The following is a 72,089-nucleotide window of genomic DNA, read 5'->3' on the forward strand; positions in this document are numbered from 1 at the left end:
TGCTAATTCTGTGAGTTCAGGAAAGTAAGAAGAAACGTTGTGTTAGTTGCCCAAATTGATAGAGTCAGTGAGTGATGATATTAGGATTTGAACAGGCTTTTTCTGACTCCAACTTCTCTATTCTTTCTACTATAAATTACTGCTGGTAGATTGGAAAGAAAATGAAATATGGAAAGTGATCAGTGAAAACGCCATAGCCAGGGAGCCTTATGTGGCTTTGCTATTTTAGAAAACTGCACTTCTTTGTTTATGAGCCAAATGTTGCTTGGAAACAATGAAAGAATATTTTCTTGACTACGTTTCGTAGATATTTTTCTCCAAAATTCAGTTACATCTGGGGCAACTTTTAGCTGAGCTCTAGACATATATTTATTAGTAAATAATTTCTTGAAAATATATCCAAATTTTCGCATAATTTCAACTAAGAAGTCTATAGAGAAAAGAGATAAAGGTGGTGGAGTTTCGTCAGGTGTAATTGGAAATCTATGCCTATCACCGTCTCCTGAATTCAATCTCTGCTCATTCTTTTCCTCCTTCAAGTTTGGTATGAAAACCATGACTGCTTTCGGCAAGAATGCAGAATGAAGAACAAGGGAAAACATATTGATATTTAAAAAAAATATAGAGTACTCATTCAGTACAAGATGTTATATTGTGTTTATATAATACTTAACATCAATATATGAAACTCTTTACATAAAAGTGTCATACAAAGATTTTTATTCTTTGTATTACAGTTGTTATTATTGTCATTATTTTGATTGAGTCCCTTGTTGAACTCTGAATTCTATTTGAACCTGAAGCGGTAATCAAAACTGTGGGCTATTTGATAATCCCCATGAATATGACTGCAAAGTTTTCGTGAAAGCCCTACAGACTGAAGCCATTGAACTTAGAATAGTTCTCATTCCAGGAGAAAGAGGCAGATGTCTCAAAGCAAACACACTTGGTTGAATATACTTTTACATTGGCTTTAATGGACAGATGTTTTGACTATGACATGGCAAGACAAGGATTTGAAATGGTGGATTGGAAAGATCTTGTTCATAAAAGTAATTGCTCTTACATTACAAAGTGCAGGATTTACATGTGGAAAATGTCAGCCTGTTGCAGCATCTTGTGATGGATCGTGTTACCACAAGCCATGGAGTTCACCAGAAATAACCAGCTTACTTCTGAGGGGCCCTTTTAATAGGCATCACATACAGAATGGCAGGAAGGGGGAGCCTCAAATCTAGAGTCATTCTAGTTATGTAGCTGATCCTTGATTATACACTTTCAGGATTATCTGTGACTCTTTTATTCCCATCAGAATTTGGCTTCTGTCTATATTATTTTACACAGTAAAAGCAATTCCTACATGCCAGGCACTATTTGAAGAGTTTTACAAATACAGATAACCTACTTTATCGTCATAAGAACTCCTAAGGACAGGTGAGAAAAATGATGCACAGAGAAGCTATTTAACTTGCTCAAGGTCACACTGCTAGTAAATGACCGAGACAGAATATCGCAGTCTAGTTTCAGAGTCCATGCTGTTAACTCAGACTCTGCTCTCTCTTTTATTATTCAATAAGTGGTAAGAGCTAAATCTAATTTTTTGTGTGGTTCAAGGATTTCATAAATGAGACAGATTTAAGTAAGTCAACCTGTTGCCCTGGAACTTCAAATGCTACCTTGCAACTTGTCTAGAAGTCAGTTCACCAGCAACCTTAATCTCAAATTTGGAAGTCAAAAGGGTCTTCCGGCCCATCAAATAGTCACAAAACACTTACACTGATTCCATGCACTTTACCTCTTGGGCTCTCCTTCCTACTGCTTATTTTGGCTTTTGGTGAGAGGAGAAAGGACAGAAAATTTAGAAAATATAAGCTTATTTCTACTACTACATAGCACAATACAAAATTTTACGATAATCGCTCTGAATTGTTAGCAAAAGTTTAGCTAATGTTGACTATCCATTATTTAGAAGGCAGGGAAATAGATGATATATGTTAAAAGGTCTTTCCTCAAAACTATTCAGATTTTTAGACTTTGCTCTGCAGGCTAAGCTTCTATAATGAGGGATCATATTTGTGGAATACCCTGTTCCCAGCAGTGCCAGATAACTAAGTAAAAGATGCATCATTGTGGAAAGAACACTGGGCAAGTTGGAGACACTCTCCCACTAGCTTGCTGATAAATGATCCAGGCAGGTCATTTATCCTCTCTGTGCCTCAGACTGCTTATATGCCTCCCTCAAAGAGTTATTGTAAGGATTAAATGAAATAATGTATGTGAAAGTGCCTAGTATGTAGTGTGTTCTCAATAAATATTTATTAAAGAAAAAAGTAGCATTGCATTCCAATGTCAAAGATAAATTATTTTTGAATTATGCCTTGGATATTGTTTGTGCAATAATGCACATGTAGAAATATGGATAGAGGAACGGATGTGATTGTCTTGGGATTCTTCAATAATTATACTACCTTCTTTTTGATTTATCCAACTTTTTTTTTCCATCTTTCACCTACTTTGAAGAATATAACTATTCAAAGACAGAATCCTTCTCTTTGATAAAACCCAGATGCACAAGGCAAAATGCATTTCCTGCAGAGATTCACTCGGGGACCAAAGGGTCTAGGAACTCTTCTCTTGTATTTCCACCACACATCCGTTTTGATTTCACTTAGTAAGCAGGGAGAGAGTGGGCCTTTGTTCATATGTATACTTGTGACAAGGGAATGAGCAAGAAAGGATCCAGCAGGTCATCAGCCTCTTCCAAGCACAGCCCTAGGCCCTAAGCATGGCAGTCAATGTGAGTAACTAACTGTATTTTGTTGTCCAAAACAATTTTTCACCTAACGGGGGTTAAGGCAGAGGATAGGGAGTATTCAGGTTATCAAAACAATCTGAGATCTTTTTAAATATAAAAATGCATATGTCTCCTTTCCTCAATCAAAATTTTAGATACTTTCTCTGGGGTGGAGGTGGAGACATGAATATTTTCTAATACCTTTCCAGAAGATTCAGATACATACTCTTTCACCCGCCACAACCATGAGAACTATTAGTCTAGTATATTAATTACACCTATCTATGTCTAATTTGACCTCACCCACGGCCAGCATATCCTCAGGGCCACAATGAGCTGTAGCTGACTGTCAGCTGCCCGTTTAGGCTGGGCTGACACCCTCAACGTCCCCCTCATGGAGTGTGGTATGTGTCTTTTACACTAGGGCTACCAAATCATTTTTTTAATCTACCTGGCTTTTTTTTTTTTACCCTTCTGACCTGGGTAAAAAGGGATCCTGTCCCAGTGTTTCTCTTTCGCGGGCTCCGTCTTGGCCCCTGTTCAGCCATGCCTCTCCCCACAAGGTGGGGAGTCCTTGGGACAAGTGGACCTACCTGTCAAGCAGCCACCCTTCCTTTTAGCTCTGTGCTTTCCTAACTTTAATGTGCTTAGGAAACTCCTGGGATCTTGCTAAAACGCAGATTCTAATTCAGTAGTCCTGGAGTGGGTTTGAGATTCTGCATTTCCAATTATTCCCTTGGTGCTATGAACAGTCTACATCATGCTCCAGGGACCCAGACTCTCGGAATCCCCTGAGCACGTGACGCCAAGCCTGCATGGCCTCTTCCCTGGGTCTGGTGTCCTGAAGGCAGGCTGGGTGGCCAGTGTGACACCCCAAGGCCTGAGAGGTGGCCAAGGGGGTGCTTAGGGTGGGGGTCTGTGAACACAACTGAGATGTGTGAGGCCCTTGACAGCAGAACAGAGCCAGAGATCAGAAAAGAAGGGAGGAGCACAGGATCCACTCTGGGATTGTGATCACAGGCCATGATCCAACTCTCCTCATAGTACCAAGTTCTAACACAATCCCAAGTAGTCCAAGAATTCTAATGCAATATTGGCCTTCTAGGTTGTTAATTAATGTAGGAGAATGGAACACATTGTACTTTAACAGTTTGTTACCTTGACTATATGTATTTTTAAATATAAAGACAGACAATATGTGAGCCTCCATTTGTACTCTTACTGCAGGCCCCCAAATTGTTAGAAGTGTGCCTGTCATAGACACCTGAATTTTGTAATCACCCTTTACCCCTCGTCTAGATCATTCTGAGTGTACTTCCAATGACAAAAGGATCCATGGAAGTTATTACTTTTTACTTGGATGGTTCTTTTGCAGCTGTGTGCATTTCTTTCCAACGTTATTTGAATCTCTTTCACTTGCCACACGTGTCTCTTTCATATGCAACTTGGGGTTTTTTTAAGACCTTTAATATGTATATTGAACTATGCAATACTGAACCCTCTGGGGTCTGGAGCAGTCACAGCTTCTTTTGGTTAACAATATTTGCAAATGTGACTCTAGTGTTGTAGGACGATGAAACGCACCCAGTTCAAAAGAGAAGGCTGGCTTGCAATGCTCTGGCTTTTGTTTTGTTTTGTTTTTAAACTTATTCTCTCATTCTATTACAGTAGAATAGTTTTACAAGTCCTGGGTTAGGGGTCAAACTTCACCACGTCCAAGCTGTGCGATTCTAACTTTTCCAGGCATTAATTTCTTCCACCTCTAAAATGGAGATAATAATATTTACCTCACAGGGTTATTAAGAGGATCAAAGGAAATAATATACATAAAAGTATTTAGAATGGTCCCTGGTAGAGAATAATCATTCAAATTATATTTCCTATTATTTAGCTCAGTCAGGTTTTTTAAAACAGTTTTATTGAGGTATAGTTGATATGCAAGTAATTGCACATATGTAATGTATATATTTTGATGAGTTTGGACATATGCATATACTTGTGGTACCACTGCCACAAAGTAGTAAACGGTCCATTCAGGTTTTATCTCCTTATTGAAACTGTAAATGTTTTCTTGTGCCATTGATTTTTCTCTTCTTTGAAGTCTTTCAACTTGTGAATCATTATCTTACTATTTAACTTTTGCTTATATTCCACTGTTACTATTGGTTTAATATAGTTTTTCCAACCAGACTATAATATACTTTAAGTATATCTTTCATTTGTTTTGTATCCTCCACAGCTCAGTGTACGACACCCAACATAAGAAAGACCTTCAAATTTCTTGAGTGTTCAATTAATTAACTTTAAGGGAATATTTAAGAGCAAATAGGGCTGATCTGACTTGAATGTTCAAGAAAAATGAAAACAAGAAACGGCTCAACTAAGAAAGGAGTTGGAGTCACCAGAAAGCAAGAGTTGGAGAAAGGAAATCACTCAATTTGCTGAGCAGGAACAGAGATTAAACAACTGAATGTCATCTAGCAGAACTTCAGCTTCTCCAGTTGAGTGAGGGACGGGGTTACTTGAATTCACATGAAGTAAGAGCCTCCTACATCAGGGGTAGGCTTATCTCTTTGCTTAGGGTTCCTACCACTACCTCAATAAACTCTCTGAACATAACTGTTACAAGACTGCGCCCTGAGAGCAGGCATCCACACAGTGGTCATCAAGAAAAAAATAGGATAAGAAGGTGGAGTTTTGCAAAGGCAGTAATTTGCACACTTGCATACTGCATTCTCACTCTCTGGCTAACAGCAAAACAAAATCTCGTCAGTCCTTTCCTTCATAGGCAACCTCATCTCTTCCCTCAGTTGCTTAAGGCATCGAGCAAGGCAGACTTCAGCTGGAAATAGCAAATAGCGTAAGGCTGATTCTAGGCCACAACATGGGACCAAAACAACTGGAGGATTTAGCAAAATCCTAATTTGTTTACCCTCTTCTGACATAGAGAGATGTTTCTGTTTATATCTGAGGCTGCCGTACGATGTGGAGTTCAAGAGTTCTGACACTTTAACACAGCATGCAAAGTTAGAAGCCCATTCGTCCCTTATTAATTTGTTGGTGAATATATTTGGGTTTTCACTTCACACCAATAAATGCAGAAAAGGATGCAGTTTTGACATTGTTTCTTTACCCTTGCACTCCGCGTAAACAGAAGTTGTCTATCTGGCAGTCTCTGGCTGTATATAAAGCCCCTGTTTACTTAATCTGAATGTCCTTTCCTTTTCTGCTTGGTCTGTAAAAGAAGTGAAATGAAAAAGTGTGTCAGAATTAGAATCGTGTGAGTCTGAAAAAGACATTTGGGTCACTGAGTAACTAAAAGCACCTCTGTTTACATGTTTCTGCAGTTTCTGTCACTGCAGCTGGGTTACAGCTTATAACAACTAATCTCTTTTTATTTGTATTTTATTTTATTTGGTATTAAAGGAGCTTTTAAGCCATGTCTTCCAAATGTGTCCAAGGTTTCATAACTGTCTTAATAGTGTATACACATTATAGTGACGGCAGTGAATTCCTTCCAATCTGGATTTTGTTAAGAGTGACTTTAAGAATAGTTTGTAGAACAATTAAAACGTGTTAATCTGTATTTGAAAACTTGATCCGGTTAAAAATTGTTTTCCTTTCCACTTATATTTGCCAAAGTTGTCTGCGTCATGTGCTGGGGTTTTCTTGAGAGGTGGAAAAAGAGGGTTGTGGGGAGGAGAGGGCTAGAGGACGGTGGGGAGTTATGCTAGATTTTGGCCTCTGGGCCAATGTCCTCTTAACATAACCTGTGTTCCACTTCAGGAGAAAATGATGCACTGAAGGGTTGGAAATGGGGCTTGAGCAAGCACACTTTTCATGCTCAACAAAGCCTAACGTCATTTCACTATACAATTTGAGTTATGTGTGTGCTTTTAATAAACCAATCCTCACCAAAAATAAATAGATTTGTTCTGCTTAAACTGGCATACAAAGAGCTTGGGGAAAAAAATCTTTCACACCTCTTGGGGATTGGAAGGTAACTTCACAGTCCAGTTTCACGTCGGGAACGTGTGACAAAAATTTGACAGGAAATAAGCAGATCCTGTCCCAGGCCGTGGGAGGAGACCTGACCCTGGAGCATAACGGTGTGAGTCTGAAAGGCCAGAGAGCTTCCCGCCCAGCAGGGGGTAGCCAAGCGCTGGTAACTGGGAAGGAATTCTAGGAGGATCCATTCCCTCAGCGCCAGCAACACAGCGCTCGATTCTGGAAGCTGACATTTCTTGCCAGTGCTTAGAGTATTTGCTCCAAAAGGAGCCACTTACCTGAGGCCTTCACCTGAGCGTGCGGGCCCATGTAACAGATTCTTTTGAAAAGGATCCCAATAAGGGAGTGAAAGAGTGTGTTAATCTGCCCAAGGCTCGGAATGGAAATTGGTGGGCCGGGAGGCAAGTTTTACTTTTCCTTCTGACTCTTTTCTGCTTCTCTCCCAGTGGGTAGAAACCCAGAGTTCCCTGGGGAAGGATGGAGAGAGACCAAGGAGTTGAGCCAGTTCCCCTGGCTCTGCGTGTATGTGTGTGTGTGTGAGTACATATGTGTGTGGTATGTGAGTGTGTGTTTGTGTGTGCGTGTCTGTGGATAGAATCCCCACAGCCTCCCCTGAGAAAACCTGGGATCCAGTAGGTGAGCCCCCAGGACGGCTGGTTGAGAGCCAAAGCCTGAGTGGAGGAGAATCGGTGATGAACTGCTGGGCTGCTGGGGAGAAAGACACGCCAAGCTGAACTCGCCGGTAGGGAAGAAGAGGGACGTGGGAGGGTGACAAGGTCACTAAAGAGAAATATTCTGAAGGAAGGCTGTGTTCTTACTGTCTGCTGTAGAAGGAGCTTCAGCCCGCAATATGGCTGGCGCCAAACGAGAACATTCCGGCCCCCGGCTCTCCCCAGCCTGCTTCACCTTCTTGCTTCCCACTCAGGCCATTTTCGGTTGATGCTGCTTTTCTTTGTTCTGTTTTCTCCCAGTGCAATGAACCCTCACATTATGGGTTTCTGTTGTAGTTCTAACCTCTAATACACAACCATTACATCTTATCTCGTCTTCTAAATTACTCTAAAATCCAATTATAGACCCCCGTCTCCTTCAAGAGCACACAACTTGCCACATTACTGAAATGCTGGGCTGCTCTTTTGTTTTTCTAAATTAATAATAACTACCATTTTCCGTCTGCTCTTAGCATGGGAGTCTTTTATATCACCACACAGCTTTCCAAAATGCATATTATGATTCTTTTTGCATCTTTGCTGGGCTACAAAAGAGCTAAGGATGATTTTCCAAATATTCATAAAAGATCTGTCAGTTGGTTTTTAGTATCGAGACATTTGAAACTCTACAATCCTTAAAAGAGAAAGCATTTAAAAATTTCTCAGTTAAAATTTCACTACTGCTTTGCTTTGTTAGGGTGAAATAGAAGTCCATCACTTTTAAGGTTTCAAAAGGTTAGAATGGATTTTGTTTGTTAACATTTTTATGGATTGAAAACGCTTAGCCCTACTAAGGTTTCAAAAGCACAAGTGATTTTTTAGATCTAACACGCATCGTGAGTTTCTTGAATCTATGGCAGGGAAGTGACTCTCTTAAACAGATTCAACTTCTACAAATTCTAGAAATGTTTCAGTGAAAGTGAACATGCCAAGAACATTTTAGGGGAAATTTTAACACTACTGAGAATATCCTCAAATGCTTTTTCTGACAGAGGGGCCATTGTGATTTATCATAGAAAATTGCTCTTAAGAAAATATGGTAAATTCAAATCCGATATTAGAAAAAGAAATCTGCCTTGTTTTAGTGTTTTATAATCACAAGCTTGTAAGTGAACTGCAGTTACTTTTCTTAGTTGCAAATTCTTACTTTTAGTCTCTGGGAGAAAGTGTATCTGACATACCTAAGGCATCTGATTATGCAGCAACAAAATATGCTTGACATGCAATTATTAAAAATGTATATCTGGCTAATCAACCACTCTCCTTTTCATTTCACAAGCTTGGGCAGTGTTCAGTGGAGCTTTCCGATGTAAAGTCTGTACTTGTGAATCCTTTCCCGTGTGCAGGCCTCAGCTGCTTCAGGATAAATATATTATAAAATGTGGGGAAGATTGGAAAAGTTCTGAAACATTGAACATTTAAATAATCACATCTCTGGTTAGATATTTTGTATATTTATTATGCCCTGAAGTTAAATCGTTATTCCCTTAAATATTAAATACATGAAAGGCTGGTTATTCTTTAATAAATTAGTTAGGTGATTTCCGAGGCCAAAGTGAAGGCCAGGGGAAAAGATGGACAGACAGAATGGGAATGATGTGGCACCACTTGGAATTTATAGGAGAAGTGAGATGGAACAGAAAGACATGCTAATCACTAAATAACATAATCAAGTACATAGGAACATGAGTGCTGTCATGAGCAAAACTCAGGGAAAATGGAGATCAGGAAAAAGAAAATCATAAACTGTAAAAAACACCAAAATTATGGTTTTCATTCATATAGTAATTATATATTACATATACAGTAATTATACACATGCAAATATGTACTTTATATTGTATGTTCTTTTGTGCTGTCTTGACAAATGGACTCCATAATCTTAATTTAATCATGATGGAAGTATCATACTGTCATTTACCATTTCAAAGTATAATGTAGCTACTTTTATTCTTTTTTTCTCTTTCTTTCTTTTTCTTCCTTCCTTCCTTCTTCCCCTCTTTCTTTCGTAATTTTCCAATGAATTCCAATGAAAATAAAACATAACTTGGATTATTTTTCCCTTGCACCTCTAAATTCTGAATATTATCTTGTAGTTTCAGTGCAGCCTGAACACCATCCATTAGTTTTGTTAGACAGAATCTAGCACAACTCACACATATCTTTAAAGTTTAGATGTTTTAAGAATTGACATTATCTACTTTGCTTAGAAATACATGTACTCAAGCATTCTACTCATATTGTCTCTATGGCTCTCTGATCTGTTATTCCTAATTTTTAACGAGATTTTAACCATCTGGACAAAGCAGATTCAATTCACACAATTCATATATAGGTAGCCCTTGTAGGATTTATTTATTTTTGATATTGAGTGAATTTCCTATCATGTGTGACTATTTATAGGAAACTTAAACAGAAACATTTACATTTATAATGGCATTATTTTGCATACTTTATGGGGCTTCACTTTTGCAATTTTAAATTAAGATTTTTAGGGCCTGTTGGCAGGTTAATACATGGACTATGTGATCTCTAAGCTCTTTGAACTCATCTATTATTTATATCTACTGAACAAGTCAAAAGTGACTATGTGATACATGACATTTAAAAAATAGTATCTAGAAGATAAACCATATTCTCCGATTTTATAAGCCACCCCAGCAGGTCTTTGAGATTTTGTGTCGACTTGGAGATAGACCAGGCCTTAGGCCACAGGAGCACTATTCTGGGTGACGCAGCACTAAATTACTCTGTGGTACCCTGGAGGCCCAGAAGAGTTAGTGCAGCTCCAGAACACGAAACACCTGGTTAGTAACTCAGGCAAGAGGACGCCTGATTGAATGTGTCACGAGCATGTCTCAATTGTGATTTTTAAAGAACAAGATGCAACAGGGCAGCAGGACTTTCCCCTCTTCTTTTCCACCCTCTGTTTCTAGGGGAGCGGGCATCCATGGTCCCCGCAATGTTGCCGCATTGGGAGATTATTATGGTCTTAAACGTGAAAGGCTATAATTAAAGTCTTAATTCCACCTTTAAAATGGAGATTGAAATACAGTAATATAAAATACATAAGGCATCAAGATGTAGCAAATGTCTTCTCCCATTAGATTTCTCTATTTACAAGGGGGACAGCAATATCAAATATATTTTCATAAGATTGTGCAGCTTCTCTATGTAAAACTGAGCAGGTGCTCCGCTAGACCCAAATTTCTTTTAATGCCTACTATATGAAATTTCTTGGCCATAAAATAAGATAAAATGTAAAAGCCCAAAAGAGAAGGCTCCAACTTTGCAAGATATCAAATATTTCGTAGAAAACAATGTCTTGATCAGTTGGATGTAAATGAGCATACAGATTGGGTTTCTTAAGACGCCAACAGTAGACCAAAGCATCAAACAACGCGACGTGTAGAAAGGATTCCCATTGCCAGGTCCTTGACTTTGGAAACAAAGAATCTCAAGACATTTAGCAAACTCAAAACGTCCCCTCCTCTGCCTTTTAAAATAGTATTTGTGTATTTATTTCTTATAACATTTCAAAGCTTTTTCATGATGCTATGTCTTGATTTGAAAACACCAATTTTAAATACTAAATAATAGTGAAATAAAATTTGCTGTCAATCCATTTTTCAGCCACATGAAGAGAGAAACTGTTTGGAAAATGACTTTACTTTCACTGGAAGGGAAATGTCATGGACCTCTGAATTGGGGATAGAAAAAAAAAAACCCTTGCAGTGTTGCCTACTAGAAATTACTCTGAATACGTATCTCTTTTTTCCCTTGAAATAAAGTTCAAGGTAACACTTAAGTGAATAATTATTTACCGTTTTGTTAAATGCTGGCACGGATGGCAGGAATCATCTATTCGTACAAAGGCTTTTTCTGCCTGGAATGGCTCATTACTTTCTTTGTAGGCTGCACTGGTTTTAAGATTCAAATTCAAAATCTCCTCTGATTTTGCTGTTCTATTTCTGGCAGCTGTCCAGCGGCAGATATGCATAATATTTCACTGTTAGACCTTGCAAACATTATATCCTGCTGTGCTAAAGAAAACATTGTGTTTCTTACCACATGAAAATAATCCATCACTTTTCAATCAGCACACACAAAAAAAGCTCTACCTGTTTTTTCCATCAGACTCAAGAAAAATTAATGGCCCCAATGTGAAAGGTGGACGCTCCATACATGATCCATTAAAGTACAAACTAATCAAAATATATCTAGCAGCTGATTTGCTAAGCAAGATGGAACAAAAGAGGTGTGATGAAAAAAATAGATTCTTCTAAGACTCATACAACCTTGTGCTATCAGTGTTAACCTTATTTATTTTAAATCTGGGAAGACATACATAAAAGATCATGAAGTGGATCCGTGGAATTCAATCAATTCAAATAGACACTCTGCATTTATCTGGAAGAGATGGTTAAAGACACCTACTGTGTGGACTGGAGAAAAATTTTATAATGAAAAAATGTTTTGAAAAAGTAAGGAAAGACGAGTTATAATTACCCTTCCTCCCCCAAGTTGGTCACTAGACAACATAATATATTAAAGTAAATATTTTCTTTGGGAGTAAAAATACCAGTATTTTGTCAACTTGTTCATGCCTTTAAAAATAACTTCATGCCTTTAGCAATTCTGATGTTCTAGCTGGTTTTGAGTGAGGCACGCAAACTTTTCTTTCTAGGGCCATATGACTTTTGCCACAATATTCTAATCAGAAAGATAGCAGCCATCTCAAAGGAGTGCCAATTAAAAAATAATCCATTTCATAACTTTTTCACACTTGCATTGGAATTGCTTGGATTTCTTTGCTACCATTGGGTTTTGGAAGACTTTTTTTCAATCTCTCTCTTTTTTTCTCTCTCTCTCACTCCCTTTTGGTATGACTTGTGTCTTGTAGTTTAATGCATTAAAAAAAATGTATTAAGAAAAATGCAAACAGGCCAGCCTGGGTGGTCCAGTGGTTGGGTTTGGCACGCTCTACTTTGGCAGCTTGGGTTCAGTTCCCAGGTGTGGACCCACACCACTCATCTGTTAGTGGCCACGCTGTGGCAGTGGCTCACATACAAAAAGAAGAAGATTGTCAGTGGATGTTAGCTCAGGTGAATCTTCCACAGCAAATAAAAATAAAATAAATAAATATATAAATAAATGGAATGTAATGCTAATACTAAGAAAGTATCTATACTGGTAAATAATTTTATACATAAAGTATGTTTTGGAGTGTTCTTATAACTTCATGTTTAAAGTACCACACTGTGCTTTTAATGGGTATTCCAGTTTCTTTTTTTTTATTTTCCATCTCTGATTTAAGTTGAAACATTGCTTAGGTTGCTCCTCCTAAAGTGAAACTGATTGTCTTACATTCCACTTTTCAAACTCTCTTTAGTTGACCCCATTGAATGAGAGAATAGAGTTTTAGAGTTGAAAGGCTCAAAAACCATTGCTTTGTCTACGAGGAAACTGAAGCTCAGAGATTTTAAGTGACTTATCCACAGACACTCAGTTTGGGAATGGTGGTCCTGGAAGGCTCAAGAATCCCAATCCAGTACTTTCTCCACTACACGGTGGGTTCTCCTCTCCTAGAGCAGTGCTTCTCCAACTTTGACTTTTTTGCAAATGGCCTGGGGATTTTGTTAAAATGTAGAATCTGATTCAGCACGTCTGGGTTTGGGCAGAAAGTCTGTGTTTCTAACAAGGTTCCAGGACATCCTGATGCTGGTTTGGAGACCACACTTGGAGTAGCAAGGATGGAAGAACTCTGTCAGATTCTTGGACTGGCTGTCAACATCCTTTGAAGTCTGGTCCTGTCTTCCACTGACCTGTATGCACGCTCCATCTAGTTATACAGAGTAGCATCTCAGTTATTGAATACCCTTTGAGTGCTTTGACTTTGATTTCTTTCTTTCTTCATTCTCTCTGCCTCTCTCTGCTTCTTTGCAATTATGTGTCCACCTTTTTTTTTTTGATGACAAACTTAAATCTCAACTTCTCCATGAAGACTTTCTAGTGATCAAACATAAAATGATCTTTCCCTTCTCTGATCATCTCTGTCACTGCTTAGGGGAGCTTAATAAGTCTTCGTAAAACTGTTTATTGAAGAGAAGCACAAAACAAATGTATAAATGAAAGAGCAGCGGAGAATGAGGCACATTAAGTTGTAGAAGGAGAGAGAAACTGAAATTCCTGAGCTTTGTGGAAAATCTCAGAATTAATAAGGGGTTTTCCTCTTTTTCTTTTACTACATCTTATTCTGAAAATACTTCTGGACCAATTTCAGGAAACAAAATTTGGGAGGTGGGGGATTGTCATAGGTCAAGAGCCATCAAATTTTTTCTTAAGTTCCAGGTAGTAAATATTTCAGGCTTTGTGGGCTATGTGGTCTCTACGGCAACTACTCAACTCTGCCACTGTAACAGGAAAGCATCCATTGGCAATAAGAAAACAAATGACAGTGTTCAATAATACTTTATTTACAAAGAAAGGCACCAGCCAGATTTGGCCTGCCTGTAGCAGTTTACCAATCCTTATCATACATAGCACCCAAATATATTCCAAACAAAGAAAGAGAAGGAATAATTGAATCCAAAATTGTTAATTATAGCTTAATTAACTCAATAATGGAAAGCAAATCAGAAGAATTGGGTCAGGCCAGGGAGGAGAGACATTGGGCAAAGCAAGGAATTTAAGAGATTTTTCCGTAAAATCAGCTTTTATGGACAACCATCCAAATCCTGTGTGTCACTTATCTCCAAACTCAATTTTCAAACTCTTACCACCTTGCTACAAAGGTGTGGCACATGAGTCATGTCGTGGGCAGTACCCTGGAGCTCATTAGAAAAGCTTGTTAGAAAAACAGGCCTCATCTCTATAGAATCAGAATCTACATTTCAACAAGATCCTCAGGTGATTCTTACACACTTTGCAGTTTGACATCTCAAAACCTGGTCTCTAGATCATATGCATCAGAATCATATGGGAGTAGCAAAAATGTCAATTTGGGGCCCAAGCCCAGACCTACTTAATCAGTGTCACTGGGGAAGAGACCTCAGATTGTTTTGTTAATCTTACTGGAGTTTTAGAAACATAGATCTACACTGGAACTCTAAACCAATAATCATAAACTGCAAGACTGCCACCAATTGTTTCCATTCTATCGTTTTTATCGTGACTCCCTAGCCTCATTTCTTGTCAGCTGTACTTGTTTTGTTAACTCACTTCCAGTTCTCTTTTTTTCAGCTCTGAGTTTGCTGTACCTAACACTGAATACAATCTGCCTTTTGTTAATTTGGGGTCAGCATTAGCATATGTCAATACAATGATATGAAGACTATGTTATTATCTTAGCAGTTGGTAGGCAGCTTCTTCTTGTGGAGATCGTGGAGCCTGTTTGGGAGAAGCTTTTGATAAGCCACTTTAAGTGCAGAAGGCTGCAAAGGCAAGCTCAGATAATCACTTGGTGATTAGAATGTTTTCTAGTGATGGAGAGACCTACTATCCGCAGGACCTTTTGCTTTCGCTATGAGTACACAGGTTTGGGGTGGAGGTGAATGGCTCTGTAAAGCAGAGGAGACAGAGGCTGGCATTGACTGGAAGTCGAAAAACAAAGAAATCTCAGTTGCCATAAGGGAGACAGGACTTTGGAGGAAGGCAAGTGTCACATGGTTGTGGGGTGTGTGATATAAAGTGCGCGGTCTGACTACTCTACAGCTTCAGCAAAGTCTCCATTGCTCACTATGATTTCTTTTTCTTACTGGATGTTATTTGGTGGTAGCGAGTGGGGTAGGAGGAGAAACAGAAGGGATGCCAAAAAGTGAGTTGGGGTGGATGTGGTAGACAAAATGGCCAGAGAATGAGAGGACAACTGAAATCAAGGTGCTGTCCATATCTGATGAGAAGATTAGGTCTGCCCTAGCGCCTCTGTTATCAGTTTGCGCATTTAATTTTCTAGTCTTGTCCTTTTAAGATAGGTTTTCAAATCCCTCTTGGCATTAAAATCACCAATCCCTGGCCCTTCTCTCAGAAATTCTTATTCAGTTGGTCTGGAGGGAGACCCAGATATTAGGAAAAATTTTAAGATCCCAAGTGAATCTAAAATATGCATCCAAGATTGAGAACTAAGGTAGAGAATCTAAACTAATCCAAACAATGCATGTTGTGACTAACAGAGTAAAAAAGTATATACGATTGACAGACAAGATTTCCTTCTCTTTCTCTCTTTCTTAATTTTACCCTCCTATCTCCCCCCTTCCTTTCTTTTCTTCCTCCCTCCCTCTCGCCCCAGCTCTCTCTCTCTCTTTCTTTCTTTCTTCACTGAGATAATTTTAAACTACTATTCTGATAGCTTTTATTATGTAAGCACTCAATATATGTGTTGAGTTCCTAACGAAGAGAGAATACCGTGAAGCTAATCAATCAGTACAGACACATTTAAATTGTTATAATCTACTTAGTTCTTGATTATTAAAGAGTATTCATAGATATTATAAATTTAGTAGTAATATGTTATAAATATACTTGCATGTGAACTGACGGTTATATGAATATATATCAGTCTACGTTATATTTAAATTATCTTTTATCCCCAAATTAGTACATTTCTCAGAAGCCATCTTTTTTAAAAAACCATTTTATTATGGACGAAGATTTCTTTTTTGTTGAGGAAGATTAGCCCTGAGCTAACACTGCTGCCAATCTTCCTCTTTATACTCAGGAACACTGGCCCTGAGCTAACATCCATGCCCATCTTCCTCTACTTTATATGTGGGATGCCTACCACAGCATGGCTTGCCAAGCGGTGCCATGTCCGCACTGGGAATCTGAACCGGCGAACCCCGGGCTGCCAAAGCAGAATGTGCAAACTTAACCACTGTGCCACTGGGTTGGCCCCCGGATGAAGTTTTTAGTGCTTGGGGTATTTCGAAATAAAATGGTGCATTAAAAATGTAGACACACCTTAAATGAATATAGGTGTACCTCGTTTTATTGCTCCCCGCTTTATTGTGCTTTCCAGACATTGGGTTTTTTACAGTCCAATGTTTGTGGCACCCCTGAAAGTCTATTGGTGCCATTTTTCCACCAGCATTTGCTCACTTTGTGTCTCTCTGTCACATTTTGGTAATTCCCACAATGTTTTAAACTTTTTCATTATTATTATATTGGATACAGTGGTCTGTGGTCAGTGTTCTTTGATGTTACTACTATAACTTTTTTGGGGTGCCATGAACTGCACCCGTATAAGATGGAGAACTTAATCCATAAATTGTTATGTGTGTTCTGACTGCTCTACCAATGGGCCATTCTCTTGTCTCTTTCCATCTCCTCAGGCCTCCCTATCCCCCGAGACACAACAATATCGAAATTAGACCAATTAATAACCCTACAATGGCCTCTAAGTGTTCAAGTGAAAGGAAGAGTCTCACATCTCTCATTTTAAATCAAAAGCTAGAAATGATTATGCTTAGTGAGGAAGGCATGTCAAAAGCCAAGAGAGGCCAAAAGCTAGGCCTCTTGTGCCAAGCAGTTAGTCAAGTTGTGAATGCAAAGGAAAAGTTCTTGAAGAAAATTAAAAGCGCTACTCCACGAACACACAAATGATGAGAAAGCCTTTTTGCTGATATGGAGAAAGTTATAGTGGTCTGGATAGAAGATCCAACCAGACACAACATTCCCTTAAGCCAAAGCCTAGCCCAGGGCAAGACCCTAACTCTCTTCAATTCTGTGAAGGCTGAGAGAGGTGAGAAAGCTGCAGAAAAGTTTGAAGCTAGCAGAGGTTGCTTGATGAGATTTGAGGAAAGAAGCCATTTCCATAACATAAAAGTACAGGGTGAAGCAGCAAGTACAGGTGTAGAAGTGACAGCAAGTTCTCCAGAAGATCTAGCTAAGAAAATAAATGAAGGCGGCTACACCAAACAACAGATTTTCAATGTAGATGAAATAGCTTTATGTTGGAAGAAGATGCTATTTAGGACTTTCATAGCTAGAGAGGAGAAGTCAATGTTTGGCTTCAAAGCTTCAAAGGACAGGCTGACTCTCTCGCTAGGGACTAATGCAACTGGTGACTTCAAGTTGAAGCCAATGCTCATTCCAAAAATCCTAAGACCCTTAGCAATTGTTGTCAATCTTCTCTGACTGTGCTCTAGACATGGAACAACAAAGCTGGGTGACAACACATCTGTTTACAACATGGTTTACTGAATATTTTAAGCCCTTTGTTGAGAACTACTGCTCAGAAAAAAAGATTCATTGAAAAATATTACTGCTCATTGACAATGTACCTAGTCACCCAAGAGTTCTGATGGAGCAGTACAATGAGATTAATGTTGCTTCCGTGCCAGCTAACACCACATCCATTCTGCAGCCCATGGATCAATGAGTAGTTTTGACTTTCAAATCTTATTATTTAAGAAATAATACTTTTGTAAGGCTAAATCTGCCATAGGTAGTGATTCCTCTGATGGATCTGGGCAAAGTAAATTGAAAACCTCTAGAAAGGTTTCTCCATTCTCAATGCCATTAAGAACATCCGTGATTCATGGGAAGCGGTCAAAATATCAATATTAATAGGAGTTTGGAAGAAGTTCATTCCAACCCTCACGGATTTTGAGGGGCTCAAGACTTCAGTGGAGGAAGTAACTTCAGATGTGGTGGAAACGGCAAGAGAACTAGAATTAGAAGTGGAGCCTGAAGGTGTGACTGAATTGCTGCAATCTCGTGATAAAACTTTAATGAATGAGGAATTGCTTCTTGTGGATGAAGCAAGAAAGTGGTTTCCTGTGATGGAGTCTACTCCTGGTAAAGAGGCTGTGAAGATTGTTGAAATGACAACAAAGGATTTAGAGTATTATGTAAACTTAGTTGGTAAAGCAGTGGCATGGTTTGAGAAGACTGACTCCAATTTTGAAAGAAGTTCTATGCTAGGTAAAATGCTATCAGACAGCATTGCACACTACAGACAAATCATTTGTAAAAGAAAAATTAATCTATGCAGCAAACTTCTTTGTTGTCTTATTTTAAGAAATTGCGGCAGCAACCTCACCCTCCAACAACCACCACCCTGATCAGTGAGCAGCCATCAACAATGAGGCAGAACACTCCACCAGCAAAACGATTACAACTTGCTGAAGGCTCAGATGATGGTTAGCATTTGTTAGCAATAAAGTGTTTTTAAATTAAGGTATGTACATTGTTTTTTAGACATAATGCTATTTTACACTTACTAGACTACATTGTAGTGTAAACATAAGTTTTATATGCATGGGAAACCAAACAGTTTGTGCGACTCGCTTTATTCTAGTGGTCTGGAACTGAGCTCACAATATCTTCAAAGTATGCCTGTGTTTATAATAGCCAAGGCATGGAAACAACCTAAGTGACCATCCATGGATGAATGGACAAAGAAACCATGGCATTTTATATATATATATATAATATATATATATATATATATAATATATATATATACACACTGGAATATTTTTCAGCCATAAAAACAAGGAAATCTTACCATTTCAGACAACATCAATGGACCTTGAAGGCATTATGCTAAGTGAAATAAGTCAGAGAAAGTTAAATTCTGTATGATCTCACATATATGTGGAATCTAAAAAAAAAAAAAGTGCAAACCAACAAACTCATAGAAAAAGAAATCAGACTTATAGTTACCAGAGGTGGGGAGAAGGGGAATTGGAGAAGGATAATGAAAAGGTGCAAACTTTCAGTTATGAGACAAATAAGTACTAAGGATGTAATGTACATGTAATGTAATGACCATAGCTAACAGTGCTGTTTGATACATTGGAGACTTGTTAAGAGAGTAAATTCTAAGAGTGCTCATCATATGGAGGAAATTTTTTTCTTCTATTCTTTTCTTTTTGTTGTATCTGTAAGAGAAGATGGATGTTAGCTGAACCTGTTGTGGTAATCATTTCACAGCATATGTAAATCAAACCATCATGCTGTATGCTTTAAACTTATATAGTGATGAGCGTCAATTAAAAATAAAATAGTAAATAATAAAATAAATAATAACAACAAATATTTCCTCCCAAAGGTTGATGAAAGTGCTTTGGGTTTTATGTCCTTAAAAGCTCGTGGAAACCAATATGCTAAGATTTCACATATATATTGTGATATACATGGTACTTTATAATAATTCATGTGATTCTGTTCTTTACCTCTTTGAAAACTTATTAAACAAAATTATCACAGAAGACATTTTGTTTATTCTAAATTTGTCAAAGTTATCTGCCAAACAGTCATCCAAGAGATGAGAAATGAGGCAGGTGAACTCTCACACGAGAACATTCTGATGATGGATTGTGCTCAGTTACCTGCTGAAGAGTGTCACACTTAATCATTTCTCACGGTCCTGTAAGCCTTTGCTGTGTATACTTCTCCATCTCAAATGTCCCATCTACATGCAAAGGTGAGTTGTTTCATAACCAATAGTTTTACAAACTCCACATGGCAACCTCAGGCATCAAACTTTGTCTTTTATACGTATCTTTGGACAACAAAAATTCTAAACCAGAATTTAACTGTAAGCTCAGCAAATAATGAAAGGAAAATCAAAGCTGACTCTTCTCTAACTATGCCAGTTATGTAATATGGAAATGAGCAATACTTATTTCGGTCAATACAGCAAGCAGATGCGCCTTGAAGATAGGCCAGGAGGAACTAAATTAAGTAAAAGATGATGTTTTTACATAATTACTTTTCTGACCACCATGAAAATTTATATTGCACATTTGAAATTAAATGTTTCACAGATTGAAGACTAATCCAGGGAATTTTATTTTCCAAACAAAGTTTATATGCTTTCTAGTTTTATTTTTCATTTCACCCATTCAGGTAGAATGAAATTTGAAATGATGTTTGCAATTTTTTAAGATTTTTTTATAATCAATTTTTAAAAAAAAATTAAGCACTACCCAAGATTGCATTCTTTGAAAAAAATTTGGCCCATATAATCAATCATATCTGCTTCACTGAACTATAACGACCCTGTGAACAGAAAAACACCTTCACTGGGGCAGACTTGTTTCCTTGAAGTCCTTAACATGTTAGGGGATAGAAAGCAGTTTCTACATTTAGCTTCTACTATGTTCAGTCATATCCACTCTTTTTTTCTTAGGCGTATAGTTGAATTGTATTGGTGTGCAGTTGTGGCAGAATATCAAAGTATAAGTATAAGTAGCTCAGTAAGTCACCTAGCCTGGTTTTTTTTTAATACTGTTGTTAAGAATTCAAGCTAAGGAACAGAATCAGTTGTGTAATGCCCAATATCACAAGAGTCATTTACAAATAGTGAATAGTGGCAGCTGCCCTGGGTTTCATCAAGAATTATTTCCCCCAAATCGAGTAAAGTAAAAGAATTGGAGATAGATATATGACCTTGAGGAACAATTTCCAGGAGACATAAATGAAAATAATGTACTAGTGTCAGCATTAGGGAAAGTAGCTATAATGTTGAAAGAACTCACCAAATTATAATTGTGGCCAGTAAAACTATGACAAATCCCAAGCACCTGCTGCTTTATAGGGGAAGTCACTTTATAATCCAGTTTTCTGGTTTCTGTTTCCATTGAAGTTCAGATACACACCGAGTCTTTTATTCAGCTACTGAGGAGCTGAGATTAAGTGTTTAAGATACATGACTTTCTTTGTGCACGTTTCCTGTAAGTCATTCCAAACTACTTTCATACAACATAAAGAAGAAATTGGAAAAATCTCTAGTAAACCTCCACTCTTTAAAAAATTATTCTTGAATTAGATGTGACATAGTGGACATCATGACCTCTACGAATCTAATCTACATCTAATCTAAGTGTCTAAGCTTGACCAAGATGATAGTCTTGATGATGGTGATGATGAAGTTGATGATGAGAATGAAGAACTTAATGAGGATGATGACGATAACAATAATACTACTAATGATAATGGCAGCTAACATTTTCAGAGTGCTTACCCTGGGCCAGCACTCTGCTAAGTGCTTTGCATGCATTGTCTCATTTAATCTTTGCAAAGCCCTGTCAGGTTGGTCCTGTTATTATCTCCCTTTTACAAGGAAGTTCAATGAAATAAATTACACTGACTCTACACTACTCTGTAAGCTCTCTCCATTCTAGTCTTGTCTCTTTGTTACTACAAAAAAATGGGACTTAGCTCTAATAATTATTATTAGCAGCAAAATTGGAGGACAGACAACATACAATTTGGTTGGAGGAAGAGCTCGATAGCTCTCAAACTGGATAACAATCAGTTAATGGATATAGATATCAGGAATAGGAGAGAAAGCTCTTCAAGCAGCAGATCATTATGCAGCAGCTCAGCATGTTTATTAATCATTGTGCACAATTAAAATGCCATTTCATCCCTCTAATTAAAACAAGTAGTTCCCTGAGGCTAGCACCTGAACTAATGAAGCCTGGTTGCCTAAGGATCTTACTTAGGGAAGGGAATTAAACAATGGAGGAAGCAGTATATTTACCAAGTTGCCCAGACAACGTCCAACTGTATATGACATCATGAGGGAGTGGACCAGTTGAGACTGTGATTTTAAAGAGCCAAGAATACTTACGTTTCTGAGCAAAGACCAGGTTTAAATGTTGGAATTATTCTAGTTTTTGAATTGGTCAGGTCCCACCTTTTATCATCCTGTATCCTTAACAATGAATTCTGAATTATCTTCCTTATTGGTATGTGGAATGTGAGTCTTGATGTTGGAGGAGGAAGTTCCAGGGATTGTAGGTTGGCATCTAGGTATTTGTGGGGTTCCAGGGATTCCTGAAATTGGGTAATTCCACAAATAAAAGGACTATAGACAGGTTGCGGAAGGACAGGTAAAAACAATGGAAAGATGAATGGGTTAGATGAAAGAAAGCCTAAGATTCAGTCCCAGTACTGCCTACTCAATGAAATGACCCTGAAGGGCTCTGAGTTTCTTTCTTGTAAAATAAGAGGACTGGAGTAGGTAATCATCGAGTTTTCTTCTAGCTCTAAAATTCTATGGCTTTGGGTATTTGTGATTAAAAAAGCAGCTCAAAGAGTTTTCATTGTGCCTTAATGCCCTTACAAATTTGGCTGAATCAAGTCTTCCTTATTTCCCCCTTCTAATTCCTGCTTAGTTTACCACCATATCTTTAGTGTCTGGCATTATACCTTACATATAGCAGCTTCTTAATTAAATATCTGTAGAAAACATAAATCAGGTTAAATATACAGATCCCAGTAACTCAGTGGTTTTAGTGCTCTGCTCCTAAATATTTCGTACTACAAGGAGGAAAAACACCCTACATAGGGTTCTGCGTTACTTACCTGGGGGATGGCAAATCTGAGGATTCTGAGAGTTGTTTTCATTCCAGCCAGTCTGCCAACTCAGTTTCCTACAATTCTGTGCTTGAAAGGTGTGGTCCCATGTTGCCTCTACTTACGCTAGGCAAAAAGTCATGGTTCATTCTTCTTCTGCTTTACCTGTTATTCTCTTGGTCCAAACAATTCCCTGATGTCCCAGAAAAATATCTATGCCTAGAAGTTTGAAGAACTTAGGAGTATTCATTCTTAACCTAGTTTTTTATGAGTCACAGAGTTCTGTGAGAATCTGATCGATTTTATGGAACTTTTTGCCAGAAAAATACATAGTATAATTTTACAAACACTGTGGGATGAGAGGTTCACAGACTTCCTAAAACTCATCTATGGAACTCAAATTAAGCTAAGAATCCTTATTTTAAAAGATCGTACAAGAATTTCCAATAGTCTTTTAGGAGGCCTATATCTAGTCACTTCTCTTGCTTCCCCTCCAGCAACTGAAGAAAGACAAGCATCTAACATGTGAGTAGCTATTTTTTTGGTAGAGACAGAACCAGTAACATCAGTATGCAAATGATGAGTTGTTTTGTACAGGGTGGCCAGTAGGCTTCAGAAAGAGATATCATGCTTTCAGTTATTACCACTTTTGCCTTAGGTGTTCACAACCAGGAAGCTGGCTTCAGTGTCTTTATTTTAAACAAAGTAAAAATACAACAATGAGGTGGTAGTAGCCATACTAGTAGGAAACAGGTCAATTACAGAAAAATAATAGGGCCTTAATTTTCTCATACTATCCATCCTATTCTTAGGAGGAAATTGGTAACTGGAAAATACAAATTGCTGTCTTAGGATCTAAGAATCTAAGAATTTTATCTGTCTTATTTGGGGCCATTATTCACATGTTGAATCTAAATTTTTCTTTCCAAACTACAGCTCAGTTTCTCTTCTACATCATAGTAGGAAATATAACTTAGTCCATAAGATATCTAGAAACTAGCAGAAATCAGCCAATAACTCAGATTAAGTGGCATGATAATTGGTTTTCCTAAGCATTTTTTGGTATTAAAACAGGTTAATCAACCATAAAACACAAACTCACCAGTATCCAATGTCTTATTCAATTAACTTCTGGCCTCTCACACTTAAGTGTTTTTTCTTTCTTTCAAATCATTATGTCATATTTTGCCAAGAGAGAAAGGATTTCTGGGGTGGGAAATTCCAAAGATGGAATAAGAGCCAATTCTTTCAAACTATATCATTTTATTCATAATTATTATTTTTAGTAACAATGAAAACAAAAGTTTTCTTCTTGCCCAGAAGGGACATAATATCTTGAACTCACAAGTTCAAGCAGAGAGATTGAAGTTGTATAGTTCTGTGTTTGAAGTGACCCTCATATTCTTATATCATATTTACTCTAAAACATTGGATAAATGAGAAACTTAGGAGGCAAAATAACTATTAATATAATACCATCAACACATGCTTTTGTGCCTAGATGCTTTATTTTACATTGATGTATAACTTCTAAATATGTTTTCTTGATATTATAGTCACAGATTCATAGTCAAACTAGGCAAGTGTAGATCTTTACTAGTCCCCAAATCATAGCTGTAGCTTTAGTTTTCCTGGATGCCAACCTTTGGAAACGAAGCATGAACCTGTATGTTGTCAGACTATTGCGGTGCAGTTAAAAGAGCACAAGAGCACTTGTTTTGGTCAGGCAAAACTGGGTTAAAATCCCCCAAATGCAGCACATTTAGCTATGTGATCCTGAGTAAGTTATTTAATCTATGTGAGTCACAATTTCTAGCTGTATTTGAGAGAAAAATATTTTCTTTATAAGGTTCATGGTAGGCACACCCACAAAAACCCAGTTCCTCTCCTATTCCCTACATCATCACTACATTTGGATAGTGTCCCTAAAACTTCAGGGTAGCAGAAAAGATGCAGTTAACTCTCTGGAGTAGGAAGTAAGATGAGATCAAGAGAGGCAGTGGGTCAAAATTTTGGTAGGTAACCTGAGTCTGAAGGCATAAGTAATTGGCTTTCAGATGTGAGAATGGACCTCTGTTCAAGAACACAATTCAGTATACAGTGAAGATTGGCAAAGGGAAATCCAGAGGGTTGAGTACAATCAGTAAGTCTGGCCAACCAGGAAAGGGGTAAAGGAATCAAATATTCATTCATTCATTTACATAAAACTATATGCTGAGAACCTGCACTGTTTCTGATACTGGAGTAGCTCTGTCTACCTGGGGAGATAGACAATATACACGTATAAATTAAAATACATTATGGTAAGTGCCAATGATATTAACAAAATCCTTTGGGAATAAAGAAAGTAGAACCATTAATGTTGGAGGAGTTGAGAAATCTTCTGTGTCGACTAAATATTTGTGGAATGAGGAAGAAGCATTTGATCTGGGTGTTAAAAGATGAGTAGAAGTTTGCCAAGGTGAAGATGTAGGATAAGAACATTCTAGGCTGAGGGAAATAGAGTGAATATAGCTTGAAATCATGAAGGTCTGATGTATAAAGGGAATGATGCAAAATTCAATGGAGTCAGAAGATTGGGCAAGGAGGGAAATGGGCCCCTACTGGGAAGTCTTCATAAGCTGATTCTGCTTACATTGTGTAGGCAAATGGAGAGCTAACAAGAGATTTACTAAAGTTTTGGAAGACATGACAATTATGGTTTTTAAGGAAAATAGCTCTAATAGCAGGTTGAGGATGAACTAAACTGAGAGTAGTCAAGTCACAGAAATATCAGGAAGCTCATTGATTTAACAAATACTTTAATAATTTTTTGAGGGGTGGGGAATAGTCAGAGTAAGCATATTTATCTACAAATACCTTGAATTTTGCAGTGCTTCTGGTTTAAGTATTTCATTTATTCTCTAAAGACTCAGTGAAGTAGATATTATTATTAGATTACTCACACTTTATAGATGAACAAAGTGAAACTTTGAGAAGATAAAAGACTTTTCCCTCTTCCAGGTTACTAAATGGAGTGTTGGATTTAACTCAGGTATTTAATCTCAAAGATCAGTATTTTTTCCTACCATACAGATGGTTAGAAGTCAATTGCATTTTCAGCTGAGCATGGAAATTGTATTGTTGCAAAATAGCTGCAATAATTCACCTTTCTGAGTCAACACACTTGGGCAGTTCCCTCCCACCTTGACTCTGAACTTAACCATATGACTTCCTTTGGCTAATGGGATAATAGCAAACATTACTGAATTGAAGACTTGAAAAGTATTTGTGCAATGGGGCTCACCCTCTCTTGCTTCTCTTTGGATGTCTGAGCTTGCTGTGTGAAAAAGCCTTGGCTTGCCTTCTGTGTAACCAGAGACACACACCCAAACTAGCCCTGTTGCCCTGGTTGACTTCAAGACAACCACAAGATGTGAGTAAGGTCATCGTAGGTCATCTAGCCCCACTGAGCCAACCTAGACCAGAAGGATCACCCCAGGACTCACAGACTTTGCTTATTGTTTCAAGCTATTAACTCCTGGAGTTATTATGCAGCAAATACTAATTGATAGTCTAGTATAGGGTATTTCTGCAAATACTCTTTGATTTTGGCAAAGCAAAAAACAACTTATTTATTTCTACCAATTAGAGCAATGCTTTTCATATTTTGTCATATGGGAGTTATCTTGGCAACTTGTTAAAAAACTCAGACTTGAGATCACCCCTGACCTACTAAATTAGTATTTCTCTGGCAAAAGCCCAGAAGGTTGCATTTTTAATAAGCTACTCTGTGATTCTTATATTCACTAAAATGTGAACTAAACTAACATATTATTTTCCTTGTATCCTCACATGAATATCTTTTATTTATTTGATAAGCTACTGGAAATTAACTTTTAAACCATTATAAAAGAAGAAAATCACTGAAAGTTTTCTTTTTTCTTTATTTTTCCACATAGTATCATTCTCTGTAGTCTCTGTGGATTTATGGCATAAGAAGAAACCAAACACTTAAAGTGACTAAACTATTACTAAGTGACAGTGAATGTTATGAAAAATTGGCAACAAGTGTATAAGTCAAATGTTTACTTTCATACTAAGGTTAAGTTACTAGTGGAAAAGAGAAAGAAATAAGGAAGAAATGAAGAGGGAAATGGTAGGCATGAATACTCTGGAGGGAGGAAGGGGAGACTTTATCATTGGGGAGTGAATAGAGTGTAGACAAGAGAGAAATAGAAGGGAAAAGGGTCAACAAGAAAAATAGGATAGACTTGCTTAAGCATGACCCCAACATGGTTTAAGATTAATATGTACTGTAGCCATCTCAAGTTTCTTTTGTGGATTTACACAGTATCGTAGAGACAGCAAGATTCATGAAGCATAAAAGAACACTACAATGCCTGCTAAAGTACTGGTGTCTCCTAACCAAAGGAAAGGGGAGCTGAGAGCCAACCCCCAGTGAATGAGGGGGTCCAGTTACACTATGAGCTCAATTAAGAGAAAATCAACTGGCTCGTTATGATACACAAGGACATTCATTCTTCTGCGAGAGGGCAATGATTACAACTTGAATAGGAAAGCCACAAACCACTAATCAGAGCATCTCAGGTTTGACCTATTCAAGCATATTCCAAATTACCCAATTAGCTGGATTGCCAATAAGTTCCTTGTAGCAGTTATATTGGCACTGATGATACCATAATCAGTTGTCTTAATCAAGCCTTTGAAAACAAAAATGATGGGCTGAATATACTCATAACAAGGACTGGGAAATTAGAGCCACCAGGTCACTGCTGTTGGGTTACTCAATGTTCTGCCCTGGCAAAGCTTTCAGAGGACTGTGTGAGTTTTATTTGGTTTAACTTTGTATTGCCACCCACCCACCCACCATCTATTTCCTAACTTTCCAGCCTCCTATTTCCTAATTTTCCAGCGTCTCTTGAAGGAGCACCATTGCTACCTGGATGACCCCTACAGCCCTTTTCCTGGGCCTGAATTTACTGGCCTTCTTGAGCTGTTATCTTTGAAGCCTGGATTCTCTTCCCTCTTGTTTGCTACCCACCAGCTTGGAGCTGGGTCTATAATCCCTAAACTGAAGAAGATGGGAGATCAGGGACCCTCCCTGCTCTAGGCTTTTGTGGTGACGACAGAGTGCTTTTTGTTTGTTGGGAATTGATAATTGTTTGAGGGAAGGGACTATTCATTCCTGAAGCTCCAGAATATGTGCCTGGCACATGGTATGTAGTTACAAATGCTTGATGAATGAATCAGTAAATAAATGGGAAAAAATGACATTTTAGATCAGTCATAACACTGCACTAACAGAAGTAGGATGAGGCATTTAAAAGAAGTCTGACCATAGCAAACAGGGATCCTGTCAATCTTACTCATTTTCCAGAGCTTAGAAACAGGTCTGGAAAGGCATTTATCCTCAGGAAATTTGTTTTGAATGCATGAATATCAGTGGTATTTTTTCCCCTTTCTGGTGGAAATCATGAAAAAGGGCTGAGTTCCAGATATGGGGTAAGCCCAGGGTAGAGATAAAGAAAGCAGCCACAAACAAGAATTCAATATTCATTGGAACCTGGAGTCAGAGACTGAAAAATTCTAAAGGCCCTGGAAGTCAAGGTAATCTTAGGGAGGTCATTGGCCTTTCTACTGCATACAGAATGGGGGTTTGAATCAATCCTGTGAAGAGATTAAGACGCAGAGACACTACAACTGGGCCACTGGGTTACCCAATTAATTAAAATAACAATAATTGCAGTAACAAATGGGGAAAAAAAGGCTGAATGATTTTTTAACCATGGGCAAGTTGAGGAAAGATCCAAAGATTTAACATTTTGTCTGGTCTGTTTAAGCATTATGGTCAAATATGGATACAAAAGTTCAAGAAATTGTCTCTGTGTTGGTTTGGGTTCCTCTAGAAGCACACCCTGAGAGAAACCTTCAAGCATGGGTGGTTTCTTTGGAAGGCAGTCCCAGGAAAACTGGTAGAGAAGTGAGGAAGTGAGCTGGGGAAGGGACAGAAGCCAGTGAAGGTGTGCTATCAAATCAATTGCCTGAGAGCAACCGGAGCTCAGGCCCTCTAGAAAACTGGTAGACAATGTAGGACACTCCTCCGAGTTATTCCAACTAAAATGCCAAGAAGCTGGGACATTTTTCACCAACTCCCTGCTGTTGGTGAAAGATCTCCTTTTAGGGACATTAACTCTTCCCTGGTCCTGCAGGTAGGTCAAGCATGCTTCCTGGACAGAAAATCTCTCTGGGCAGACCATCACACAGTCCACTGCAGCCTCTGATTACGATGCAATAAAACTAACATCAATTCAGCATCAGCATAACTTGATTCTGTTTTTGCTTTTGCAACTGCTTCCCTTTCCCCTTCCTGCAACCAGGGCGCTACAATAACAAGAGGTAGTTAAAGAAGGCATTGTCCCTTTTCTTCTTGCTGAACTCCGACCTGAAGCAGAGTTGGATTACTTCCACAGAGCAGGGTAGTTGGATTTCTTCGCATCAGGTCAATAGGCAAAGTTTCCATGAGGCAACACCCTTGCTGATGTCCCCTGCCACCTCCGTCTCAGCACCTGTATAGAGGAACAGAGTTTCAATTCCCTAGACCCCTGGGTAACTGTTTGATTCTCTTGCATAACCTCTGACATTTCTGAAACTGCTTCCGTATTCTGGGCTCCAGTCTCTCTGCCCAACTTTCTGGAAACAATGGCATTATATTATGAACTACTTAAAGGCAGTCTGATTCCTTTGTACCAACTTTGCATTCTTTCCTGCTTCTAGCATTGCACCTGGGACATAAAAGGTGCTTAAAAATATTGTTGGGTGGGTGGATGGATAAGTGATGAATCAGTGAAGAAGCAAGTGAATGATTGATTCTTGTCCCCTATAATATTTTCTCTTGACCTGCATTGGGGATCAGTTTCTTTCACCATCTTGATCCTTATTCATCGTTACAAGTTATTCAACTTTCCCAAAATAAGGTGCTTTCTCTTCCCAAAGACCTTCTAGGATGTTACCGCTCAAGATGCTGGCTTTTGCAGTACTGTGTCTTGAACCCCAGGTTCCACCCTTCTCCTTCCCATGTCTTACTCTCTCAGTTCTACATTTACTTTCCCTACCCCTTTGGTATACAGGCACCTACTTATTAGAAATCAATAAGCTCTGGCCAACTATTATTATACCATTGTTTAGAGATATTTTCATTTTAAAAGATGATGCCAGGGTTAATCTAAAAGAAGCTAGTGCCAAGTTCTCAAAATTGGCAAGACACCTATTTTAGAGCTAGGCGCCCTACTGTGCCCTGATTCTGCCATAATATCACCTCCCTCCCTTTCCCACCAGCAGAGATTAGGCACAGGGATGTGGCTTTCCTGCCCTATCAACTGAGAGTAAATTATGTTCCTCCACAACTATTTACCTGTCTCATTCCCTCATTTTCTAACAAGAAGACAAGATCTAGTTTGGGGATTTCAACTCTCAAGTTCAGTAATGAGCCCTATCTACTGACTCTTAATCTTATTCTTGACATTAGATATCTCTGCTTATGTCAGAGTTCTTGCCACAGAAGACTGTACTACCAAGAAAGCCCCACAATCCATGGAATAAATCTCTGAGAAAAGGAAGGTGGGTAGGGTATTAGATTCTAACCAAGGGTTACCATTCAGGTACCATAGAATAGTCCCAACATGAGTAAAAATGACCCCAAAGTTCTGGATTCATATATGAAAAGAAAATGAGTGAGAGAAATAAGCCCCAGGTCTCTAGCAAGAAAAGACAATGGTTTAGGATCAGAAAGCTTAGATCTGCCAGCATGAAGAGGAACCCACATACAAACAAATCAAGGGTGGCACAACTTTGGACAATAACCAAACAGACTAGATGGATCATTCTCACCAAAAGGAAAACCTGAATGGTGGCAGAAGGTGACACGGATGGAGCTTAGGGTTCTGGGAGGGAGTAGAGCTAATTAGAAAGGAAACAGATTTCTCTAGAAAGATGCAGGCGATCTATCTTGATTTTAGTGAATCATTTTATGTAAGGCCTCACAAAATCTTACTTGCAAAATTAATTCAAATTGACTTGGATGTGAGCACTGTTGCATGTATTGAAATGTAATGATAAATGGAACAGGGCAACAATAGATGACAATATATCATGGGGAAGGGAGATTTTTAGTACAGAGCTTGAAGATCTGGTGTTTTATCTGGTCTTATTTAACATCTTCATGAATGATCTTCAGGAGGGAGTAAACAATAATGTAATAATGAAATCTGCACATTTAAATGGAAAAGCAAACCCCAGTGAAAGCTGAGAAATGACGCAAAGGAATATTAAGAAATCAGAAATTGGATCGGGAAATGAAAGTTGGATGGAAAGGAGTTGGATGGTGTGTGTATATATATACACACACGCCCCAATATATCTTCTAAAAATCACTGTAAACAAAGAAATTTTTTTTAAAAGAAAATCTTGAAAGCAATATATGTAGCAATATTGGAAAAGATTTTACAAGAGCGTGGGGCAAGAAGTGCCCTTAAGAGGGCACCTGGGCTGGTGTGGCCACATAGAGCAATAAAATATTCATTGGGTAGGAAACTTGGGAAATCTATTTTTTCCCTGTTCCAACCCTTCCAGACTCTCATTTCTCTGTACTGAACACACACACACACACACACACACACACACACTCATGCATGTACATTTCCTGCAGGAAAAGAACAATGTTTTTAAGGATTGGGCATTTTTTGATCAACTTGAATTTTTACCAGTTACTGCTACTGTCAGGAAAAAATCGTTTTTGTGTTTAAACCAGATCTAGTCTTTAGAAGGGAAGTCTAGGGAGTATGATTCAAGAGAGAACAAGTCAAAATTTAATTTCTCAAATGAGAAATGTAGTACCAAACGTACTACATTTTCATGACTCTCTCCCTTTCGTATAGGCCAGTGCTTCCCAAAGTTTTTGATCTAAAGACCCCTTTATGCTCTTAAAATTCTTGAGAATCCCAAAGAGCTTTGATTTATGTGGGCTATAGCTATCAATACTTACCATATTAGAAATTAAAACAAAAAATTTAAAAATATTTATTTCATTTTAAGATAACAATAAACATAATATATAATAACAGTATATTTTATGAAAAATAACTACATTTATCAAATAAAATAATTAATGGAAAATGGTATTGTTTTACATTTTTCCAAATTCCTTTAATGTTTGTCTTAATAGAAGACAGCTGAATTCTCATATTGATTTCTGTATTTAATCTGCTGGATATGTTGTCTTTGTTGAAATATATGAAGAAAATCTAGCCTTGCACAGATACATAGTGGGAAGAGAAAAGATAACACAGACTATCTGAAAGAGCCTTAGGGACCCCAGGGCTGGACTCTGAGGATCCTATTATAGGTCAAAGATTAATTATATCACTCATGATCTGTATATGCTGACATGAAATCTCTTAGTAAAGAAATTATATTTTTAACTCCCATTGTGTGGAAAAAACCTTTGATAGCATAGAAATATCTGAGTGTTTGGGATATATAGTGAGGTACTAACAACACTTTCACATTGAACATCTTCAGTTTTATAAAGCCACCATTCCATGAAGTCAGATCAGAGTATTTAAACAAATATAACTAGAAAAAGCTCCTGGGCTTACCAGCTTACTAGCGTGTATGAAGTTGAATATATTTTCCAAATTTACTTGCATCATTACCAGTAGGAGCTCAAGCAAACCATTTCCAATGCTGAATGCTTGATTTAGTTAACACAAATATGGAAGCTACGAAACTTGAAGGTCACTCAAGGATAATCTCTGGAACATAAACCACCAAAAACTTGAGTTGTGTTACTGAAGGAAATCCAAAGGCAAACAATAACACTATTCTGTAGAACGATAAGCCCAGAGAAATACTTTAAAATGGTTCCAAGTCAGACCATTGGGTCACCTTTCACACTGAATTAGCCAATGAGTTTGGAAAATATTTTTATTGTGCTGATGGATAGTTTGAATGACTTGATCAAATATTTGTTTTGGCGTTCCCTGCAATATTACCAAAGTATTCGACATGCATTTCTGATTATGTAACTACCTTCCTTGCTCAGATTTCTTCAAAGACTTCTCTTTGTGGTGTGATCCAAAAATCACATATGGGGAGTTTCTAAAACTGCAGAATCCTAGTGCCCACCTCAGGCTATTGGACTAGAATTTTGGGGAAAGTGGGTTCTGGAAATACGTATTTCTTTTTTTAGTGGAAGATTGACCCTGAGCTAACATTTTTTCCCCATCTCCCTCTCCTTTATATGTGGGATGTCTGCCACAGCAAGGCTTGATAAGCAGTGTGTAGGTCCGCACCTGGGATCCAAACCAGCTAACCCTGGGCTGCCAAAGCAGAGCTCACGAACTTAACCACTATGCCACTGGACCAGTATACAACCCTGGCAATATACATTTTTAACTTTCCCCTCGAGTGAGTCTTTTGGTATTCAATTTACAGAAAAAACCCTCATCTTAGTGGGATTAAATGCAAGATTCTTCATGATCAGTCCCCAAACTTCCCAGCTTAATTTGATATTGCTCAACTCAACACTACCCACCCCAACTATGTATAATTCTCAAAATGTCCCCCATTTTCTCATATTTCCATGCCTTTGGACCTGCTGCTCGCTTGGCAATGTGTTCACCCTCAGTCTCAGGTGCATTTGGCCAACTCTTATTCCTCTTTCAAAAGTCAAGTCAATATCAACTCTTCTGCGAAGGTTTCCCTGACTTACCCAAGGAGTGTGGCTTCTTCTTTTTGTGTATTGCACCTCAATTGCAGGCTTGTATGATTTACCCCATTGTACAATGTGTTCATTTTCTTGACTACATCTCTGCTGAACTATTTGCTCCTCAGAGGCATAAGCTATATTTCTTTCACCCACACATCCCAAACACTTAGCCCAGTGGCACAAACCCTGTACATGCTAAATAAAATTTTTTGAAAATAAATGTAGTAGTTCCTAGAAAATATAACAGTAAGGGGAAATTCTGAGAGCATGTTTTCAAGTTTAATTTTTTCTTTCTAAAAATTTTCCTTAGTTGTAGAGGAAGAAAATTAGAAACATAAGGAAAAATAGAGAGAGAGAGAGAGGAAAAGGGAGAGGGAGAGAGGTCATTGTATACAAAATACAGGGATATAAATTAACTTTATACAAATAACATATGAAGATGAAAAAAGGGGAGCTGCCACACACCTTTGCATACTCATTAGTATGCAATGCAATAAACAATGGATTCCAACTTCAAACTTGAAACAGTAATGAGTCAAAGCAATAAGGTGAAAAATTATAGAAAGTGTCTATTAGCATGTGCATCTGCCGTGGGACAAAGCAACCCAGGGAGATGCTTGGGAGAAAATTCCAGTGCTGAGGTCAAGAGCAAAGAAGTTATTTTGAAATGAGTGAGAGAGGAAATAGAGATTCAGGATGCCTTGAACATTTTCTGCAAGGTCAGAATGGAAAACTGAGCTGTTCCAGAACGGCCCCCCCCACCTTTTTTGATGATGAAGATTGGCCCTGAGCTAACATCTGTGCCAGTCCTCCTCTATTTTGTATGTGGAATGCCATCTTGGCATGGCTTGATGAGCCATGTGTAAGTCTTTGCCCGGGATCCGAACTTGGGAACCCTGGGCCGCCAAAGCAGAGCCCACGAACTTAACCACTATGCCACAGGGCTGGAGCTGCAGAACGCTTTCTTAATGACAAATGAACTCCAGGTAATATCTGTAAGGGTAAGTTCATCAGCATCTTGTGAAGTTTTCTAATGGCTTTGACTCACTGTTTGACTACTATTCTTGGTTTTGTTGATAGCTTGTGATCCAGGATAGTTAAGAAAATAGTTAGAATTATCCCTGGAGAGATAAAGCACTGTTAGCACATCCAAAAATCTCTAGACCTGTGAGCGAACAGGTCCGTTTCATTCCTACCCAGATGCCATAACAATCAATGGACAGACCAAGCCTGCTAACCGTGTGAAGCCCTGAAACTGTCATATTCTCTAATTCTAGTGCCACCTGTGCGTGTTGGCTTGACTCTTTTTGGAGAGATTTACTGTTTCTGCTTTTGTTTTTTTTCAAGCTAAAGCAACCAACAGCCACAGAAAAATCATTCCTGGTTGCTCCTAAAGAAGAAGATAAAAACATTGTACATGATCCTTGTATGTTAAGCTTTTACATATCAATCAGGCTCATTATGGTTTTTAAATAGATAATTTGACAATTAATCTGATGTCAAAAGAATCAGTGTCATTAATAAAACGTAGATTGTGGCTCTAACAAGCATTGTGACATTATTTAAAGTCAAACCTTATTCGCTATTTGTTGCCAGTAAAATTTGGCTTTAAATAACATGGTGAAAATATTTGTAAAACATTCTATTTTCCAATACTCCCACACTCAAATTAAATCAAACTCACCTTTCAGCAAAAAAAGTGAACTCATTAAATAAGGGGGGAAGCCTCCTCAATAACATAAACATTTTGCAATTCAGATTGTGTTGATGTAACCTCTCTCTGAATTCTGGCAATAAAGTGTTTAGCAAATAGCCAGGAATAGAAAAGTTAACGTTTATTAAGGACTTACTGTGTGGTAAGCATAGTGGTTTTCTTATGTTCTCCAGATGCACAAGAGGGCTAGAGTGAAGATGGACAAAGGCAGCAGCAGATCCCAAGTCCAAGAGTTATGAGAAAATAAAGCACATTCATTTGAGAAGTGAATCTGATTTACTTTTAAATAACTTGGAAACGTGATTTCCCCATAAATGGCATTTCTTTGGCTGCTACTTCCATATAAGAGTCAGGCTAGGGCCTATGGCTAATTTTTAGAGCATCATTCCTCTCACCAGCTGTTTACTAGTCACTACTGATGCATTTTGTCTGTCCTGAGCAGAGAGTTTCAAAATCTACTGACATAGGTTAATTTCTTGCGATTCTTTCCTTTTCCTGGGTGGCTGCTGTGAAGGCAATTCCTGTTCTGATCTCAGCCTCACCTCCTTGCTCCTCACTGCCGCTGCTTTGATCCCAAAGCCCTTTCCCACTGCTGCTTTGCAACAACCACAACGTCAACAATAACACAACAAATTGGCTCAGAATGCATTATTCAGTTCCAGGCAATTTTCAAATAACAAAACATAAACAAATATGTAATGAACTGAGTCTCTTCTTTGTGGTGATTAAACTTAGCTGTCAGGGATTTCCTACATGTTAACCACAGTGCCAGAAAATAAAGTACAGGAGTGGAACATAAATATCAAAAAATTACTTAATGAATACTGTGAAGAAGCTGAGACATCAGCTGAATCAGGAGAAAGCATTGCTGATTGCAAATCATTAGACTGCTACTCAGCTGAGCAAATTATTATATAAACCATAACTCACCATGGGGAGTACCTGCAGCGCCTGACTCCTGCATGTACACTCCGAAGGTGCTGAGGTTTCAGAGGTGATACATCACCGGATGAATGTCCACCTATGGTTAAGCAATGCATGTACACGTGTGTGTCTGTACATATATACGTGGGTATGGATGTTTGAGTGTGTACTTACAAATGTTATACGTATCCCTTTATTAAAAGAACCATTGCTTGGCTCATTTAAAGCAAAGTTGAGTGTTATTACTTGAACAACATTTTTAAATTATTAATAGCAGAATTTTGCTTTCATGGTTGATATTTGAGTTTAGAAATAAGATCACAGAGCCTTGTGTATACACTTAAGAAATCCAGCACTCACTCAGTGAGAAAATTGCTAACCTAAATAAATCAGTGTGAGAGGGAAAAGTCTCTTTTATCTTAAATTTGAAAGTTCTGATTCTACTGGAGGTTCATGCCATGTTATGATTCCTCTATCAGGGATGCAACTCTTTACAGGGAAGAGGGCGTGTGTTCCCTGCTACAACCCAGCAGTGAGGACAAGGGAAAGAACCCCAGGAACCCAGCGACACACAGCTCACAAGTAAGCACAATATGAGGCATAGAGCCCGTGTTGCCCCTGGACCTCAGCTGAACCAGATGAGCCATAATCTTTGGACTCATTTAATCCTCCAGGCGTATATGACAGTGATGTTAGGACCAGAGAGAGGTGTGTGTAATATCAGAGAGGAGTTATCAGTGGACCAAATACATCCTTGCACACACAATGGTGGCATTTAATTAAAATAAAACAGGCAATTCTACATTCCTCCTTGGAAGGTGAGTTCTATGAAGCCAACTGCCATGTACATTGGGTCCTGTTGGGGAGATGGAAGACATATGCTACCCATACCTTTTGGAATTGGACATGTCTGGTTGGGTTTAAATAGGGGCTCGGAAAAGGCCAAGTAGGAATGTTTGTACATGACAAACGGAGTCCCTCTCTTCATATGGTTTTTGCCAAAGAAAGGAAATTAGAGCGGATGCCTTGATGTTGGTCACATACAGGACATGTGCCTGGGAGAAAACCATGGCTGACAGATGCTGGCGGATCTATTTATTCACAAGAACCTACATTTATTTAGTGCTCAGTATATGCCAGGCACTGTGTTTGATGCTTTATAAGGAACATTTCATTTAATTTATATAACAACACTATGAAGTAGGTACTATTACTATTTCCACTTTTTAGGAATGGAAACTATTGTAGAAAATTGGTAGAGCTGAGGTTCTCACATAAGCACTTTGATAACATAGCCTACTTACATAAGCAATAAACTGCCCTCCCTCCTGGATTAGTGTGTGGCTGTGATCCTTTGGAGGGTAGATGACTTGATCCTTTTGTTAGCATAAGGGCATGATCTTTCAGGCTTTCCCTACTCTCTACTTTATGCCTACAGTCACAGAGTTATCCTTTCCTACACATGCCATCCTCCCCCCACCCCATTTAGTTAATTTTATTGGTGTTTATAATGATTTCATAGCGCTGGCTGCACGAGTGTGGAATACGTGAGCACTCAGTTGTCACTGGCCGAGGGACTTAGCAGATGGAGGCAAGATGATGAAATGCTCTGGGAAGATCATTCGGAAGAAAAACTGCGGAATAGTGTAAAAAGGAAGATTTGCTGCCTATGAAACAGGAGACAAGAAGATGGACCAAGAACCATGGGTATATTCTTAAATAAGCAGAACAGATAAGCAGCATGTTCCCATTATAGTTTCAAACGGTGTAGTTCTGTCTGGTAAACCATGAGGCACATGTTGGTAATAATAATAATAATAATAATAATAATAGTCATCTATTATTGAAGTCCAATAAGTATTAGTTCTCCTCTTCCCTTGAGATAGGATAATATACTCTTCCAAACCAATTTGAATCAATTGCATATACAGTTACACCTCCACAGAGAGACAGAAATATAGTATATTCAAAGTCACTGCATATATCAATGTAACGTATATCATATTTAGACAGAAAGAAAGACTTGTTAAAGCAACATTCTTCAAGAGGTGCCTGGGGACATTACAGTGCTGGACCTCCTTGTCCCAGAGCTCCTGTGGGATCAAGTTCTACTAGCTCACGGTGGTTACTGGCTGATAACGCACCCTCGATTGGCTTCCTTCCCTTTCTCACTTCCCCACTGCTCTACTGGTGTTTCCTGTGATCATTTCCAAAATAAACTACTTACATTCAAATTCTTGTCCTAGGGTCTGCTTCTGGGGACACTAACCCCTAACAGCATCAGAAATACATAGTTGAAATATGTCTGTATATAAAGGGATAAAGAAGCCATGGAGGTTGAAGAGATCTCTTATAGAGAGAGTATGAAGTAAGAAGAGAAAAGAGAAAAGAATCTTCCTTGAGGAACACCAACACTTAAGGATCAGGATGAAGATACTTCAGCGGAAGTGTCAGAGGGAGCTGCAGAGAGACAGGTGAAAAAGCCAGAGGGGTTACAGGGGGAGTTATTTTTTTAAAGATTGAGACTTTTGAACTTGTTAATTGTTGATGGAAAGAATGCAGTAGAAAAGAAGAATTTGAAAATGCAGGTAAGTGAAAGGAGGAATAGTCAGTGCCGTAAGATTCCTGAGAGAATGATGTGAACTTGGATCCAGATCCCAAGTGGTGGGATTAACTTTGCAAAGGAGTCGGTAGGTTTGGTCATGGAAAATAGAGGAAGTTTCTATCTAATATTTTGGGTAATTGGGTATTTGGGAACAACAAGATAATAAATTGACTTTCCCTTCTAGTTTTATCTGAACATTTGACAAAATAAAGAGCATTGGCTTGACTGAAACGCAGAACAAAATGAATTTCATTTTTTTTCCTACGAAACTACTCTGTCATTCTAAAGAGCAAATTGTATAGACATGGAATTTGAGGAGATTTGTTTTATTTAATATTAGGTTAAACTCCCTTTCTCTATTCATCAAATTTAATTGGAACGGGGTCCCTAATAAAGGACCTCCAAATGGGGAAATAGTCTGGTGATTCTCATAGATTTCATGTCCTATGTGGTTATAGATAATTTCCACATGGATCTTATTGAATTATATTAATTTTAAAAATTCACTAGAAGCCTAAAATATTTTGATTGGGACTCTTTTTTGACCAGATAAAAATGACATCTGGTCTTTATGACCATGATGCATACTCTTGCAATCATAATAGAATTTTAGATCTCTGTCACTGTTAGAACTAAAATTACACTGAATATACAATGATTATTTACTTCTTAGTTCCAAATTTTTGTACATATCCAAATCTTTCTGTTAGTCTGTTATTCCTTTTTTTATGGAGACAACCTATGTTGAGAAAAATAATTGTAGGGCTACTTAAACTCTGGTCCATTAACCATGGACCATAAGCATCCACATCATGGTGCTAGAGGTTCATATGGTTAATATGATCTTGGATGAGGGATTAGATTAAAAATTAAATTTTGAATGCAATATAAAACACTAAAAATTTTTAGAAGCATTAAAAAATATAAGTTCTCATGTATGAGTTAGAAAAATCCAATCTTTACTTTGATCTTAGGGCCTGCTAGGCTGTAACAAAATGTATGCCAGAAGAAGAAAATGTGACCCTACTCTCCATATATAAAATACTTATGATTAACTCTAAATATTCTCTCCATCGTAAAAGGATGGGGCTCAGTTATTCTAGTACAACCACTGTGCTATTTATAAAGATTGAAAACTTACATTCAAATATATATAAGGAAACTATTTGGAATCCCACATAGAAATCTATTTCTTTCCTATTTTGTAAGCAGAGTTTAGTAAAATCAAATAACAGAACATTGTAATAGTTGAATTATAGAAACAATTAGATTTTGGAAAGGTGTTTTCCTCTCATGTCTCGTGTGTGTGTGTGAGTCTGACTATCTCCTTAGCATGGTAGCGTTCTACCAAATGGGATTGGACAATTCCTTTGCTAACTACCCACTTCTCCCCACCTGCACCCAGGAAGATTATGAAAGCAAAAGGGAGGAGGTGAGTGGGGAGGAAACAGGAATTATTTAAAATGTATAAAAGTGCTGGAATAAAATGAAGATTCAAAACTCTTCTGGTTAAATTTAATATTTAGTTCAAACTCATTCACTGAGGAAATCTGTCTTCAAATGGGTCATACTGCAGAATATGATGACTCCAGTCACCTATCCTAGACTCTATATTTGCTATAAAGACTATTGTGACGTGATGATAGATGAGGAAATTTACTTCTATAGTCTGTGGAGGAGTCAAGTGCCAATAATTTAAGACTTTCCATGATACAGTACTAACTTTGTATTCTAAGCAATCACAACCTATATTTACCCACCTGCTGTTTTTATGGCTTAGAAATCACACTATTTGTTGGTGATAGTAATTTACTATGTGATGGAAGAAGATTTTCCAATTACAGACTTGCATTGAGTTAGGGAGGGAACTAAAATACTTTGCCCCACTCCTCTTGATAAATAAAAATAGTCCATTCAATAGATTAAGGGTTCCCAGGGAAGTAGGACTCTTGGTCATTTTTAGAGTTTTCATTTGTGAACAAAATCTGTGGGAACATATGCAAATTTTAGATGAGAGAAGCCTGGAAATCAATTTTTAATAATTAGAGGAGGGTGCTGCCTATAATAGTTAGAAGGATTTCATCATGTGTAATATCTTCCTACTGGCTTTTTCAAAATATTGTCTACTAAAAAACATTAAAATTATATTTTTCTTACTTTAGGCTTTTGACAACTACCTTTATTATTTTTATCGTATCTGTGTTACATTTGTGCTATTATTTGCCTAATATGTTTTCAAATAAACTGACTTTATAATTATTTAGTGTAGAAGTCAATACTACTAGTGATATAAATCCCACACTTTGGAAAACACTGCATTAAAACAGTAATTTGCAGCTAAATTCATTGGCAATGTTCTATCCACATTTTACCACAATTTGATGAGATCTAAAAATGTTATTGTTTCCTTTTTCTCAATATCTTAGTGTTGGTTGGTTTCAACTCAATAATAGTTTAAGTTGTGTTTGAATCATTCTACCACCAATAATATGGATCCATCCATATTTAAGCTATATGTTGCTAATAAATTTCTCTCCATCCTCCCATAATTTAAATAGTCTTTTTCATTTTGCTCAACTCTACGCCCAATTGCCAGATATAATGAAATGCCTGTGAACATGGATTTCTCTATTTCAATGACATTATTCCACAAAAAGAATAGATGGCCCATTTCACAGCTTTTAAAAATATCCCTATATTTGGATTTGAGTGTTCACTGTAAAATTATCTTAACTCATATATTTTTGAAAATTTTAATAATAAAACATTGGGGGGAAAAGCAACTTATACTCCATGACAGCCAAAGCCATACATCTTTGAATTTGTTCTCAAGTTAGTGGTTAAAAACAAGCAAACATGCTATGGCTAAATGAAAATATTACCAAACTTTCTACATATAAGTTGTGGGCTCTTAGAGTCTTGGTCTAAGTAACTCATAGAACCCTAAGGAAGGTTATAAATTTCTTGAGGTACTGATAGATATTGATAAGTGAACATACTTGGTTCATTTCCTCTACCAATAGTTACAAGTAAGTAATTTCAACTATTAGAAGTTTTTTAAAAAAATTTATTATCTACATTTACATTATAATGAAAAGTTCCTGAATCTTAGTACCGGAGAGGTAGCAAAGGTAATATTCAGATAGAAGGAGGATGTGAACTTGAAGTGTTGTGTGTTAGCAGTTCATCCCTTTCTGCTCATTCTGTCTCAATTTACTCGATATACCCTCTCAAGAAAATATTTTACCCTGTTGATTACTTTGTGAATTTTTATCTTAATTGCCAGTGGTAAAGGTTCACCTAAACTCTTACATACATCTGTATAGATGGGGACGTTTAAAAATCCTGTAGTGATTTTCTGACACATTTGCAGTGTGATATGGAGTCCTCTAATATACAGCAAGCATTTGCTAGACACAGAATAATACATATGACAGCTCTGAGGTGGGAACAGTCCTCATTATCTTTCAAAAAATAATAGTGAGTCATTAAATAAAAATTAATGATTTTAATGAATAATCATTGGAACTTGCTGTTATTAAGGAAAGACAGATGCATTGATTGATACACATGGTAACATGCCCTGAAATATGACTACCTTGAGTCTTTACTCTTCTCGATTGACATGCAAGCCATAATAAAGCTTTTACTGTTATTCAATATCAGCAATGGCATTAGCAATATAATTTGAGTTGCTTGGTGGAGGAACCAAAACAAAGATTGTTGAATATTGTTGTTTGATTTCAAGTTTTAAGAACTTAACTTCATTCAACTTGGTTACATCAACATTCCTCGAGGGAGAAAAGGAGCTGAGCAGAGAAAAAAACCAGAATATGTGAAGTATGCTCACATGCATTATTATTCTCACAATAGGTTTTCAAAAATTGAATTCTCAGTTAATTATTTGGAATAGGACAAGCACAAAACATTCCATGACAAATATTTTAAATCTGGTACTGAAATAGCCTGTTCAGACAGGCAGGCATACAGCAGCTTTTCAAATTCATTTCAAATTTTCTCCATTGCAATAATTAATTACAACTGCTATGGTTTTTTAAAAAAAACTATGGTGCCTGTTCTTTCTAATACCCTATACCTTAAATCCATGTCGTCTAGTGCATAGATGGGAAGATTGCAGATGTTTTCAAGGATAGCACGTCCTTCCTCACCCCTGAAATCTCTGATCATTGACCCCTGGTGTAAAACAGTCCATTGTCCACGTGGCACATGGATTGTGCCTTATTTTAGGCTTTAAAGTTTCATGGAATTAGCTTGACTCACAAGAGTACTGGAATATTTGAACTTCAGCTGACATCCTTGAGGATAGATGATTTCAAGGAAGAATGGCCATGGATAGTCCAGAACACACTGGATTTGTCTGGGTCTAAGGCATCTGCCTCCAGAAGTTGTTTCTTTAATTGAGGAAGTCAAGGCCATACAATCTATGGGTCACCTACCTGAACAAATAGTCTAGTTTGACATGCACATTAAGTCAAAGGGATTTTGAAGCAAACAGAAAGCAATATGGCTTACCATGTGCACTGATAAATGCTGTTGATAACCTCAAAGTTCTTACACCTATTTGAGGATGACATTTTAAAGCATTCCAGTATTTTTTAAAGCTTTTCAGAATGACAGCAAAGTTGTTGTTTTAAAAATTTATAAAAATGTAGAGTGAAAATGGGAAGTTTGAAAGACTAAGAATAGTTACCATAGAATTTTAGAGTCAAGGAACTGAAGGAGTATAACAGAAATAGTAATAATGCCTGGCACTTCATCTCTTTGTCTAATCAACAAACATTTAGTCAGCTTGTACTGTGTGCCAGATGTTGATGATAAAAAGATAGAGAAGGCACATGCCATGCCTGAAGGAGCACAGGGACAAGAGAGAGAGATACACAAGTAAGGACACAATAGAAGAGAGATATTGACGGGAGCTTTGGGAGCATAGAGGAGAGTCCAAATCTGTTTGAGGACTGGAAGACACTTCTTCCTCTGAAGTCTACTTATTTCCTTCTCGTGGTCTCCTCTAAGTGGCACTTGTGTTCTGCTTAATCCTTTTGACTTTAAGTGGCTGATGATGGCATTGGATTGGAGTCTGCTGTTCATATTAAAGGAAGACAAAAATTTATCTCGAGAGAATTCGCATTAAACATATCTATTCAACAATTCTTAGTAGAAAATTCCCAGTTGAGAATGTGTCAAGGTGAAAAGTACGTGTGCTCTCTCTATTTAACTAGATGATTGTTTGGAGTCAGACTAGCTGTCCTCAAGCCTGCTTGCACGTTACATTCACCTGCAGAACTTTAAAAAAATACCCTGTTTGGTTCCCACCCCAGAGAGTCTGATTCAAGTGATTTGAGATGCATGGAGGGAATCAGTATTTTTAAATAGTTCTCTAGTTCATTTTGTCCTGCCAATTGTTGAGAGTCTTTGGTTTAGATTAGTGACCGTTTCAACCTATTCTCAGCTGATTTGGGTAAATCCTTACACTTTCAAGTACCACCTTAGCAGGACTAATTGCTTATTTACTAAAAACACAAGATACGCAACAGCCTGAATTCACCACCACAGCTTTTGCTGAAGCCTCAGAAGACTTGCTATTCTCCTTACATTATTCTCTTTTCCTTGAAAGCCGGTTATAACTCTTCTAGTATAATAGTCTGCTTCTCCTATTCTGCGCAGGTTTCCTCATCCAGTTTTTAACATGCCTTTTCACTGTGAACTGCTTCAATTTTCTCCTTACTTTTTGAAAATAATATTATTTAATTGTAAAATATAAAATATACGTTTTTATAGAAAATTTGCCAGACAAAATTAAAAGCAAAGGTTACTGCAAGAACAGGCAGTACTGGGGCCAGCCCAGTGGCGAAGTGGTTAAGTTCGCAGGTTCCACTTCAGCAGCCCGGGGTTTGGCAGCTTGGATCCCAGGTGTGGACATGGCACTCTTTGGCAAGCCATGCTTTGGTAGGCATCCCGCATATAAAGTAGAGGAAGATGAGCACGGATGTTAGCTCAGGGCCAGTCTTCCTCAGCAAAAAGAGGAGGATTGGCAGCAGATGTTAGCTCAGGGCTAATCTCCTAAAAGAACAGGCAGTACTACTCTGTGGCACATATTTTCAATCTTTTCTTGTGTGTTAATAGACAGATTAATATTTTATTTACAAGCCTAGAGAAACCTACAGTATCAAAATATCTTTTATAATCAAGATTTCAACTGAAAAATTTTATCTTGAAGAATTCCAATACTTATAAGTAATCTTGTAGCTCATAATTTTTAATGGCTGCTTGGCATTCCATTGAATATGTAATTTTTTAAACAGTCTCCTATTGGGGGCATTTAGGTTGGTGGCTTTTTTCTTTTTTGCTTCAAAGAGTCTGTAGGCAGATTTTGTTCCTTGATGCCAGATTAGAATCTTTGGGGAATTTTGTTGTTGAGGAAGATTGGCCCTGAGCTAACATCTGTGCCCCTCTTCCTCTATTTTGTTTGTGGGATACCGCCACAGCATGGCTGATGAGAGGTGTAGGTCCATACCTGGAATCCGAACATGTGAACCTGGGCTGCCCAAGCAGAGCACACCGAATTTAACCACTATGCCACTGGGCCGCCCAAATCTTTGGGGACTTTAAACCATTCATCATGATTTTAGTATTTCTCAAGTGCAATTTTCTTCCATACCATTTTATGCTTTCTCCTTCTTTCTTTTAAAAAAGCTGCCTTCTCTGCTTTGCTTTTTCTTGTCACTCATCCTTTGGCCATCAGTATGAGAGTCATTTGGACTGGGAATAAACACCAGGGCAAGCTCCTCTCTTACTAGTGGATCTCTCTTTTGCCTCCAGCACTCCTTATTCCAGGAAATATTGGAAGTTTCTGCTTGAATCTCTTCCTCTCTTTTCCTAGGCTCTTTCACATATGGGTCAGAACTGATATGCTTCAGTGTGGTCTGCATCTTGCAGAAATTCTTAGAAGTTTTTGCTACTTGTATACCAATATCCCTAGTTCTGACTGCTGATGTGGATTTGTCTTTATATGTCTATCATGTCAGCCCTGAGAAGCAGTCCTGCATCAAGATTCCAGATTCAGACACAAATGAACACTAGTCAAGCTTCCAGCATTTACTTGCTTTATGCGTTCATGCAATAATTTAACTCTCTAAATCTCAGTTTTCTCATCTATAATAGGAAATAGTAATTATACTTAAGTTATAAGATTATTATAGGGATTAAATGAGGTAGTGCTTGTAATGTGTATAGCACAATGGCTGACATGAAGAAGTGCTCAGCAAATGTTAGCTTGATGATGAGGAGGAGGAAGATAATGATGAAGATGTTGAAGATGAGGATTTCAATGGAAATCTCGGGTTGCCATTGTGCCGAGAACCATTTAGTGAGGAATGAGTAAAAAGGAATCTGATTATTTTATTGGAAGCACATTGTTTAGAACAAAAACGAACATAGGTTAAATTACAGAGCCAAATAAGTTATTGAAAGCAGGTTTTTTTATTGTTTTAAAATTGAATCGCTCTGTATCTACAAAGTTTTCTTATATCTTAAATACGAGTATGTTTCTAACATTTATAATCCCAAAACTCATGCTGTAACTTAAACTATGTTATGGGCTAAATTGTGTCCCCCCCAAATCCACAGGTCGAAGTCCTACTGCCCCATACCTCGGAATGCAACTGTATTTGGAGACAGAAACTTTAAAGAGGTAATTAAGGTTAAATGAGGTCATTAGGGTAGGCCCTAATCCAATATGACAGGTATCCTTATAAAAACAGAAGATTAGGAACAGACACATAGAGAGAAAAGACCATGTGAAGACACCATTCACAAGAAGAAGATAGCCATTCACAAGCTAAGGAGAGAGAGCTTAGGAGAAACCAACCCTACTAACACCTTGATCTTGGATTCCCGGACTCCAGAACCATGAAAAAATAAATTTCTGTGGTTTAAGCCACCTAATCTGTGGTACTTTGTTATGGCAGCCCTAGCAAACTAATACAGATCACGTTCAATTTCTGCCCTCTGTAGAGTTTAAAAATTTGTTGGTTAGCCTGGCTTTTTAAAACATATCATCATCATCATGATGCTGCTGTTCAGCAAAACAGCCTTAGTTCTTATAAATGTTTCTCATAAATTCTATTTTTCAAGTATTTTGGCAAAACCTACAAAGCTGAAAAGATAAAGAGTTGCTTCAATCTAGATATTTGTTTTCTTAAAAAAACCTATTTCTTGTTTAAGTCTTTGCTTTCTACTCGGGCCTTACCATACTTCTTCCAGGACATTCATGTGGTAAACATTTTATTCCAATCTTTTCATTGTCGGCTTACCTTTTCTTGTTAGACTACAGAAGAGTCTCATAAAGTGCCTAAAAATATATATGAATGGACTCCTTTTTCTTTATAGTCTTTTCCAGAAGCGCATTTTCTCCCTTAAATCTATAGAGACAATACCCCGAGAGCTCAGTAAAAGTTACTTGTTGGAGTGAATGTTCAGCAGAGAATCAATGAGCAGCCGAAGGTGCAGTAGCACAAGGCCAAACTAGAATTATATCTGATTTTCAGAGTTTTACAATCCACAAAGTTGAACTTTTGTATTTTGCTTGAATTTAACTCATTTAGGGGTCTCTGAAAAATAAACTAGCTTCATTTGCTTATTTGCCCCTATTCTCATCCAACAACGAAAAGAAGTCACGAAAGCATTCTCTCTTTTTTCTGATTAAAAGCAAGTTCTTTTACGATATATATATATATATTTTTTTTAAGTAACATACCACAGTGGCTATCCAGAATTCAGAACATGGAATGTGTCCATTCGTGACTTTTGTTCGTTGAGGGATTTGCCAAATATGAGAGGCTATTGTCATGAACAGAAAAAATCATGGCCATTATCAGGTAACTTCTCTCTTCGTCTGAATAACTGTTGATGAAGACTCTGAAAATGGGCAAGGGGGCATTCCGGGCACTTTTGCACTTAGCAGTTTTCTCCTTAGAATCAATAAATAGATAAACTTCAAATTAACCTAAATATTTCATATTTTAAGGTGTTTTCCAAGAAATGTGTTTTAGAAGCATAGAAAAATTGGTAACTAGCTGCTATTTTAAGAGGCAATTTAGTCCATTTTCCAAGGTTTTAGGAAATATAACCAAGCCATCTTGGATGAATTCTTATCTATAAGTTTTCAAAGAGCTTCATAGACAGATGATTCTCTGACTGCCCATAAATAAAATTTCAAGTTGATATTTTAGTTATGGGAGGGATTGGGAGACATTATATTGCTAAAGTCTTAAAAAGTGTTAGAGGAAGAAATACACTTAGGGGCAATCAGCCTATAATTTTTCTATTCAGGAGATCTCATTCCCTGAGTATGGTATATGATATTTTATTTTCTTCCTCCTGTCTCCCAATCCCAAGATAATTATTCTTAATTTGTTTTATGGCATGACAACATTTCTGAGTAAAAGTTAATATCCCAATTTTAACTACAGTTTCTTATCAATACCCTGCATCCTTCCCCAACAATTTTATTCTTACCACTGTAGCCTCTGCAGTTGGTATGTGCTTTTACCTTATCACATTTAACATATTGGTCAACTTCTTTATCATATTTGAAGGTTGCCAGGTTCTGAGGTGCTATCATGGCCAAGTTCACTGAAGTCCTTTCCTATAGTGTAAATTAAGTCCCTGAATTCAGTTATAGTCATTTCCTGGCAAAGAGAGGCAATCAAACTGTGTGGGTCCAAAGCTGGTAATGACTTCACAATTACAGAGCAACCACAGACCATGGTGTTCCATATAAATGATCACAGCAGACCAACATGGCCTTTCCTATGACAGCCTGTACTTTAATGATGTATGACAAAATTTGGAGCTAACCTTGTCATTTTAGCTTATGCCTCGACTTGGGACTCTGTTGAATTTACCATCTAGGCTCCTCTTCAACAGAGCATTGTGGAGTATTTTAATTCTAACCACATATTGATTCATCTAATTTCATACTTGAATAGTTAAAATTTATCAAATTGATAGAGTTCTAAATGTTTAGTTTATGTAATCTACTTGTTTTATAGTTGGATTGTTTTCCTCTTTCTGAGTGGGGATCCCACTAAAATCTCAGTTAATATGTTAGGACACTGACACAGGACACTCTGTGCACAATAGCTTTGGATAGTTTCGATTTAATCCAGAGGAAGATGAGAGTGGGTGTCCATTTCTTTCAACTCCTCAGCTCTTTGACTATCCATCTTCGTCCATGTGTGGTGACTCAGGATACAGCATTAATGATAGCTGTCAAAATAATAGGCTGTGGGTTAGAGGTCAAGAAAAATATGTAAAAGACTTCAGGGTGAACTGATCATAAAGTAACTCATTTAGTCATTTAAATTCTAGACTAGCATGGCCTTGGTGAGATCAAGGGTTAGTGGGAGCAAGAAGAATAAATGGGGACATCTCCAAGTAGTTTACTCTTGTTAAAAGAAAAAAAAGATGATAATAGCATTACCAAACAAGCACGCTAGAGGCAATTTTCTTAATTATAGTGCTGACCCAGCAGTGTACAAAGAGTAGTCTTGCTATTGGCATGAAAGCTTTTACTTTCAAATAATATTAACCCTTCTTGGTACTGTATGTCTTAATTAAGATAATTCCTGGAAGTGCTGGCAATGTCAGCAGTTTCATGTTTCCTTTGGTATCCATAAGCCATTGGTGAAAGAAGTGAGCCAGGATACTGGCACAGGGTCCAAAGTGAGTTACTCTCTCCAAGGAACTTTTTCAATGAATCTAAAGGAAAAGCTCATAGTATTCTATTTTAGTAGGTGAGTTAATACTACACTAATTCTAGAAAGAGGTCATCTTGTTCCCATAAAATCTTCCCAACAGCAAAATCCATGCCACATAATCCATACAAAAGATACATTATTTGATTTTGAATATAAAATTGACATTCATAGCCTTGCAGCTCAATCGTTGGGTATAAGTAGTTATAATACATTTTTATTTATAGTGTATAAAAGTACTAGAACAATTGCTTGTAGAAATTATACAATGGAAGAATCATTGAAATCTCATTTTAACAGCTGAAAAACATTGGGTTGACGTAATTTTCAAGTGAATTCTTATATTTCTTTACCACTACAGTGCTCCAGGAAGGAACCTTTGAAATTCTCCAGAGGATAACCATAGTTAATTTACGGTCACTTGAAGAATTGCTTTTGTAAAGAGATCTGAGGCGTATAATGTCATTCCAAAGCATGTTTTCCTGATTTCTCTAGGTGGCAACGTGAAATGTGGCCTCTTGGAGAGAACTCAAGTTTTGCTCAAATAGTAGGCACGTCAAAAATCAAGCAAAAGAGAAACTTGAATATTATTTGATGAATTTGAGTTCCTGAGTATTCTAGATTGGGTATCTATGCATCAACAACTCTATGGACAACGTCCAAGTCCCTGTCTTACTTGACTCTGGTTGGAAAGTTAGAGGGATGAAATTTCCTCATGGGTTGGTTTAGAGAGACTGGACACTGTTTCATAAATTTTTACTATAGTTTCTTTGGATCTTTCTTATCCTATACAGATTATTTGCTATAGTGATACTATTTTTACTGCAAGCATATTTTCAAACATTTGTTTAGTTTATGAGTTATTTTCAAACTTTATATACCAAATACATTAGCAAATCTTTCTTTATTGTCAATGTTATGAGATTATGAGATAAAACAAAAATATATCAATTAATTCTTTTAGTTGTTTTACATAAGCAAAATGCCTACTGTAAAACAAAGTATTTTCAGGCCAGCCCTGTGGCCAAGTGGTTAAGTTCTCACACTCTGCTTCAGCGGCCAAGGGTTTCACCAGTTGGAATCCTGGGCGCAGACATGGCACCGCTCGTCAGGCCACGTTGAGGCGGCATCCCACATACCACAACTAGAAGGACCCACAACTAAAATATACAACTATGTACTGGACGGATTTGGGGAGAAAAAAAGCACAAAATACAAAATACAAGTGTTAAAAAAAATTTAAAGAAAACAGGTTAAACAAAGTATTTTCAACTTCAGAAAAAATGTTTTCTCTTTAGTAATTGTTTCCGGGGGGTGGTTAGACTTTGTTATTCTCCTACGAGTCTTCCTTTAAGCGTTCCTTCTTTCAAGAGAATTTGCTACTGCGTAACTCTCTAGGCCTTTTTGCCAACGGCATTAGAACCATTGGAGAACTGCATTGTACTTAATTGTATAATGTGCCCAGAAGCCAGCAATAGCTGCAGAGTCTGGTAACTGAAAGATAATGATGAAAACTTTTCCTTTAGCATAAATATTCTCATTTTAAAGAACAAATAAATTGTAACTAATAAAATAATAGTTTCTTTGTAGTTTTTAAGATTATGTTAGTCCATATTCTAGGAAAATCTTGATAGTGTAGACAGTTTACATTACGTCGGTAGGGAAAAAATCAATAGTAGATTTATTCTTTTGAAATCCAAATAAAATGCTCAATATGTTGTTAACCACACTCAGCCACAGCTTCTGAAGATCAATGTGTTAACACTTACTTCTACATTTTTTTTTCATTTCTTTTTGAAATGGGGTGTATTGTAGCATCTTATAGCATTAGAATTCCACAGGTGGAAAAAAATCTACACTTCTCTTAGTAGAGGTGAGAAGGAAGAAGTCAAGCAGATGTGATTATCATTAATTACCATTTTAAAAATAAATACTACAATAATGTATTAAGTACAAAAACAATGCCAGGTAGCTCCAAAGAAGATGATAATCTAAATTAATTTAGGGCCTTCATGGACTATTTGAACAGCAGCAAAAATAAAATCTTGTTTCCATTTCATAAGACGTAGGGCAATTTAAAGCACATGGACAGAGTATTTCACCAGAATGTAATAATCTGAGGGAGATAAAATTTTAGTGGAATGGGATGGAATGTAAGAGAGGGTCAAACATGAGTATCAGAGAGTTGGAAATCACTTAGAAACATTAAAAAATTGTAACTAGTGGGGCGGGCCCCATGGCCTAATGGTCAAGTTCAGTGTGCTACTTTGCTGGCCTGTGTTTGGTTCCTAGGTGTGGATCTACACCATCCGATGATGGCCATGCTGAGGTGGCTACCCACATGCAAAATAGAGGAAGACTGACACAGTTGTTAGCTTATGGCAAATCTTCCTCAGCAAAAAACATAAATAAATAAATAAAAAGCAAAAAGTTCCCTCCAAAAATTGTAGTTAGTCATGAATTACATGTAGTTATTAGTAAAAGTCATCTTTCTCTTCCTCAATTATTTAGTCTTCTATTCATTTATTCAGTAAAAAGTTACAGAAATCCTGCTATATTTCTGACTTTTATATATTTAGGGTAAATTGCTTCATGTTTATAATTAACAGGGCCTCAAATCTTTCTAAAATCTTTATTAAGATGGAAAGGAAGAAATATATTAAGCCTGTGGCAATCAAAACTATACAGAACAGTTAAAAGTTAATCAATTTATTAAATACATGTTCTTGAGCAAGTAATAACCTCTCTGGCTCAAAGTTTCTTCCTTTGTAAAATAAAGTAAGGCAGCTGAACTTTACTGGCCATTTAAGCAGCATTTGTCAACTATAAGATGAGCTGGACTTCCTGGTAGGCTGACACATTTTATGAAATTTGCCAGTTCTCCATTTTTCTGGCCACATTATATCTCAACTCTCTAGTACTCCAGGAAGTGATGGGAATAGCCACAATCTCAATCCTTAGAACAACATCCAGAAATCTTAAGAGAAACTGCGCTTTAGTCTTAGTCTTCCTCCTCCAAGATGTAGTTTGCCAAACTGACGGGCTTGACTCATCCTGACTTAGCAAAGGGACTCGAGGCCTCAGGTCAGTTTTCTTTTCCGTCCAGAGAGTGACTGGGAGACATTGTGAGTCTCTAAGTGTGCGAGGGTGAAAGGGGAGAAATAGCTTCTCTTCTGGCTTCGTATTGAGGAAGAACACAGAATTACGACTAGATGACGCTGGGGACAAGCACACTAAGCTAGATTTTGCTTGAGAAACATCAGACTGATTGAACGAGCCTAGGTTTTCCTAATCAAAATATGATTTACTTATGAAATCTTACTGTTTCCAACCAGAACATTGTGTCAAATAGACAAAATTATAGTCTTTCAGGGTCCCAAGCAGACAAAATTCTCTCTAAAGGATTGACTTTTTTGGATGTGAATAAAAAGTAGTGGAAATCTCTGTGATATGCCCATGTTCCTGTAGTTCTCCACTATGATTATCTTTTATTTATCTTTACTTTTAGGTCATTATTTTTCTAGTGGACCTCAGAAAAATTCCTTTACATCTTTTAGCTGGGATTTTCTCCTTCCTCTGTGGAAAACAGAGATATCATTCCAGAGACACCGAGAGGATGAACACAGTACTGTTTTAAAGGATGACATATCAATGGGCACTTATTGAATACAGACCGTATTCTCAGTGCCATGGGAGGATGTGGGACAACAGACATCATCAATAGGCCTCAAGAATGACATAGAGATTAAATAAGCAGCCACATCAAACATCCTTTCTCTTCATACTTCCTATCTGCCCACTTGACATGGAGATAAGAAGAAATTGACCTGATTTCCCCCACTCCCAGCCTAGCTCCTCCCAAACGTGATCTATTGCAGTTAGTGACTCATAGAGCCATAAAACAATAGGACTGGAAGGGACAATAGAAATGACATTTTACAGAAGCTGAGGAAGGGAACTGATTTGATCAGGGTCACAGAGCTAGTTGTTGGCGAAATCATAACTAAAACTCAGGTCTCATTTTCAGTTCAGTCACAGCTACTCATACTCAGTTTCTGTGACATCGGGTAATTTCCAGAGAATTCTGTAACTCCTCATACTCTGTGTTAATTTTTTAGGGATGCTATAACAAAGTACCACAAACTGTGTGGCTTAAATCAGCAGAAATATCTTTGCTTACAGTTTTGGAGGTGAGAAGTCCAAAATCAAGGTGTTAACAGTTCACACTCCCTCCAAAGCCTGCAGGTGGACTCCTCCCTTGCCTCTTCCTAGCTTTTGGTGGGGGGGGGAGCAATTCTTGGTGTCCCTTGTCTTATAGTTGCATCATCCCAACTCTGCCTCTACTGTCACATGACTGTCTTTCCTGTGTGTCTGTCTTTACATCATTTTCTCTCTTCTTATATGGACACCAAACATATTAGATTAAGGACCTACCCTACTCCAATATGACCTTATCTTAACTTTAATTATATCTGCAGTGACCTTATTTCCAAATAAGTTCATATTCAGAGGTACTAGGGGTTAAGAATTCAAGATCTTTTTGGGGGATGGGTGAGTGGGTGCACAATTCAACTCATACCATACCTCACAACACGTACATTGAGGTCTACAGAGACTGGAGGTAGAACGGAGAGGTCAGCAAAGCGAGTTCTTCTGGGTGTCCCTCAGTTGCTTGCCGTGGTTCCCTGTGACATTCGACTTGTGTTCCCTTAACAAAGAATGGGACGAGCTTTGCAACCAAGAAAATAGGAGGGATGAGCATCTCTGTTCCTCTCTTCTTCTCTTCCCAAAGCAGTTCACAGTCTGCATTCGGAGAAACAACGGCCCTCCCTCTCCTGCAGTCCTTACCCGCTGCTTCCTGTCTCTCCATCTCAGAATGTAAGCCTCGCTTGCCTCGCCTGGTTTGCAGTCATTATTCGCTGACCAGGCAGAGAGCATCACACTGGCTAATGGAAACTTTCTCCTCAGCATAAACTGTGCAGTTCCCTAATTTGTTTAGCTAAACTGCATTAGTCATACTGAAAGTTTTATTATCAGAGTCAAATACAGGAAGCTGGAGCGGACATGCTGTATTTTAAAAAATTAAAGCATTTTTAAAAATAAGCTTGGCATATTGATTAGCTAATTTTCTAAACAAGAGGCTCATTCCTTTTAATCCTCAGCATTACTGTAAATTCTATTTCCGCCTATAGGTCATACTGTTCAAAATGGGATTTAAAGAACCTCCAACAACACGCTCATATTTCATGTTAGGTTTTGCTTTAAGATCACCTTTGCTAAGATATTCTTGGATGAAAGAGGTATGGCTCTGAGTTTCTACAGGACCTTGCCACTGTGAATTTGGAAGAACGAACTGAGATTCTTTGCCTCAGTTGAAGCTAACACTTCATATTCATATATGTGAGTTTTATATGTTTTCTCAGTGGTCTAAGATAGGCAATTATTCAGTCATTTCTATGGAGGTCACTTCATTTGACCTATTTTTTATTCCTTCCAGCCTTTCATAGGGGTGGGGCCTTAAATCTTTTCTCCTCTGTACTTTTTATTGTCATTGTTATTTGTTTGTTTATAACAGATAGGGAACAAATGGCCTTTGTCAGGGACTCAGTCAATGCTACTGGATAAGTCTCCTTGTTATTGCGTCAGATGTATTGCCAGTGGACTAGATGCTGTTAGGTGAGTGAGCTTTTTCATCATAGTGCATAATGTTTCAAAGGGACTGTTTCTCACATTTGGAAGATTCAGACTATATAAAGTCCTTCCAGCGTGTTATCATATAGTGAGCCCACTGGAAATCTTGCCTTCCAAGTAAGCCTGATTGATTGCGCTTCTGTTTCATCAGACACACTATTATGATTTTCAACGCATAGTGTGGTGCTCATGTCATAGGAAGTCTCAGTCATCTTGCATAGCAGTGAAGGACAAGCAGACGACTCTTTCTTAGACTAAATTTTAAAACAGAATTTTTTATTCTTGTTCCTGAATTCAGCCACTCCTACAATTAAGGCTTTACTAGACCCCTATATTGATGGAAACTTCTCATATTACAATAGCAGAGAAAAAAATCTATGATTTGAAAATTCTCAGATAAATCATCTTATAGGTAAATGTTTTAGGTTCAGTGTATTTAGTATATGTCAAACAGGAAGAATCAACTTGAAAGAAAATGGTAGAAAGGTTTATGTATTTTCTCCCAAAGTTTAACTAAAGTAATTAAATTAGGAAACCAATCACTTTCTGTTTGCTCTTGGAGTTTATTTGGGATAAGCAATTTATTCAGTAGATTCTGCATTGCCAAGTTAATTTTTTTTGACATTTGCAGATGGATCGGACAGTGTAACATTACCTCCTTCTCTTTGCAAAAAGAGAAAAAAAGCGGTACCAGAAATAAATGTCCTAGGCATAGCTCTCACATAATTCAAACTACCCAACTCATTGTTTGAAGCCAGTCTAAATGGCTTTACCCATCCTTACCTCTGCCCTCCCACACTGGAAATATCTCCCCCCCCCCCCTTAAGATGTCTTCATGATGAATGAGCTAATGTTTATGAAGCACTTAGAGATCCTTGGGCAAGACACTATCTAATTACAAAGTATACTTCTCATTATTAAATGGAAGCTATTTTCCCCTTGTCTTCTTTGTTATCTGTACCATTTCCATGCCATACCCTCCTGAGGGTTTCCATTGCAAAGTTGAATCAGCTTCTTAAAAATAAGGGGGGCGGGGGGTGGCACGAGAGCTCAATAATTTTAAGTCACAGTGCATCGCACATGCCCAGAAAAGCCTAGATCGCTTCCAAATTCAAGGACTAATAAAAATTGGAAGCACTCCAGTAATTTTAAATTGCTTTGCACATTGAAGAGTGATTTAAAATCATTGAAGTGATTCAATTTTTTTTTATATATGCACTTCAATTTAGAAGTGAGTCAGACAGACAGCATCATAGTGTAGAAGAGGAGTCCAAGACATTGAATTAATGTTTAAAAAGTTAGGAATTAGACTAAAACGTAAGTGGAAGAACCCAGATCAAACAATTACCAGAGTCTATTGGGCTCTTAAGTTGAAGGACCCTGGTGAATGTCCGGACACATTTTCCAAGACCTGTCCTCCCTTTTGCCATGGCCATCTCTTTTTCTTCTGGACTAAAAGTATTTACAGTCTTTATTGCTAATTTATAAATGTATTATAAATGCCTTTTAACATTTCTCAGATTTATTTTTCAATAGTGTGATTTATTTTTGTCTGGTCATTTAGTTTTCATGTGAGTGAAAATTTATGTAGAAATATAATGTGAATCATAAATGCAATCAACATGTCATTTGAAATTTTTTAGAGCCACATTATAAAGTGAAAAATGTGAAATTAATTTTAATAATATATTTTATTTAATCTAATATACCCCAAATATTATTTCCATGTGTAATTAATATACAGAATTATTGAGATATTTCACATTCTGTTTTCTTTTTTTTTGTCTCTAAACTCTGGTGTATATTTTACATTTCTAACACATCTTAATTCGGAGTGGTTGCGCTTTAAGTGCTCAGTAGCGACACGGTGTTAGAAGCCACAGTATCGGACAGTATAGTTACAGACTATAAGTGCCTTGAAGGTATGGACTGTGTTTTCTGCTTTGCAACCTCAGTCATACTTTGAGTTTGCATTTTTCATTGCTTTTACCATCTCATTTTACTTTGTGGCTGTAATAGTCAACAGTGCATGTTTATTCTCATAAAAAGAAAACCAAACAAAGCAAAACCAAACAATCCAGTGATCATTCTTCAGGCCACATGCAGTTTGACAACACATATTCTACCTGAGCTGCATGTAGGATTGAAATGGAAAGCTGACATATGGAGTTTCCTGAAGGCCTAAGGCTAAATTTCAGCATCTATGCATTTATGCATAAAATTCAAATATGGCCAAGGAAAATACCTCTCTGTTAACCACGACAGAAAGAAGAAAAAGAAAACACAAGAATAATTTTTGGTGGTCAAATTGAGCAAGACTTTATTCACAGCACAAAAAAAGGAGCATCATTTTGCCAGTACAGACTCTGGCCAGTGATTGGTTCCTATCTTGAGTCTCGGCTGGAAAAGGCATTCTATGCTCAGGGGACAGATTTTCCAGAGCCTCCCAGGCCAGCACATGAGGATATGAGTAAATGTAAAAAAGATGGCACCACACAGTGGATGCATTGTCGGGAAAGCAAATGATTTTACATGACTCAGAGCAAAGAAAGGATGTGTAAGGCCACAAATGACAGTTTGATGTATAGAGATGGATGGCCAAACAGAAACCTCACTTAAAATTCTTCCTTTGAACATTCCTCTACTGAAGAATTTCATAGAACTACGCTGTATTTTTCCTCCTTTTTCAGTCTTTTAATTATTTATTTGCCTGATTCTAAAAGCAATGCATGTTCTTTATAGCAATGTTGAAAGTATGAAGAAGAACAAAGAATAATAAAAGATGATCTTCCTTCCCATTAGCCAGAGGAAATCGTTGTTAACATTTTGACTTATTTCCTTCTAGTCTTTCTTTTATGGATTTTTATATAATCTAGATAGTACTGTGCTTTCTTCATTTTATATTTTAGTGTGAGCATTTTCTTATGAAATTAAAAACCTCTTAGACCACAATCAACAGTCACTCTAATAACACTTTTTCCATTATAAATGATGCTATGATGAACATCCTTGCACCTAAATAATTTTCTACATTTTAAGTTGTTTGCTTAAAATAGATTACAAAGAGAAAATACTGGGTCAAAACATATGAACTTTTGAAAGGGTTTTGAAATTATATTGCTGTGCTCTTTTCAAAAAAGGCCTGATTTTCCTTAATATTTCTACGGTGTTTGGCATGTGATATGAAACCAGATCATCTTGACACCTTTATTTCTAGTTTTGTTCTAAAATCAGTGTTTCAATTTCCCTTGTGTAATTTTGTTGGTAAGATTCTACAAGTTCTTGTCAATAACTTGGCAAAATATCCCCACCCCAGCAGCAACCCACCTTTAGCATCTTCTCAAGCAGTTTGTGAACAGACAGTACAGAGAGGGGAAACTTTGGAAATATTTGCCTCTATTAAAATGTATTATTGCTTTAATATTGGCAGACAGATTAGCAGGAAAAGATTTTTGGGAAAGACTTCCTTTCCATATATTCTAAGAAAGTACCATTTAATACCCCTCATTCCTGTTGCCTGGTGAACTGATTATCTTTTAAGATTTGTAACAACCTACATTTATTGAGAATTTACTATGTTCCAAACTCTTTATGTTTTGGATTTTTCATTTCGTCCTCGCGATAACTCTATGAGGAAAACACTGTTATCAGTTACTTTTTAACAGTAAGGGACTTCAGCTGTAGAGATTGAGAATAAGTAATTTACTCAAGTTACCATGTTATTAAATAGTAGAGTTAAGGTTAAACCCAAAATCTATAGAGTCTATTCTGAGAAGAATTGCCCGTTCTTAACTGCAACCACTATTCAGCGTCAAAGTAATGCTGAACATTCCCCTTCCTTTTTTATATCCCTGGTGTGTGCTATGCTTCCAGTTTTTTTTGCACCTGCAGCTCTTCATTGCACATATCTGTTTCCTAGTTGGCTGTAAGTTTTTAGATGACAAGTGGGTGCCCTGCTCATCCTTATGTCTCTACCACCTACCACAGTGCCAGGTACCTCCTAGGTGCTCAAGAAACACTTATCGAATACATGGTGTGAGTCTAACATCTTGGAAGAGAGACATAGATGATATTTTGTGATGTTATTCTTTCAAAAGGATGGAACTTTTTCAGAGCAGTTGGACTTGTTCTTATGAGGGCAATTTAAAATAATCACCCAAAGAAGAAGAACTGACTCATCGAGGACTGTGAGGCCTTTTGCTTACTAAAATGACACTCGGGCTACTCTGGGTTATATTTGGCCTGTAACACAGAGCGGAAATTTAGCCAACACTCTTTCAAAGATTTCCTAACTGTTATAAACCAAAAGCCCATTTTTTGAAATAAATCAAACTCGATGTATAATAACTTAGAAGTCATGTGAAACTTCATGATTTTAATAGTTTTACTTTGATTTTCCTTTTTGCAAATGCAGCTCAGTGGGTGTGAACCCATACAAATCAAAACCAAAAACAGATTTGCACGGAGACTTTGGAAACTGAGATGTGTGGTACCCACTGCTTTGTTTAGCAACTCAAGAGGAACAAAATGTCTGGCACCGCAATCTATCACATCAAGAAAAATGATGACTCCTCAGGCAGTTGGAATACAATGTTTAAAAACTAAATAGCGAGGAAACCATTTAATGACTATTGTGTTTGTTTATGACTTCTATGTTTTTACGACTTCTGTGTGGCTTTTTTTTTTTAACGAGGATGGGTATGTCCTTTGTAGAGAAAAGAAGTTGTGAGAAACCCCAACTGCTCAGGTTAAGACCCAAGGAAGACAAAATGCCTTCCTCACAGACCATTCCTACATATAATAAAATGATTTTAAGTACAATGGCCAAGAAACAAGCTCTACTTTGTCTGGACATGGAATTTTGGATGGAATGACACCTCTTTAGCAGTATGTCTGTTTTACTCTTGTTATTTGTTTAATATTTACAAAAGGACCACTTTGGAGGTATTGTACACTTTGTCTTTGATTTTATGTCTGTTTTATGGGCAGTAGGGTTTGGCATTATTATTCATACTCAGTAGCTTTCCTTTATACTACAGCCTTGCTATACTCAAGTGAAATTAGTATGAGAAAAAATGCAGCTGAACATGGAAACAACTATCTAGAGGTATGGTTAGGAGTAGGAACTTTGCATATTCAATTATAGAAGTGCATTGTATGTACATATATGGATGTTCTTTATAGATATGTGTATGTATATATTTTTTGTATTTATTCATCTCTGTCTTTCACATACTTACAGGAATTTTCTAAATCTTCTCCATGTAGAACTTCCCCCTTCTTCCTTTATAACCTTACAGTGTCCTATATGTTCTGTTTTCAGAAGTATACTGATTTTATTTTCAAAGTATACTTAGACAAAGAATAAAAATTTCTCTCGTATCACTTTTCACGGACTGCCAATATATTTGCAATAAGATGCACCAGCTTTTGTAGAAATCTGAAATAGTTTTCTAAGCACTCATCATAAGAATGCTCCACAGTGAGGTAATTTGAATGCTTGAGGTGGCTCAAGGTGGTGGCCGTGCAGAGATGGGGAATATCATGGGTCTGTCCTAGATAAAAGGCCAGCGGTCAGCAGATACAATCTGTGACTAAGTAGCAAAATTCAGAAAAAAGAGTAGCAACTGGTATCAAAAGTTGAAGTAGCACCAAGAAAATGTTCCGAAAATGGTAGTTCAATGAGGGATTGAAATTAAAAAACAAAAAGCTTGATTAGATACCAGAAACTGGCTTCAGCTACTTCTTGAGAAATTTTCCTAATGACTTTCTGTTGTTCTTGCACTGTTTCTATCCAGATTTCACTACTTTCTGTTGGCTTAAATGGATCACTCATCTTACAATTGGGTCTCAGGGTAAAATCTCTCCAAATCTACCATGTATTTAAGTTCTACTTTGTCGCCATCAGAAGTCTAGTCCAATTCAACTCAGGTTAATGTGGGTCAGGGCTGGTATTTAATAGAGACTAGGATCACACCCTGATGCAGAGTGTGTGTTGTGGGTTAGGTGGAGACAGATGACTAAGAGAGCAAAATCCAAGTTGGGAAACCGTGGGTGGGAACAGCAGTGGAGCAAAAGACTTCTAGGTATCAATCATTGTTCTTCTGGGATAGACAGATGATCCAGAAATGGTTCGATCAGACTTAGTCTTCCACCTGAGGAGGCATTGCTTATAGATAGCAAATATTTCACCAGAATACATCTGTGAGGTGGGTCAAGAAAGTCAATTGGAACTTTGAGAAATTCTAGACAAGACCTGGAGTTTCTCAAAGTACCTCAGGAAATGCTATAGTTAGGGGTGGGTTGGGGTAGGAAGGAGAAGAACCAAGAGGAAGTGCTCTGGATCTTCCACCTCTACTTCAACTGGAGTGACTCCACATAACAGTTCACCTGAATAAAGGGCTTGACCATTAAAAGTACTCTAAAGATCTCTGCTTTAGATAATTATTTACATAGATGCCGAAGTAGTGCCGCATACTTCACTAGTAATGAAAACCATTATGGTGGATTGCTGCCTTGAGGCGTAACAGGCCTGTGGGAGCAGAACTCCATGCTGGATAATAAGAAAGATCAGTACATCCTGTGGTTGTTGGACAGAACTGTCCCTGTGCATCACAGACCTTGTTGGACCTGATATCTTCTTTACAAGCAGCTGTGACACAACAGAGGTTAAAATGAAGTGCCAGTGCGGGTTATAGAAGGAGGCAGTACTCACTGAGTAACAGTTGTTGAGGAAAGTATAGGTATTGAAAAGCAAGCCAGGTAGGACTGGATGTTCATATTTCAGGAGCTCTAACCATCTTATAACACAGGACCATGTGGAGAGGACATCTGGATTTCTATAACACGATGATGTGCTCTAGGAACTTGATTTAGCGCAAACTTAAATGCCTCAAATTGCTTACATTTGGAAAGTGTTGGTGCAGCTTCCCTGAATAAATTGGTAGTGTGAGGCTAGGTAATAAAACAGGCCAAGATGTCATAAAGGATCTTTTCTACTCAGGAATAAGGAAAAGTCTATTCTAGAACTTCTGGAAGAGGATGGGATAGTGACATCACAAGACACAGCATTACCTTGTGATATTGGCAGACACTCATGAGTAAGTTCGTGGGTCTTGAGTCATCCAGGGGACATCTAGTCTGTGTGTTGGATCATCAACCTAATATGAAACTGTGCCTCTAAGAGGCTACTCCAACTAACTGGGTCAGAGGTTTTGTTGCCATGCTCCAAAGGCATAAATTTCTCTTGAATAGGGTGATCATTGTCTTGATAGAGTAAGAAAAAGCCCAAATCATTGTAGTCCAAGTCTTGGTTTAGGTTTCAGAAGTTTGATTGTTTCATATATTACTAGTAAGTATACAGTGAAAAATGTGGAAACATATTCTATATTGTTGATGGGTAATTTTAGTGTTCAAATTTTCATTTTCCAAAATGTTTTGAAATGACTTTAGGTTACCTTTATGTTCAGAAAGAAAGTCATAAAAGTTTTAAGCTATCCTTTTGGCTCAGGTTTTAAACAGAACCTGAGTCTCATCTAAGTGACACAAAAAAGCAAGGGCCCTCCAATGGCAATTAACTGAATGAGAAGCTTTGGATAATTCTCATAAAACCTCTCGAGATGCTCCAGGAACACAAGTGAAGACATGGTTCAGTTGTCATGAAGAACTTTTCCTCCTGAGTCAGGAGTTGTACCTGTTTGCTGTAGCCCAGATTCTTGGCAAAAAAATAGACAATTCTTGGTAAACAGATCAAACATAGTGCAGTGAACTAGCTAGGAGTGGGCAGATTTTTGTAGAATTATGTCGTGATCCATGTAATTCAGAAAGTGGAAAGAAAAAAATATGCTGGCATGCTTAGTCAGCACCACATGATTCTGTAATAATGTTAGGGATACTGTTAATAATCTGTTACCAGCAATAAACAGATATGTTTTGTGAGCCGATAAAACAGAGTGAGACGGCAAGGGAAATTTAATACTGGACACATATGAAGGAAGTTCTGAAATTGAGTACAAGGAAGGTGTTGAGGTCTGTGAAAGGACTGTATTCAGGTTTCAGAAGATGGAAGCATGGGTTCTTTCCAGGAACAGCTCAACAAATTCTGCCACATTACTTTTTGCATGCATGGGATTATCATTATTTCATTTCCCTCAGTAACTCTTGTCCAATGCCACTGCTTTTGTCCCACAACACTGCTTAGTTTCAGATACTTACATTCACACATGTTCTAGGATCATCAAGTCAGGGGACTTTTGATGAGCCCACAATGAGAAAAGCCATGTTCCAAATATGTCCTCCCATGTACATTTGTTAATATTGTTGCATGTTTCTTGTCACTCTCAAAGCCCCTAAGGCTTTAATGATATCTTTTTTTCATCTATATCATATTACAAATGAGTTGCCTCTCAAATACTGCCGTAATTATTGACTTACATAATGGGCCACTTTAATTGAAATCATTTGGGATTTCCTAAAGGTAGTCATTCAAGCGCCATATAAAAGAATGACCTATTGGGAGCTTTAAAATGCTATGTGTTATTAACAAGGGGAATTTCCCTTCCTTCATCTTCTACCCCAAGGATTATGTCATTTCAACAGGAACAAATCTATTTCTCTTTAGGATTCAACTAACACTTGGGCTTATCTACTATATAGCTTATTAATACACATGTCGTGCCAGGCTTATTATTAATTCAGAGAGTTTGTATGTGAGTTTGGTTATCATTAACAATAAGTAGTTTATTCTAAAATTGGAGATCGTTAATGAACCCTAAAATTTCCATAGAAATCCCTTATTTCACAGGCATCATAATGAATTGACACTATTGTGATCCTAAGTGGGATGTTATAAAAACATTCTCTCTTTGGTAGGGAGGATTTAGAACCAATTACCTTGAAATACCTCTAACACAACTTTATTAAGAAGAATCATAATTAACTGTTTTTGCACTGAATTTATATGGATAAGCAATAAAACTTCGCTTGCTCAACATATTTATTAAAGGCTTTGTTATGTGTAAAATATTGTTCTAGATCCTAAGCTCAGGCCTTCTTTATAAAGAAATAATTTCAATATGTGTCCTAGTATTTGGTACACATTTATTTATATTCTCTTTCTCACTAAGTGAAGAAATTAAGCAGATTTATTTTCAAAAAGAATTTCTACAACAATATTGAAACAGAAAAGTGGTTACTCTAAATTAAAAACAAAAACAATAGCAGCAACACAATTAACTGGAATTTCTAATGACCGAAGGGCTCCATCCTGGATCGATTGTGATTTTACTTTATTTGGCACCACAGGACCTAAAAGGATCTGTGGACTAATTGCAGGCTTTGCAGTAGCTAAGTAAAATGAAAGAGACGGCACTGGAGTCGGTAGGTGGTAGAGTAAGTTACTCATGCTTTATCTTCTTTCTTCCAGAGATATAGATATTGTTATAATATCATTATTCAATTCAGGATCTTTTACCCTACCAGATTCTTCAGTACTGGGATTTATATAGACAAAATTCCTACTGCTCACTATATTGCTAAGATAAGTCTTTCTAGAGCTAAAGTGAGGTTTTAAACTTCATAACATAAATGAACAAACTATCTTTTAGACATTTACTGATACTATGTCATAAGTTATTTAGGTTCCTATTTAACAGCTCAGCAATTTATTTTGTTTCATTTTTGCATATGTTCAGTTGAATCAGCCATTCAATCACAAGAGGATTGCACACAATGTATATTTATCACCACCATTCTTAATGCAATAAATAATTGGTGAAAATCTAACCAATTGACCAATATCTTCAAAATAGTGAAAATGGTGCTTCTAAATACTTAAGTCTACAAAGTGATCTGCTGTTCAAAGATGATAAAGTTTCAGATGTGTTTGCCATACAGAAGATAATATAAAACTCAAAAGAACTCTAAATTTCCCCAGATTTGTCAGCATAAATTCACCTAGTGATGTTACTTCAATTTTATTTTATGAATTTAATATCTATTAGTTTTATCCACTTGAGATTGGAGCTGTATTCCTTGACCCATTGTGAGTATATATTTTTAAACAGTAGCAGATAACAGCACGTTCCAAATAAGAAAGGGAAGCTTTAAACCTACATTAATTCGTTGTACTGTTATTTTGTGTTTCTCACTCATTAGCTCTTGCTATTCCTATCGTTGCTGATTATCCACATCAAATAGCATAGATTTATGCTCAGGTTTTGGGTGATGTTAACAATGAGCAAAGAATTTATTCACCTCCAAATGATCATTTGTAATGGCTTGCATAAAACATTACATTCATGTTAATTTTATATGAGCCCAAGCTTTTCACATTTCCTGTAGTTCTAATATTGATTCTAATTTTATTCATGGGAGGACGAGAGTGATAGAATAAAATTTTTTTAGATAGAAAATATAAGTCTTCCTACAACCTTCTTCAAGCCAATAGACAATAATTGCACAAGCCAATGAATAATCATCCTTCGCAAACTGGGTCAGAAAATGTGTATTCCATCCAAAAAGAAACACTCAAATTTGAAGAGAAGAATGATGAGGCAAAAATTAACAAAAAGCTTCTTTCAAAATATTTGATTATGTGCCAGAGGAGAGCAATATTAGAAGGGTCAATTGAACAAAAGAGAGTAAGGAAATTTACTTTTTACGTCAAATGCCACATTGAAAAGCACATTCTAGGCAGAGCATCCAATTCAAGTCAAAAGAAAAATTGGCAGCTGCCTGAATGTATATCCCTCTGCATATCCTCCTAAAAAACCCATCACATCAGCACAGGACCCATGTCTCCAGCATTATTACCAGGAAATTAAGAATATTATGAACTTTTCACAGAATAGAGAAATGATGTGACCCTTGAAAATGTGGCAGTGAAGAGAAAGAACGAGTAGAAGAAAATTAAGGATCCTGATAAAAAGACAGAGTAAGATATGACAACCTCTCCCCTTCTCCCCAACCAACAAAATCATCCCTTTAAAAATTGCATCTTACTATACTGACAGAAGAGGAGATTTTGAATGAGGACCCCTGTCCAACTACCTAGAAATAGGAGCCAACTTTCTACAATACTACTTTAAGAAGAAAAACAGAAAATAAGTAGACTATTTCAGATGATGAAAATTTCACCCTCTAAAATCACAAAGCAGAAGAGACCTGCTGTAACACAATACTCTCAACTTAAATATTTTCAAACATGCAATTGGAGATATATATGTATACACATATTTCTTTCTGTAATATATATATCACATCTATAATCAGAAATTGAAATGCTAAGAACAAAATTGGAAAATAATAGAATGACAATAAATGCAATGAGAATTGATAGAACTCAGGAAAGAAATTTAAAAAAATAAAATCTCACAATCTCAAAAATAAAATGTAAATTACAAGATGACTGAGGAAGAATATATTAAAATAAAAATTTTATATGACATTGAAGAATAACAGGAAAACTATGAAGAGAATGAAAATAAAAGAAAGAAGTAAAAAAGGTCATCGAAAAAGTGCTTGAAATGGAAGACATAAAAGAAGAAACAACATGTGTATAAGTGAATCCTGGAAGAAGAAATACAAAACAATACCCACAACTACTTAAACTATAATCCCCAAAGTATTTCCAGAAATAAGAAAAGAGACATGTGCATATTAAAAGTGCCTACTATATATCTGGGAAAACCTATTTGACATAATCAACTCTAAAACTTATCCTAGCAAAATTGTTAGAATTTAAAGACAAAATACATATACACTCAGGGCTTTCAGAGAAAAGCAACAAATTACTTAAACAGCTAAAAAGGCTGGTTTCAGATTTCTCAAGCATTACATACAAAGCATAGCAGCGATGGAGCAGCTCAAGTAAGAAACTCAATTCAAGAAACTCAAGTGAAGAAAATTTGATCAAGGATTTTATATACTGCCAAGTTGACTTTCAAATATCAAGTGTTATAGAAAAACAGTTTTAAACATGCAAGAATTCAGAGAATAATCTAACCACGAATTCTTCCCAAAGAAACTGCTAGAAGCAGATCTTTATCTGACCAAGAGATGACTGGGAAAGCTTAGGTAAAAGGACTAATGGTGAGTATTTAATATATGTAATTATAGGTTTAATCATAAAGTAAGAGTGGGAACATGGGTGGAATAATATCATGTAAATGATATACACTGAAAAATAGAATGCAACTTTTAAAATGTGAAGAAAAGGGATAGAAAAAGAGTAAAATAGAATAAGATTGTTAATTCCACTATGCGGAAAATAGGTGGTATTCAAAGGAAACAATTTAAAAAGTCATTTAGGAAAAGGCTTAGCAAAGAGGGTCTTGAAGACACTGTAAAAGGTAAAAATACAAAAGTAACCACTACAGTAAAAATAAAAACTTTTCTTAATGACAAAAGAAATAAAAAGGAAAAAAAGGAGAGCAAAAAGTTACACCTCACAGAGGCAAAAACCCCACACTAAATATAACATAATGTGCGCAATAATTATGACACAAAATGTTATGACAGAGTTTAAATAAAATGTAAATGTCATATAAAAACAGAATGGGCTGAATTAGACCTTTAAAAGAAACAGACATTGAAATTGGTTCATAAGGCAAAACCTAACTATGCTAACGGCTAAATAGAAAACAGCAAAAATATAACTGGGAGAGGGAAATAATACAAAAGCAAATATTATTTAGGAACAAGAAAAGGATGTCCACTCTTTTGCCACTTTTATTCAACATAGCATTAGAAGTTCTAGCTGGAGCAATTAAGAAAGAAAAAGAAAGGCATCCAAATTGGAAGGGGAGAAGTGAAACTGTCACTATTTGCAGATGGCATGATGTTATAAATAGAAGACTCTAAAGACTTTACCAAAAAACTGCTGGAACTAATAAATGAAAAAAGTAAAGTTACAGGATACAAAATCAATATACAGAAAACTGTTGTGTTTCTATACACTAAAAACAAACTATCAGAGAGAAAAATTAAGAAAACAATCTCATTTACAGTTGCATCAAAAAGAATAAAATACCTAGGAATAAATTTAACCAAGGAGGGAAAAGACCTGTACACTGAAAACTGTAAGACGTTGATGAAATTGAAGACACAAACAAATGGAAAGATATTCTGTGTTTATGGATTGGAAGAATTAATATTGTTAAAATGTCAATACTACCCAAAGCAATCTACAGTTTCAATGCAATCCCTATCAAGATTCCAATGGTGTTTTTCACAGAAATAGAACAAACAATCCTAGAAATTTGTATGGAATCACAAAAGACCCCAAATAGCCAAAACAACCTTGAGAAAGAAGAACAAAGCTGGAGGCATCACATTTCATGATTTCAAATTATACCACAAAGCTGTGGTAATCAAAACAGTATGGTATTGGCACAAAAACAGAAACATAGATCAATGGAACAGAATAGAGAGCCCAAAAATAAACCCAGGCATATACGGTCAATTAATTTATGACAAAGAGCCAAGAATACAATGGGAAAAGGACAGTCTCTTCAATAAATGGTGCTGGGAAAACTGAACAGCCACATGCAAAAGAATGAAACTGGACCCCTGTCTTACACCGTACACAAGAATTAACTCAAAATAGATTAAAGACTTGGATGTGAGACCTGAAGCCATAAAACTCTAGAATAAAACACAGGCAGTAAGCTGCTTGACACTGGTCTTAGCAATGATTTTTTTGGATTTGACATCAAAAGCAAAGGCAACAAAAGCAAAAATAAACAAAAGGGACTACGTCAAACTAAAAAGTTTCTGCTCAGCAAAGGAAACTGTCAATAAAACTAAAACACAACCTACAGAATGGGAGAAAATATTTGCAAATCATATATTGATAAGGAGTTCATATCCAGAATACATAAAGAACATACAATTCAATAGCAAAAAACAAACAATTTGATTAAAAAATGGGCCAAGGGTCTGAATAGACATTTTTCCAAAGAAGACATACAGATGGCCAACAGGTACATGAAGAGATGCTCAACTTCACTAATCATCAGGGAAATGCAAATCAAAACCACAATGAGATATCACCTCATGCCTGTTAGAATGGCTATTATCAAAAAGATAAAAAATGACAAGTGTTGGCAAGGATGGGAACCCTTGTGCACTGTTGGTGGGGACGTAAATTGGTGCAGCCACTATGGAAAACAGGATAGAGGTTTCTCACAAAATTAAAAATAGAACTACCATATGATCTAGCAATTCCACTTCCAGGTATTTATCCAAAGAAAACAAAAACACTAGCTCAAAACTATTTATGCACCCTCAAGTTCATTGCAGCATTCTTTACAATATCAAAGATAGAGAAACAACCTAAGTGTCCATTGATGGATGAATGGATAAAGAAGACATAGTTTATGTATACAGTGGAATATTATTCAGTCATAAAAAAGAATGAAATCTTGTCATTTGCAACAACATGGATAAATCTTAACAGCATTATGCTAAGTGAAATAAAGCAGATGGAGAAAGACAAATACCACATAATCTCACTTACAAGTGGAATCTAAAAAAAAAATGAAGCTCATAGATACAGAGAACACATTGGTAGTTGGGCAAAATTGGTGAAGGGAGTTAAAAGGTACAAACTTCCAGTTATAAAATAAATCTTGAGGATGTAATGTATAGTTTGTGACTATAATTAATAACACTGTATTGTATATTTGAAAGTTGCTAATAAAGTAAAGCTTAAAAGTTCTCATCACAGGAATAAAAAATGTAACTCTATATGGTGATGGATGTTAGCTAGACTTATTGTGCTGACCATTTCACTATATATATAAATACTAAATCACTATGTTATACTCCCAAAACTAATATAAAGTTGTATGTCAACTATACTGCAATTTAAAAAAACCCCGAAAAACAGGGGTTGCAATCCTGACATCAGATAAAGAGAATTTAAGCCAAAAAGCATTAAACAAGACATCTTTGTAATTCTAAAAGCTGTAATTCATAACGTAGATTTAACAGTTATGAATATCTTTGAATCAAACAAAAATAAAACATTGATAATAGGATATTTTGACTTTCCACCCTTAGTGTAAAACAAGTCAACTGGGGCTGGCCCAGTGGTGTAGCAGTTGACTCTGAGTGTTCCACTTCAGCGGCCCAGGGTTCATGGGTTCAGATCCCAGGCACATCACTCCTCAAGCCATGCTGCGGCAGCATCCCACATACAAAATAGACAAAGATTGGCACAGATGTTAGCTCAGGGGCAATCTTCCTCACCACAAAGAAAAAATTAAAAAGCAAGTCAATTAGATTGAAAAATAAGTAAGAATATAACAGAAGTAAACCACATAATCAATAATAAAATCTTATGGACATATATCAAACACTACATCCTGGTGATAGAGAATGTACCCTCTTGTCTAGTGAACATAGAATATTCACAAAAATTGATCATATAATAGGTTACTCAGAAAATTCTATAAGTTATAGAACATTTAAACATTGGCAACATTCTCTGATTACAATGGAATAAAACTAAGAATAAAAAATTAATATAAAGTCCCTTCTACTTGAAAATTTTTAAAAATATCTTTACTATTAGCTGAAAGGGGAAATGCAAACTGAATTAAAGTATTTCTGAAAAATAATGAAATACTATATACTTGAATTTGTGTTATTCATTTAAAGTAGCAATCAGAAAGCTATTCATAGTTTTAAACACCTATGTCAATGTAAATGAAAGAATAAAAATAAATGAATTTCGTTTCCAACTCAAAAGTCTAAAGAATAAAAAACAAAGTAAACAAAAAAGAAGCACAAGGAAAGAATCAATAAAGATAAAAACAGCAATTAATGAGGCAGAACCTAGTAAAGCCGTAGATCAATTTAATAAACCAAACTCCTGTTTCTTTGAAAAACAAAACACACAGGCACTATTTAAACAAGAAATAAGGGGAAAAATCACAACTATACAAAATAAGAAATGACAAGGAACAAATAACTATTGATTCAGAGGAAATATTAAAAAATCATAAGAAATTGCTTTGCACACCTCCATGCAAGTAAATTTGAAAAACTAGATACAGTATATAATTTCCAAAGAAAATAGAGTTTACCAAAATTAACCCACAGAGAGATTTTTTTAAAGGAGAAAGTTAACAAGGAACTACTCCACAAAAAAGGACTATGCTCAAATATCTCATAATTTTTCCAAGCCCTTAGTGACTAGCTCATTCTAATCCTGTATCAAATGTTTCAGAGCATAAAAAGTAAGGGAAGACAGTGAAATTTTTTTTGTGAAGCTGGTATAACATCAATCCTTGGATCTGATATTGATAGGGAAAAGAAAGAAAATTACAAACCAGTATCACTTACAAATATCAGAAAAATCTTAAATATATTAACAAATAGAAAATTATTCGAGAAAATATTAGACCATGACCAAGTGTTATGTATATCAGGAATGCAAGATTTGATAATAGCAAATTTCTTAATATAAATCACCATTTTAGTTAGTCTAAGGAGAAAAATTATCTTCATAGATGCTGAAAAAGCCTTTGACAAAATTTAACACCAATTCTTAACCAAAATCTTTGAGACTACAGGAATAGATGACTACATGATAAAAAATATGCTTCAGTTATAAAGCCAGCGTATTACTTAATAGGAAAACAGAAGAATTTATACTAAAATCAAGAATAAGCCAGTATGTCCACTCTCTCCGCTACGTTTAATATTATCCTGGAGGTATTAGCCATTGTAATGAAATAATAGAAAATAATTAGAGGCATACAAATCCATAAAGAAGTG

The 72,089-nt window shown here is 36.9% G+C and overlaps 1 long non-coding RNA gene across 1 annotated transcript; it reads left to right on the forward strand.

The window, feature by feature from the left end:
• The first annotated feature begins 7,426 nt into the window (after window positions 1-7,426).
• Window positions 7,427-38,631, forward strand: LOC124239088 (uncharacterized). The gene is made up of 3 exons (XR_006888528.1): window positions 7,427-7,544; window positions 37,753-37,937; window positions 38,477-38,631. It is a non-coding gene; the product is annotated as an uncharacterized LOC124239088 (long non-coding RNA).
• Window positions 38,632-72,089: the final 33,458 nt, after the last annotated feature.

This window comes from Equus quagga, chromosome 5 (assembly GCF_021613505.1).
Source record: "Equus quagga isolate Etosha38 chromosome 5, UCLA_HA_Equagga_1.0, whole genome shotgun sequence".
NCBI classification, from domain to species: domain Eukaryota; kingdom Metazoa; phylum Chordata; class Mammalia; order Perissodactyla; family Equidae; genus Equus; species Equus quagga.